The sequence below is a fragment of the Elaeis guineensis genome, chromosome 10 (assembly GCF_000442705.2).
Source record: "Elaeis guineensis isolate ETL-2024a chromosome 10, EG11, whole genome shotgun sequence".
NCBI classification, from domain to species: Eukaryota; Viridiplantae; Streptophyta; class Magnoliopsida; order Arecales; family Arecaceae; genus Elaeis; species Elaeis guineensis.
Window position 1 is genome coordinate 68,121,980 of NC_026002.2, and position 72,089 is coordinate 68,194,068.

The 72,089-nt window shown below is 38.3% G+C and overlaps 2 protein-coding genes across 2 annotated transcripts; one reads left to right on the forward strand and one right to left on the reverse strand.

Annotated features, from left to right (window-relative positions):
* Positions 1 to 20,843: 20,843 nt before the first annotated feature.
* On the forward strand, positions 20,844 to 32,957 carry LOC105034080 (selT-like protein). Its single transcript, XM_010909102.4, has 4 exons — positions 20,844 to 21,093; positions 21,203 to 21,273; positions 23,269 to 23,584; positions 32,626 to 32,957. The coding sequence occupies exons 1-4, from the start codon at positions 20,914 to 20,916 to the stop codon at positions 32,701 to 32,703; spliced, it is 645 nt and encodes a 214-aa protein (XP_010907404.1). The 5' UTR covers positions 20,844 to 20,913; the 3' UTR covers positions 32,704 to 32,957.
* Positions 32,958 to 35,808: 2,851 nt separating this feature from the next.
* On the reverse strand, positions 35,809 to 40,519 carry LOC105034081 (iron-sulfur cluster assembly SufBD family protein ycf24). Its single transcript, XM_010909103.4, has 2 exons — positions 38,992 to 40,519; positions 35,809 to 36,192 (listed from the first exon to the last, which is right to left on the reverse strand). The coding sequence occupies exons 1-2, from the start codon at positions 40,441 to 40,443 to the stop codon at positions 35,974 to 35,976; spliced, it is 1,671 nt and encodes a 556-aa protein (XP_010907405.1). The 5' UTR covers positions 40,444 to 40,519; the 3' UTR covers positions 35,809 to 35,973.
* Between the last annotated feature and the right edge of the window lie 31,570 nt (positions 40,520 to 72,089).

Sequence of the window (72,089 nt, forward strand, 5' to 3'; positions counted from 1 at the left end):
AAGTTTTCATCTTCTAATGAACTCCATTGTTATGATGAAGTCCTTAAGACTATTTAGGTTCGATAAAGAGAAGATTTATCGATTAGTCCTTAAAACTATTCACGACCAAATGATAAGCTGTTAATAAGGACGACAGCCTCTATTGAGCATAGATCGCTGTAGGCCATATAGGTTGGTTGTCCTCTTAATCAAAAAGTTTGAAGACACTGGTATGGCATACAGGTGAGATGTAAGGGTACATCGTTATTGAACGTGATCAACTCTAGAGTATTCTACTGTCGAGAATGTCTCTGATGGGATATAGGTATAAGTATCCTTTAGACCTGAGATCGCCTCAGTGACTTGCAAGCAACTCACTGTGCTTTGGTACTGGACTAACTGAATTTTTAAGTCAGTGATGGAAGGCTTGTGGGCACAGTCAAGTACTTACGAAGTTAGAGTGTGATCGAGATGGGAATGACCACTCCAAGAGTTAGAGAAGAATGAATCGCTGTATATCAATTTAGCAAAATCTTGGCCAGGGTAATCCATCAGATGGATTTGATATTTTGAAATATAATGTGGACAACCTGATCAGAGTTGACAGTTGAACTCTAAGGTATCCTATGAGCATTTTGGTCAAGGGGATGAATTATATGAAAACTATATCCGCATGGGTTCTAAGGATGTTGTTCTACACATTCGACCTATCCGACCGTCGGGTACCATTACTAGATGATCGCTTCGATTGGTATAAAAATTTATTTCTGTGCTACTGACTTAGGTTCAGACCTATGAGATCACACACATTAGAGTTTATGATCTGATCGGATGGTTGATCAACGATTAAGAATCATTCTAGGGTTAAACGATCAATACGATTGACATTTAACCTAGTGCAAGTATTGCAAGAGGATCGATTAGTAATTCGATTGTTAATTAGCTTAATTTGATTAAGCCAATAGGCAAGATTAAATCTAATTGAATATGATTTAATTATATTTGATTTGGGCTTGATTGGATCAAATCCAATTAGTTTATTGGACAAGCCAAGTGCAAGGAAAAACTAATCCTAGTTCAAATAGGACTTGGGTCAACCTAATTTCTAATTTGATTAAAAAATTAAATTAGATTTAAATCTACTTTAATCTGATTAAATTAGACTCTTAATTGGGTTAAGACCTATTTTAATTAGGTTGATTTGGTTTTGATTTGATTTGGTTTGAGAAACCAAATTTGAACAAATCATAGATTGAATCCTAGTAAGACTAAGATTCTACCTTGCGCCACCTTAGCCCTCACGCCCACTCTCTCTTATCTCACGCCCACTCTCTCTTATTTTATGTGATAAAACTCTCTCTCCCAGGTCTTCACGCATGCCCAAAACTTTTTTCTCTTTCTCTCTTACATGGAATGTGGTTGTGGATCAAGTCAAAGTAGAAATTAGTTTGGATTTCAAATTCTATGAGATAAAGTTTTAGGAAACCAAAATTCTTTTCTTATGGCACTGATTTTATCCAAATTTTTTTTAGAATTTTTGTGACTTTTATGATACATAATATACACCTTTTGCTGGTGGTCCACGGTAGAAAAAGAAGGAGGGGATGCCTAAGAGTTGGGTGCCCCTTGTCTTGCCTTGTTTGGATAATCCTTGACTAAATATTTGACCTAGATAAGGACCTTCATATCTCTCTATTTAAAATAATTTTTTTTATAAATTTTTTGTAGATTATAGAGCATTGAAAGACCTTTGGGGCATCCAAAAATCAAGAAAAAAGAGTCTTGGGGCATGGAGATCTAATATACGTAAAACTAGGTGTCTGGGTTAAAGAAAAGAGAAGAAGAAGAGGATCTTCTTCTAGAGTTGCTGGTTCATCCCTTTCCTTCCTCCATTTGGAAGTTTTCTGAAAGTGTCTCATCTAAAACTCCTTCTCCTACTTCTCATCTGTGAAAGAGTCCAAATTAAGAAGAAGGAGGCATCTGATCGACCATTGAAGAAAGATCAGCACAGTACTAGCATACTGTGCTGATTTTCTAGATCAGGACTTCTGATCATGATTCGTGGGCTCGTGTGGATAATTTCTAGAGGCCGAATGCGTGTGTAGCTCACAACATCATCCTCAAATCTGGATCAGCAAAGTTAGAATGTCTAACTTGCAAGGTAATAGATCTGATCTATTATAAATTACATACATTAGATGTAATATAGAAATATGTTGATATGATCAACATGTAGTTCTTGCTCTTTATATTTTAATTTTTGATATAATACTATATAATAATCATATAATAAGATCTTAGATCTAGGAATTCTCTGATTTTATAAGATAAATTTTGATTTATTTTAGTCTTCCACTGCCTGATCTTGAAAACATTTCAAGATCTAACCCTGAAACCCTAGATCTGGTTCCTTCGCTCCATCGATCCATCTTTAATCTCAAAAGAACCTGAGATGATTGAAAAAGAAGATCCAATCAGATCAGTCATTAGGAGTGATTTTCGTGAGCTAGCACTCTCGAAAATAGTTGATCGGTACGAGGGCTTCGGATGGATGATTTGTAGAGGTCAGATATGCTGTGCAGCTACGAGCAACTAGCGAGTACCTCTAGATCCATGTTCATAATCATGGCATTCGACTATCCATGATCAAGTTTTGGGTTCAGATCTCTAGAAGTAGTAGATTAGATCTATTGCTTTACTAGTTTTCATACACATCATGCAGATTTTATTGTTCAGATTTTTACATGCACATATACATGCCATAAATCCATATGTAGGGTGTTTTATGATCAGATCATGTGCTTACATTATAGATTAAAAGGTTTAATCTGAGTTTATTCCATTGTAAGATTTTCGAAATGCATGCATGAAACTCCTGCAGTTTTTCAACAGTGGTATCAGAGCCGCATTGCTTATGACATGTATATTTTGCAGGTAATTTTATAAAATCTAAATTTAATTATTTAGATTAGATCTAAATAATTAGTTTTAATTTTGAGTAGTGTAGTAATCAGATTGGATGGATCGCTATAGCCGTCCGATCATAGAAGAAAGTAGGATTTCATGGTCCTCTCCTCCCATTCGATGGATCTCCTATGGCATGTAGGGGTGCTGTACAGTTATTTTTCATGAAGATGAACAACGAAAAGAGCTTAAAAATTTATTTTAGATCTGATATATTATATATTAAATTTAAAATTAATTTACTATTGATTGCATGAAAACTTGTGAAATATTTTATAAAATTGGAAACCATTTTCATATACCGAACTCCAACCCATGTCGCTCTAAACTTAATTGAGAAATAGGTGATCTAGATTTAAGAATCAAGGATCTAAAACTATTTTTATAAATCATGGGTTTATGGGTTAGCTCAAGTCAGGTCCATTTAACTGGGTTAGATCTAGGGCTTAAAATCATATAGATAATGGACTATGTTAAGTAATTGATCAAATCTAATTAATTGTTAATTCTGATTGGATCAATTCTTCTCTTGATCAATTCTCAATAGTTGTAGTTGGTCAAAGTCCATATTTTTATTAGATCAAGATGGACCTTGATCTGGTTTAGTGGTCAAGCCTGAGTTTTTAAGTAGACCAAATTAAAATAGATAAATCGATTGGTATCTAATGTATGTTTGGCAATCTTGATCGATAGTCATTAATTGAGAGCTACTCACATAAATTGAGTCTATGATAAGTTAATGGCATATCTCTTCCACCGATCTCATTTACCTGATCAATGTGGTTAATTTATATGTTCAATTAGGTTGCTCATTGACTCGAGCTAACCCATATCATATAGGTAAATCAGTATGACTGATTTAGGTATCCTTGAACCGACTTGTATCTAGTCTTCTTTGATTTGACTTCAAGTCAGTGAAAGGATTATGATTAGCTGGTCAGTCTTTTTAATTCTCTTAAAATAATTTAACAAAATCTTCTAAATTATTAGGTCCATAAAATAAAATAGTTATGAAGATAACTAAATCATAGTCTCCCATTAAGTTGGATAGTAATGGGTCCAACAGTTTGGATGCTCATTAGATGGCGCCACATGCCTGGTGCTCATCCAACTGTTGAAATTATTATTTATAATATGATAATTTAGCTGTGTCTTTCTAATAGATAGTCAGGTTAGTCGAGCCACACTTAGGCCTAATCATTCGTTAGTCTGATGTGCTAAATTTTATCATGTTAATAGCTTGATCTAACCAGTACTTTTAGTGGAGGCTAAAGCCTACTAAAAAGTAGCCTGGGGTCAAATAAAATATTAGAAATTATTTAAAGAAATAATTGATTATGAACCTACTGTTGGATAAGGTGCAGGATTTCATGCATAAATTTCAAAATATTTTTTTGAAATATAACGCAGCAGAACATGTAAATTAAATAATTTAATCTATAAATACATGTAATCAAATTACTAAACCCTACAATTAAGACCTATAACATGTCATATTATATTTATAATTCAAAAAATAAAAGATTTGATATTGATCAAATCAATACCCTAGATCTGAAACAGTTTCAGATCTAATACCTAGATCATATCTAGATAAAAGAAGAGATCAGATCTCTTACCTTCATGCGAGTCGAGAACTTCATAATTGATTTTTTTTGTTACCTTTAAAGCCGCACATGCATCTGACCTCTACAGGTGATCCATACAAGGTTGTAACAAAATTGAAGGTTCATCGAATGAAGATCCGCTCGAAGTGCTAGCTTCTTGCAGATCCCTCCGGATGGTTAATCTAAAAAATATTCTTCTGATCTCTTGGATATTCTAAGAGATGAAGAATATGAGGAGGAATAAGAAAAAAGTCAAACCTTTTGACCTCCCTAAAATTAAAATTAATATTTAATAGAAAATGATCCTAAGAGAAGACAGATCTTCTCCTTCAGTACATCAACAATTGATATTCTGAAAATATCTCTATGCTAGGACATGAGAAGACCTTCTCTTGATATTTTTTTAGTTTTCAGATCTTATGATATCTAATTTTTCTCATAGAAAATTTTTATAATTTATAGAGAAGAAGGTTTCTAAAAGAAACCTTAAGAAAAGACCTTCTTTTCTTCTTCTTCTTCCATCAGAACATGATCATATCATGTCCAAAATAAGATCACCATGCTCCAACTCTTTGGAGCATAAATTCACCATGCCATCCCTCTTTCTCTTTCAAATTTTTTATCATATAAAAAGATATAAAATAAAGAGATATTAATATGAAAGAAAAAAATAATAAGAGAAGACAATCTTCTCTCTTACCTTTCTCTCTACAAGATATCAACCTTTGATCTCTTGATTGAAGACTTTTCTCCAAGAATTTTGGTACCTCAAACCACCCATGTAATCATTATTTCTCTCTCATATTTTATCACATAAAAATATAAAAATAAAGAGGAAAAAATATGAAAAAAAACCAATAAGAGAAGACAATCTTCTCTCTTACCTTTCTTCTCTACAAGACATCAACTTTTGAGCTCTTTTTAGAGGACTCTCCTCCATGGATTTTGGGGCCTAAAACTTTTCAGGTATTTCTCATTCTCCTTTGATAATTCTCTCAATTTTTCATGAATTTTTGACTCATATATCATGGCATATGGGGCGGCCTCCTTTTATATGGCAGACTAGATCATAAGACTTAGTCTAACAAGGAGTCCTTGGGGCATCCAACTCTTGGACACCCCCTATCTCATTTATTTTATGGATAGCATGAAAATAACCACAAAAGGGGTAACAAAAAGGAGGATAAACATGGGAGAAGTTGGCACAAGAGAGGGAGGGAAGAGTCCTTGTGAAGAGGGACTCTTTCAGAAAGAGAAATAGGCTAAACCACTTTCCACAATGAATCAAATTAATTTTTATATTAAACCAGATCAAATCTGATTCAAATCTCTAAAATAGATGGTGTGAGATTACTTTCCTTAGATGTAAAAATTATAAAAAAATTATCTAAAATTAATTAGTGGGCATGGGCTTTGATTTTTTTAGGTGGCGCAAGAGAAGATGGAATCCTAGTCTAACTAGGATTCTTATTTGGATTAGATCAAATACTTTGAATCTAATTTAAATTAATTATAATCTAATTAATGGTGATCCTAGTCTAACTAAAAATCTAATTAAATCAGATTAAATTATATTTAATTTAAATTCTAACTTAATTAGGAATTAGGTGCATACAAGTCCTAGTCAAATAGGGACTTGTTCTCTCTTACAACTGGCTTATCCAATAAATCAATTAGACTTAATCTAATTAAATCAAAATCAATTTTAATTGAATCATATTCAATTAAACTTGATCTCAGCCTAATTGCTCAATCAGATTAAGCCAATTAGTAATCCAATTGCTAATGATCCTCCTGCAACACTTGCATTAGGTCAAACATCAATCACATTGATTGTTTAACCATAGAACGATTCTCAATCATCGATTAACCATCTGATTAGGTTACAACCTCTTATGTGTGTGATCCTATAGGTTCAAATCTAAGCTGATAGTATAGAAATCAATTCCTGTACCAGTCGAAATAACCATCTAGCAATGGTTTCTGACGTCCAGATAGGTCGAATGTATGCAAAGCAACATTCTAAGAACCCTGACCCATGGTTACCATATCATTTATTTTTTTGACCAATAATGCTCAAAACGACTTCAAGTATGCTGTCAATCACTCATACAAGTCATCTCTATTATGTCTCAAAATTTTATAAATCCCGTGACTCCTCACGAGGATTATCCAGGCCTAGGTTTTGCTAAATTGAAACACAGCGAGACATTCTCTTCCTGAAATTAATCAGGAGTGGTCAATCCCATCTTGACTTACACACTGACTTCATAAGTACTTGACTGTACTCAAAAATTTTTCAAACCTATATTAAAAATACAGGCAGTCTGGCACCAAAGCACAGTGAGTTACTTGCAAGTCACCATGGTGATCTCAGGTCGGAGGGACACTTATACCCATTGGTCTTAGCTAACTACTTTTGATAGTAGAGTGTTACATTGATCATGTTCCATGCAGATATACTCCTACATCTCACTTGGATGCCATACCAGTGTCTCCGCACCACTTGGTTACGAGGACAACCAACGTATATGGCATACAGCGACCTACACTTGATAAGTTATCGTCCTTGTTAATAACTTATCATTTGATCGTGAATAATTTAAGAACCATCCGATAAATCCTCCTTTATCGATTGATTGTGGTTCTAAGAACTTCATCATAATTTAAGAGTTCATTTAAGGAAGATAGAACTTTTATGATGAATCTGTCAAATAACTATTATTATTAGATAATTCATATACTAATTCTAATCATCTACCACTTAGATGATTGACTTTAGGACATATTTTTCAATAACTCTCACTTATACTAAAGCCAATCAGAATGATATCAAATATCCTATCTTCCACTTGAGTTCGTAGAACTTCTTAGTTCCGAGGCCTCAACAAATGGGTCGGTCAAGTTCTCTTTTTTTATCGATCTTCCAAAGATCGATGTCACCCTGATCAAAAGTGATAGTAATACAGAGTATGCTGGTCCTTCGATTCTTTAGCCAGATTTATGGCTCCAGTGCTATGATAGGACTGGACCATCGGTGGAGGGTGCAACTCCAAACCTGTTAATGAAGCTTAGCAATTACACAGCTTACATGGTAGCATTATATGCTACAATGTACTCTACATCACTAACTGAGTAGACTAAAGTATCCTGCTTGAAACCTTTCCAGCAAATTGCTCCTACAGTTAGGGTATGATCCGATACTTTCTTGTTGTCATCTTGATCTGACTAAAATCGAAACATCCATATGTTTAAAGTTAGATTTCCATATTTGAGTCACTGGATCTTAGTATTTTTCAAATACTTAAGGATTGTCTATACAATCTTCTAGTGATTCTTACCTAGATCAGACTGGTATCTGCTCACTACCATTAGTGAGCATACCATATCTGATCTTGAACATGGAAAAATTAGATGACACCCAAACTTTTATTTTTTGTAATATTGGAATGCCATTCCCGATTAAGAGAATTTCATCCACAGACAACACAAGGAATAACACTACAGAATATTTTGTCCACTTGTAAATGTAGGGTTCCTCTTTATTCATAACAAAGACATATGTTCAAAACGTATATTCTAATTCTGGGATAATAGCGAAACAAGCTTTATAGGTCTACACCTTCCCATCTATGCTACTCTGATCCTTTTGAAAAATCTATTCACACCTAATGGGTTTTATTCCTTCAGGTGAATCATCTAGTGTCCATATACTATTGATTTTCATGGACTTCAATTTGGATTTAATTGCTTCAAGCCACTTCTCAGAATTAGACCACTGCATTGCGTTGACTTTAATGGGCTCCAAGTTTTATCTAATCAAATCTGATTCTGTAGGTTTACTAGATTATGTCGGTTCATTTTCTACCAGTCAAACTTTCAAGTTCAACTTAATAGGCATCAGTTCCTTCTCTAAGGAACTCCTTTCCAAAAGGAATATCCTACTACTGATGAGCATCTTATGTTCTTCAACATGATAGAATTAATAACCCTTAAACACCTATTGGACCATGAATCAAGTTTATCTGTATGCAAACCTTTGACATAGGCCGATCAACTCCAAACCCAAAGGTGAGAGAGTCTAGATCTATGTCCGATCCATATCTCATATGGAATCTGTACAACAGACTTACTCAGTATATTTTCAGAGTAAAATAAGTAATCACACAAGAGCACAATCCTGAAACAGGCAGATTAGTAAACCCTATCATGGATTGAATCATATCTAACAAAGTTCAACTTCTCATTTTAGATACACTGTGTTCTGAAAAAGAATCCACTGAGAGAAAATTCAATTCTCTCCTAGATATGTCATCCTTTTCATCATTTGAATCATTTGAACATTTCAAATGATTTGGCCAAACGCACCCATGCCCAGATAGGTCGTCTGTAATGAAATATTAATATCTTCCTCTGGCACTTAAGTTCACAGGTCTACATACATCACTATATATGAGACTTAGAACTTTATCGGCTCCTTCGCCTTTTTTATTAAAAGGTGATTTTATCATCTTTCCAAGAAGATAAAACTTATAGGTTATCAATGATTCACAATCATTGATGTCGAGGTTTTCCTCTCAAGCTAATCCGTTTATCCTGTTCTTGTCAAGATGACTAAGCCTATAATACCAAAGATAGACATTCATGATATTATCTAACTTGGGTGTGTACATTACACTTAACATGCTGTGTAAATGTCATTTCTTTATTGTCCATGTATTATTGTAACATTATTCATAATAATACCATAATAATCTTTCTTTATGAATGATGTTCATCTTTAGCCAAGAGGCCAACAAAGATTATAAATAATGGACAATAGTAACAATTACTTTAAATGATAATATTTAAAAATAAGCTCTATAATTTCTAAAATTAGGATTGGAATAAGACTTCCATCCCTAACATTCAAGAATTTCTCATCATTTTTAAATATTCCACTTACTTGTAGTCCTAGCAATAAATTGCATAAAACCATCGGTATCTAATACCTAGGTAGTGGAATTACATAAAGAAACTTTAAGGTGTTATCATATAATATCCTTGATGAGCAACCCTTGCTCCTTTCTCTTGTTCAGCCTATTATGGTCAAGGAAAGCAAGACAATTCTTCTTCCTATGATCTTGTGCTTTTGCCTGATTTGGATCAATTTTGGACTAATTATTTTGACTGGACTAAGAAGCCCCAATACGAACCCATTCATACTGCTGAACCAAATTCAACTTTCGATACTAATTAACGAAGTTGGGTCCCATAAGTCATCACTGTTTAACAGCGATTGGAGCAATTAAGGTTTAGCCTTATTTTGAGAAAAGAGAACAATGACCTAATGTATATGAATTATTTTAAGCCTAGAGACTTGGACTTTAGTCTCAAGATTCTCTCACTATTTTATTCAAATTGGTAGCCTCTACCTCCAATTCAAAAAATTACTTTAATTTTCTAGTAGATACTAGAATCCACATAGACTACACACAAGTCCGACTTTGGTCGGCCAACCCATGTGCATCTACAGGTAGGTTCATTAATCAATTATTTTTCTAAATAACTTCTAATAATTTAATTTTACCCCAGAAACTTAATCAGTAGGCTTTGGCCTCCACTGTAAGGATCTGGTTAGGTCCAACCATTAACATGACCATACTTGGTGTATCTAACCAATAAATGATTAAGCCCAACTTTGATTGGCTAACCTAACCACCATTAGAGAGACACATCCAAGTCATCATATGATGAGTAATAATTTCATTAGTCAACAAGCACCAGGCCTTTGGGTCTGCAATGATTATTGAGTTAATGGACTCATTATCAAATACCTTAATGGGAGACTATGACTCAGTTATCTCCATAACTTTATCATTTTAAGGACCTAATAATTTTAAAAAATTTAAAATTATCAATGATTTAAGGATAGGAAAGACATGGACCAATTCGCTCCCACTGACTTCATCAAGTCAAGTCCTCCCACTGACTTCTCAAGTCATTAATAAAGACTAAGATCAAATTTGATCCATGGACACCTAAATCGATCTCACTGAATGAAATTAGACTCTCTAATTTTCTATGTGACATGGGTTAGCACGAATCAATAAGCAACCTAATCAAGACCTGATTAACCACATTGGCCAGGTAAGTATGATCGATGAGAGGGTCTGCCAATACTTGCCTTAGACACTATAAGAAATGGTCAGGTAAGCATGCTCCCAATTAAAAACCACCAATCAAGTTTACCTTAGACATCAATTGGTTTATCAATTTTGATTTGGTCTGCCTAAAGACTCGGACTCAGTCGCTGAGCCACGATCAGTGTCCATTTGTTAGATATATGGACTTTGATCAACTATAACTATTGAAGTGATATCTAGAAATGACCTAATCCTAATTAACTTTTAATTAGATTTGATTAATTTCTTAACTTAGTCCATATTTAATCTAACCCTAGGTCTAACCCAGTTAATGATCTGATCAAAGCTAACCCACTACCCTTTAACCCATGTTTTATGAAATTGTCTTAGGATCTTTAAATCACAAATCTAGATCCTAAACAATCACTTAATTCTTTTAATTAAGTTCATGGCTGAGGGTTGGGGTTCGGTATTTTAAAAAATATTTTTAACTTTTGAAAGGTTTAATACAATCTAGTGTTGTTTCACTAAATAGGTCGACTCATTTCAAAAATGGGTCGGCTTATTTTACTAACAAACACTAACAATTAAAATCAGTCAGAAATATAATTCAGCCAACTTTTCAGTCGAGCTGGCTTGCTGGTCGAGCCGGCCCGATCAGCAAATAGAACCTTCACAAGATCCTGTTCTAGGCTGATTTTAATCTATGTACATTACATAAAAATTTATGAAATGAAATAGACTTAATCTAAAATATTCATGATAAGATATATTTAAACTCTTTTAAATTTTCTAGATCGCAACATACCAGGACAATCTTTGCACTCTAAGGGGTAAACCTTACAGCAGGACAACCTACAGTCCGTGCGATCATTATTTTATTTTTTAGATTTATTTTAATATAATTATGAATATATTATAAAAGAACCTAGATGCTCTAATACTACTGTTGGATAAGGTGCAGGGTTTCATGCATGAATTTTAAAATTTTTTTTTGAAATATAACACAGCGAAACATGTAAATTAAATAATTTAATCTACAAATGTATGTAATCAAATTACTAAATTCTACAATTAGGACCTATAACATGTCATATTATATTTATAAATTAAAAAATAAAAGATTTGGTATTGATCAAATCAATACCCTAGATCTGAAACAGTTTCAGATCTAATACCTACATCATATCTAGATAAAAGAAGAAATCAGATCTCTTACCTTCATGCGGGTCGAGAACTCTACAATTGATTTTCTTTATTGTCTTTAGAGCCATACACACGTCCGGCCTCTATAGGTGATCCACATAAGGCTGCAACAAAATCAGAGGTTCGTCGAATGAAGATCCACTCGAAGTGCTAGCTTCTTGTAGATCCCTCCGGATGGTTAATCTAAAAAATATTCTTTGGATCTCTTGGATATTCCAAGAGATGAAGAATATGAGGAAGAATAAGGAAAAAGTCAAATCTTTTGACCTCCCTAAAATCAAAATTAATATTTAATAGAAAAGGGTCCTAAGAGAAGACAGATCTTCTCCTTCAATAGATCAACAATTGATATCTTGAAAATATCTCTATGCTAGGACATGAGAAGACCTTCTTCTCTTGATATTTTTTTAATTTTTAGATCTTATAATATCTTATTTTTTTCATAAAAAAATTTCATGATTTATGGAGAAGAAGGGTTCTAAAAGAAACCTTAAGAAAAGATCTTCTTTTCTTCTTCTTCTTCCATCAGAACATGATCATATCATGTCCAAAATAAGATCACCATGCTGCAACTCTTTGGAGCATGAATTCACCACACCATCTCTCTTTCTCTTTCAAATTTTTTATCATATAAAAAGATATAAAACAAAGAGATATTAATATGAAAAAAATAATAATAAGAGAAAATAATCTTCTCTCTTACCTTTCTCTCTACAAGACATCAACCTTTGATCTCTTGATTGAAGACTTTTCTCCAAGGATTTTGGTACCTTAAACCACCCATGTAATCTTTCTTTCTCTCTCATATTTTATCATATAAAAATACAAAAACAAAGAGGAAAAAATATGAAAGAAAACTAATAAGAGAAGACAATCTTCTCTCTTACCTTTCTTCTCTACAAGACATCAACTTTTGATCTCTTGTTAGAGGATCTCCTCCATGGATTTTGGTGCCTAAAACCTCCCAGGTCTTTCTCATTCTCCTCTGATAATTTTTTTAATTTTTTATGAATTTTTGACTCCTATATTATGGCATATGGGGCGGCCTCCTTTTATATGACAGACTAGGTCATAAGACCTAGTCTAACAAGGAGTCCTTGGGACGTCCAACTCTTGGACGCCCCCTATCTCATTTATTTCATGGATAGCATGAAATAACCACAAAAGGGGCAACAAAAAGGAGGATAAACATGGGGGAAGTTGGTGCAAGAGAGGGAGGAAAGAGTCCTTGTGAAGAGGGACTCTTTCAAAAAGAGAAATAGGCTAAACCACTTTCCACAATGAACCAAATTAATTTTTATATTGAACCAAATCAAATCTGATTCAAATCTCTAAAATAAGTGGTATGAGATTACTTCCCTTAGATGTAGAAATCATAGAAAAATTATCTAAAATTAATTAGTAGGTGTGGGCTTTGATTTTCTTAGGTGGTGCAAGAGCAGATGGAATCCTAGTCTAACTAGGATTCTTATTTAGATTAGGTCAAATACTTTGAACCCAATTTAAATTAATTATAACCTAATTAATGGTGATCTTAATCCAACTAGGAGTCTAATTAAATTAGATTAAATTATATTTAATTTAAATCCTAACTTAATTAAGAATTAGGTGCATACAAGTCCTAGTCAAATAGGGACTTGTTCTCCCTTGCAACTGGCTTATCCAATAAACCAATTAGACTTAATCTAATTAAATTTAAACTAATTTTAATTGAATCATATTCAATTAGACTTGATCTCAGCCCAATTGCTCAATCAGATTGAGCCAATTAGCAATCCAATTGCTAATGATTCTCCTGCAACACTTGTATTAGGTCAAACATCAATCACATTGATTGTTTAACCATAGAATGATTCTCAATCATTGATTAACCATCTGATTAGGTTACAACCTCTTATGTGTGTGATCCTATAGGTTCGAACCTAAATTGGTAGTACAAAAATTAATTTATGTACCAGTCGAAATAACCATCTAGCAATGATTTCCGACGTCCAAATAGATCGAATGTATGCAAAGCAACATTCTAAGAACCCTGACCCATGGTTATCGTATCATTCATCCTTTTGATCAATAATGCTCAAGATGACTTCGAGTATGCTGTCAATCACTCATACAAGTCATCTTATTGTGTCTCAAAATTTTGCAAATCCCGTGACTCCTCACGAGGATTATCCAGGCCTAGGTTTTGCTAAATTAAAACACAGTGAGACATTTTCTTCCTGAAGTTAATCAGGAGTGATCAATCCTATTTTGACTCACACACCAACTTTATAAGTACTTGATTATATCCAAAAATCTTTCGAACCTATATTAAAAATATAGACAGTCCAGCACCAAAGCACAGTGAGTTGCTTGCAAGTCACCGTGGTGATCTCAGGTCGGAGGGATACTTATACCCATTGATCTTAACTAACTACTCTTGACAGTAGAGTATTACATTGATCGCGTTCAATACAGATGTACTCTTACATCTCACCTGGATGCCATACCAGTGTCTCCACACCACTTGATTACGAAGACAACCAACGTATATGGCATACGACGACCTACACTTGATAAGTTATCATCCTTGTTAATAACTTATCATTTGATCATGAATAATTTAAGAACCATCCAATAAATTCTCTTTTATCGATTGATTATGGTTCTAAGGACTTCATCATAATTTAGGAGTTCATTTAAGGAAGATAGAACTTTTATGATGAATCTGCCAAATAACTATTATTACTAGATAATTCATATACTAATTTCAATCATCTACCACTTAGATGATTGGCTTTAGGACATATTTTCTAACACCTACCTATAGATGCACAAAGATTGGTCGAGCTATACTCGGGTCCGAATGTAATTTGTGTGGATTCTAGTATTCGCTAAGGGATTAAAGTAATTTCTCGAATTGGAGGTAGAGCTACTAATTTGTATAAAATAGTTGGAGAATCTTTAGATTAAAATTTAAATCTTTAGACTTAATTAATTCATATACTAATTAGATCTTATTTTACTTTTCAGATATGGCTACTTCTTTATCTCTCCGAACGTTATTGGATAGCGATAAGCTGATGGGACCTAATTTCGATAGCTGGTATCGAAAATTAAAGATAGTTCTGGAGCACGAGCGGATCTTATACATTCTGATAGATCCGACATCTGAGGAGTCAGTCCTGAACACTCATTGTGCAGTCTGAGATACTTATCAGAAGTGACTCAATAATCGAATCACTGTGTACTGTATCATGCTGGCAGTGATGAGTAATGAGTTCAGTCGTAGGTTTGAGAATGCTTAGCAAGAAGATATGATTCAAATATTGAACGGATCTTTTGGCACTTATAATGACATTGAGAGTCATAAGACCATTTATACTATCTTCAACGTCCAGATGAGAGAAGGGACGTCGATTACTGATCATGTACTATACATGATCGAGTTAATTGAACGTTTGAGCAAGCTCGGGGGTTTTCTTTGCATGAACAACTTGGGAAAGATGTGATTTTGAACTCTTTGCCTAAATCGTACCTCCCATTTCTTACTCATTTCAAAATGACAAAGCCTATAATGAACTACCATGGCTTGTTAGGGTTGCTGCGAAACTTTAAGAAGGATCACCAGCTCTAAAAGGAATCAGTGAACTTAGTAGGAGAGTCTTCTTCTAAGGGTCAATCCTTTAAGAAAGGAAAAAAAATAATAAGAAGAAGGTGCATAGTGCTAGGATGTCAGACAAAGAAGCTCCAGATCGATCAAAGTCAGGCAGAATACTTCTATTATAAGAAGCGGAGGCACTGGAAGAGAAACTGTCCTCAGTACATTGCCTCTCTAAACTCGAACAGACCGAATAAGAAGAAGAAGTAAGCTGTTGCTAGGTAAGGTATTTATATAATAACTTCTTGCAACTTCTCTATTTATAATTTTACTACTTGAGTATTAGATATCGAAAGTCTTATTAACATATGCAATTCATTGCAGGATCTATAGGTCAGTTGAAGATTTGAAGAAGATGAGAGATTTCTTAATGTTGGAAATGAAAAACCAGTTTCAATTCTAGCTATAGGGATTATCAAATTTGTATTCAAGTTTAATATAGTTATTCTCAGTGAATATCACCACTATCATAGTTTTTTATTAAATATTATTTCTATAAGTCTTTTGACCAAAAACAGTGATGAAATATCAATAAAAAAAATTTTGTAATATTATTTTAAATAGTATTATTATTATGAATGAACAATTGAATAATGAGATTTACATATTATCACAGTTTGTTAATATAGTGTGCACATCCGGCAAATGTCCTAGAGTAGATGATGTGTCCGAAATCTATCTTTGGCACTATAAGCTAGGTCATATTAATAAGAACAAAATAAACAGACTGACACAAGAAAAATTTTTGAAGTTAGTAATTGTGAATCATTACCAACCTATGAGTCTTACCTTCTTAGGAAGATGATCAAATCATCTTTTACTAAAAAAGATGAGCGAGCCAGTAAAATTCTAGGTCTAATACATACTGATGTATGTAGAGTTATGAACACAAATGCTAGAGGTGAATATTATCACTTCATTATATTCATAGACGATCTATCTAAGTATAGGTATGTCTATTTTATGAAGTATAAATCTAAGTCATTTGAAATGTTCAAACGATTCTGTAATGAGGTTAAAAAATAAATCAGTAAGAGTATTAAAACTCTTCGGTTAGATCAAGGAAGAGAATATATTAATGGTGAGTTTTTGACATATTTTGAGGAGAATGAAATTCTCTCTCAATAGATCTCTCTTGGGATACCACAACATAATGGGGTGTCTGAAAGGAGGAATCAAACTTTGTTAGATATGATTTGATCCATGATAGATTTTGTGAGTCTGTCGATCTCCTTTTAAGGATATGCATTCAAATTGACTTGTTACTTAATAAGATTTCGAATAAGTCTATAAGAAAAACTTCACATGAGATGTAGACAGGACATAAGCCATCCCTGTCATACCTTAAGGTCTGGGGATTTTTCGCTTATGTCAAGCGTTTGAAAATAGACAAGCTCGGATCCAAGTCTGACGAATGTTTGTTTATAGGATACTCGAAAGAGACTAAGGGATATTACTTTTATCAGACTGATGAACAAAAGGTGTTCATCAGTAGTAAGGCATACTTTTTGAAAAAAAAAATTCTTAGTGAAGGAACCAATGCCTCAAATATCGAGCTTGATGAAATTCAATGGTAGAAGAACCGACATCAGTGACTGAATCTAAATCGGATTTAATTAGATCAAATCTAGAGCCCAATGTAAAATCACCTTTAAGATAATTCGATAGAGTACCACATCAGTCGGATAGATACTATGGTTTCTTAATTCAAAATGGTGATCCTGTTGAACTTGATGAGAATGATGAGAGTCCGATCACCTATATTGATGCGATGCAGAGATCTGACTCTGAAAAATGGTTTGAAGCTATGAAGTCCAAAATGGAGTCCATGATGATCAATAGTGTGTGGACACTTGTTGATCTATCTAAAGGGATAAAATCCATAGGATGTAAGTGGGTCTTAAAAAAAAAAGGGATGCAGATAAAAAGATGGAGACTTATAAAACTCATCTGATTGCCAAGTGATATCGTCAGCATTATGATATTGACTATGGCGATATATTTTCTCCTATGGTAATGCTCAAGTCCATTCGGATTATCCTTGCGATAGCAGCATATCTGGACTATGAAATCTGATAAATGGATGTGAAGATAGCTTTTCTAAATAGAGAACTGGATGAAGAAGTATATATGATACAACCTCAAGGGTTCATATCTAGAGATGAGTCTAAAGTGTACAAACTTCAGAGATTCATTTATAGATTGAAGCAAGCATCATGGAGTTGGAACATACATTTTGATAAAATAATAAGAAACATATGGCTTCATTAAGAATAGAGAGGAACCCTGCATATACAAGTGGGTCAATGATTTTGTTGTTGTATTTTTTATTTTGTATGTGAATGATATTCTCTTAATCGAAAATGATGTCCCTATATTATAAGGAATAAAAGTGTGACTGTCGTCGTAGTTCTCCATGAAAGATCTGAGAGAAGCAGCCTATATCGTAGAGATGAAGATCTTTGAGATAGATCTAAGAGGTTGCTTGGGCTCTTTCAATCCACGTACATAGATATTGTACTGAAATGGTTTAGCATGGAGGATTCCAAGAAAGGTTATTTTTCTATAGGTCATGAAATTTCTCTCTCGAAAAAGGATTATCCGATAATCCCTCAAGAAAGAAAGCATATGAGTAGAATTTCATATGCTCAAGTAGTGGGTTCTATAATATAGCCATGATATGTACGAGGTTAGATGTGGTATAAGTAGATACCAATCTAATTCGGATGAGAACCATTGGAAGGTTGCGAAAATCATCCTTAAGTATTTGAGAAATACTAAGAACCAATGATTCGATTATGGAGAATCTGACTTGAAACTCATGGGATATACTAATTTCAGCTTTCAGTTAGATCGTGATGATAGTAAAAGTATGTCAGGATATATTTTTATCCTAAATGATGGAGTTGTTTGCTAAAAAAATTTTAAACAGTACATTGTGGCCGACTCAGTATGTGAGGTGGAGTATATCGCGGCATCTGATACTACCAAATAAGCTGTGTGGCTGAGAAAATTCATCAGCAAGCTTGGAGTGGCATCCTCTATTGATGGTCCAATTCTGCTCTACTGCGACAGCACTGGAGCCATTGCTCAGGTGAAGGAACTGAAGGCCTATCAATGTATGAAGCATATTCTGCGTCGCTACCATCTTGTCTGGAAGATCATGGATCGAGATGACATCGAGCTTCAGAAGGTTGATGGAAAGAAAAATCTGACTGACCTATTTACTAAAACCCTCGATGTCAAGAAGTTTGAAGATCATAAATCAAAGATGGGTATATGATACTGTATCGATTGGTTTTAGTCCAAGTGGGAGTTGTTAGAAAATGTATCCCAAAGCTAATTATTAGCTTGTTGACGATTGAGCTTATATTTATAAATTATATATGAATTGATAATTATTAACAAAATATTATTTAGTTTTTTTATCACTTTATGTACATCTTCAATGAACTCCAGTGTTGTGATAAAATTCTTAGGACTATTTGAATCGATATAGGAAGATATATCATTTAGTCTTTAAAACTAATTCACGATCAAATGATATGCTATTACAAAGATGATAGCTATATCAAGTGTAGATCGTTGTATACCATATATGTTAGTCCTCTTAACCAAGGAGTGTGGAGATACTGGCATGACATGCAAGTGAGATGTAGAAGTATATCTCACTGAATATGACTAACTTCAGAGCACTCTGCTGTCAAGAGTTACTCTAAAGAGATATGGGTATAAGTGTCTCTCTGAACTGAGATCACCACTGTGACTTACAAACAACTCATTATGCTTTGGTGTGGGACTGTTTGAATTTTTAATTTAGAATCGAAAGGTTTCTGGATACAGTCAAGTACTTGTGAAGTCGGTGTGTGAGTTGAGATGGGATTGACCACTCCAAATCATTGGAGAGTATGCTTTAATATATTTCAATTTAGCAAAAATTTGATCAGGGTAGTCCTTGTGAGGAGTCATGGGATTAATTAGGTTGAGACCCATATAAGGATGCACTAATCGAGAGTTGACCGTAAACTCTGAAGTCATCTTGAGCATCAAGAGTCAAAAAGATGAATTATATGATAACCATAGTTTATTAGATTTTTGGATGTTGCTTCGCATACATTCGACCTATCCGGATGTCGAGTGCCATTGCTAAATGGTCATTTCGATTAGTACAAAAATTTATTTTTATGCTACTGACTTAGGTTCGAACCTATGAGGTTATATACATAAGAAGTTCCTCTCCGATCATATAGCTGATCGACGATTGAGAATCATCTGAGGGTAAAATTGTCAATGCGATTGATGATTAACCCTGAGCAATAATTGAAGTAAATTAATTCACTGAGAGTCAGTGACGTTCAGGAGGATCAGTCAATAATTAGATTATTGATTAACTCAATTTGATAAAGTATTAAAGTCTGAATTAAGTCTAATTGAATTGACTTTAATTAGATCAAATACAATTAAGTTATAGGATGACCTAATCGTTAAGAGAGATTAAGTCTTGATTTGATCAGGACTTGAACCCAATAAATTCTTAATTGAGTTAAGATCAAATTAGATTAGGCTCAATCACTTTTAATCAGATAAAATTTGATTGGATCAAATTTGGTTTGAATTTGATGATTTTAGAATTTTACTTAATTATCAATTGTATGCTCTATTTCAAATTGGATTCTATTTCTAGAATTACATTGTTTAGTTTAGAGTTTATGTTTTAGTAAGTTTTTTATTTTTAAGTTTAAATAGAAGAGTTTTTTTATATTTTAGTTAGTTTTTGATTTTTGAGTTCAAATAGAAGTCAAACATCTCACTCATATGATATTTTATTTAAAAAGACTTTTGATATCTCTTTTGTGCATGGAATAGAGTGTGAGAAGCAAAAAAAAAATAGAAAGAAAAAATATTTTTGCATATGATGACCCTTCCGTGAGACGTCTTTGTAAAATTTAAGTATTTTAAATAAATTTATTTTTCTCTATCAAATTATTTTTTTTTATAATTATTATTTTCTTTCAATTCTCTATAAATATTTTTTTCGTATTTGATGTTTGTTCTAATTCTTGGGCTGATCGATCTATTCTATATGGCATGCAATTCTGTGTGGGCTTGTAGTGGGGTTATTCAAGTTCTTAGCCCAAGGCCGCCTTGAGTTGAGAGTTTCAGCCCAAATCCAACCTGGATCGTATCTAAACCCATCCAAGCCCGGTCCAGTTTTGGTTTGCGATCGGGCTAACCCGCCCAAGCCTCAAGGTTTGCCGCCCACGAAGAAAGCGTGGCAACAGACCGGCACGAAACTATCTATATAGCGCGTTAGGGCTTGGGTCCAGAAAGCAAGGAACTCTTTGTTGTGCTTTCCCGCAGTGGCCGGAGCGTGCGCTTGTCGCCGGCAAGGATGGATCGCGTCCAGCTTCTCCTTCTTGGACTTCCCATCTTCCTCTTCTGTTCCGATCTCGTCAATCTTTTCACCCCTCCTCCCCCTCCTCCCCCGAAGCACCAGTCTCTCATCCACCACCACCATCACCACAAGCCGCCCCCCTCCCTTCACCAAACGACCGATTTCTTCGCTGCCCAGGTATCTCTCGCTATCCTCGCTCTCTTCTACCTTCACCGTTTTCTCTTTCTTTTCCCAAGAATCTATATCCTTAGTTCATAGATTTTGCCCCTTTCTTGAATCTTGGTAGGGTAATAAACCCCAAGAATTGGGTTACGGCACCATTGTGGAGTTGAAATTTTGCGTCTCTTGCTCTTACAGGTCGGTTCTTCTTCCTTTTTACTTCTTTACCTTTTTTTTTTGGTTTATTTTGTTAAACGGAATGGTCCATTGTTTCCGTCTAACCTGGAAAGTAAGACTGTAAGAGTATTGCCTTTCAGATCTTTTATAATGTCAGATTTTTTTAAGAAGGAAAAATTGGGAAAAAACAATATTATATCTTTATTAACAAACTACTTGATACCAATCTATTTGAGGAGTAATTTCTTGAATCCAGAGAGTATAAAGGTGGAGTGTTGATTTCTTGATCCAATCACAATAGAAAACCAAATTATAGAAAAACCTTTATGGAAAGTTTTTTGATTTCTTGTTCTTGATCAATTACGCTTGATACCTTTGTTAAAAACCACTTGATACGAGACAGTGTTCAAGCTAGATAAGAAGGGGGTAGCAAGTTCATTTATCAAAAATTTTGCAAACTTCTTGGTCTTCAAAAATCTTAAAAATTTTGTTATAGCTAGAGATTACACAGATTTGTTATTTCACTAGATACAAATGGACAAAAACAAATTTGATCATAATATTGTGAATGATCAAGCCTAAGGCATAGAAGAGATTCAAAACATAACTAAACTGTAGATATATCAACGAAGACATTAGTCATGGACAATCTTTGGGTGTCAATAAGTGGAGCTGGCTTGGCTTTTTCGCTGTCTGAACCTGTGCCCAATTTGGGATTTTCAAGCAAGCATTAAATTTGGATCAAGTCTTGCTAGTGAAGTAACCCTAAGTCAAGCTATGGTGGAATCAACTTTTGATTCAACTCCGGACAGCTTAGTTTGTAATTATGCAACCTAGTTGTATACATTACTTTTTGTAGATATAGATTATTATAATTTAGAATAGCCACCTAATTTAATCAGCAGTGTATTGTCATAAGCTTTGATAAACTTTTGGGTGTTTTATACAATGATACAAACTGCACTGTCATGAACCCTAAAATAGTAATTTTGTCAATAAGTTACCTTTAGGAACCTCCCTTCCATAAAAAAAAACTCCTAGAAAGCATGGACATGGATATTGTATATGGATATGGTATATATGGATAGGCCTATGGCAAATCTTGAAAATGTAGCATACAGTGTGGCTAGCACACAATAGCAAATATATATTAATTTTTTACATATATTACACACACACACACACACATATATACACACACACACACACACATATATATATGAAAAAAATCCATAAAGCATAGCACACAGTCAAAATAATATAATCCATATTTTATACATTTGCATTAACTTCCACAAACTTATCTTCTAGCAGTCATTCAAATCTATAAACCACAATTCGCACTTCATGCTTTAATTTCAACATTGCAAACTCCAAAATTAACCATTCATCATTAAAAATTTAACATTCATAGAAAAAAGAAAAAAAAAAAAAACCATCGCCCTCATTATTGGATGTATCTGGAAAGTATCTTCAGTGGATTGGAGAAATATCCGAGTTATTTTAAATTAAAAAAAAAAAGATTCTTAACATAAGGACCATGCTACATAAGGATCGGGGTGGAGTATTTGATGAGCAGCAATATTAGAAATATGTATGATTTGAAGAATCTATGCTTCCTATCCATTCCTTGCTTTTTCTTGCAATTGAATGGTTTCGGTAGCTTAGGAGGCAATGTCTTCTTTCTTAGATTTCATTAGTTTTTATTCTTGACAACATCGCATGGGTTTACCATTTCAAGCTCCTTTTTCCTTTTCTTATAGGGGAATAGAAATGTTATAGAACCTCCCTCATGTACTAGATATCCAACAATTAATTTCTAATCTAAGTAAAATGTTTATACTTTATACTACCAATAAAGAATCTAAAGGTCATGCTTTCTTCCATGCACTTATAAATAATCATGAAATAGTGGCATTATATATTGACATTCTATGTAACAAGAATGCATGAAAATGGGATTTCCATAATATGATAATTTTTCATTAAATGATTAAAAGTATTCCACTTTGTCAGGGGAAATGCAATGACAATGAAGAAAATGCTGGAAACTTCTTTTCCTGGGATTGAAGTAATTCTGTCAAATTATCCCCCAGCCCTTCCAAAACGTCTACTAAGCAAAGTGGTTCCTATTGTTCAAGTAGGAACTATTGCAGTTGTAGTGGCAGGTGATCAGATTTTCCCTAGGCTGGGAATGACACCACCTCCATGGTACTTCAATTTGCGTGCCAATAGGTTTGGAGCTATTGCCACAACATGGCTTCTAGGCAACTTCGCACAGTCTACTCTACAGAGCTCTGGTGCATTTGAAGTTTACTGCAATGGTGACTTGGTAAGAGACTATGCTTACACCTTCTATGGCTAGATTTTGCTTATTTATTTTGCCACATATATTCATTTGATGCTGCCTCTAAATCTGGCTAGTTTAGGCACACAAACGAGCTTCCTGTTCTTGTCACTAACTGCATCTTCGCAGCAACCAAGAAAGCATCCTCTGTTGCAGAATTCAATAAAAAATGTTAGCATCACATCTGAGATAATTTACAATCATTATTTTCACTTTTTGATTGGTGAAATTTGACAAATCATATTTGCATTATTATTGCATAAAATGTGCTGCACATGCTTTAAAAGGGACCAACCTTCTTGGAAAATACTTTGTTTCTGGTGTTCTTCTACATGTGAGGCAGTGAAAAGTGGATCCTCCATGGTTGGGTGATAGAGCTTATGCAGTGCAGTACAAACCTTCCAAGAAAATGTCTTGACATTGATGGCTATTCATGATGGTAGCTTGTCAGTCTATTAACTAATGATTATGTAAATGGTTCTTTTGGATTCATAGATTTATTTCTGCACATCTCTATGTATGGAAGATAACTGAAAGAGATGGTATTGTACAATGGACAATGCAATATTCGTTCACTGTTTGAAGTACTCTTAACTGAAAATAAAACCAACTAATTTTGAATGGCATTAAAAATAGGTTGCAGGACGGTATCTGTTAAACATCAATACTGTTATCAAACCATGCAGGGCAATGATTTAGTGTTTCCATTGTTGTGTACTATTTTTTTATCCTAAGAAATTAAAGTTATCTACTTGAGGCATTGCACCTTTTGATGCCTGTTGTAATTTCCCATTTTTGATTCTTATTATTTGTTATATAACTAATCAAATGCTCTCATATACTTCTCTCTCTTCTTGCATCCAAATATTCTTTTCCCCTCCTTTTTGCCACATCTATTTGGATGTACCTATTTCATTTTCCATTAAGGTGTAGCTGCAGACAAACATAAAATTTGGTTAACCATATGCATTCTGTGGATAACATGTCGATATTTCTTTCATAATTTATTTACAAGCACTAAGTTTGTCATGATGGCTTGTTCATGTTCTTCACCTTCCTCTTCCTCTTCTTTTTTTTTTTTTTTGGTAGAGCATGATGTCTCCTACTAAATTTATACTAATTATATTGTTGGTACTTGGTACATGTCCTGCTTGTCAGAATATTAATCTGATTCATGATAATGGTTTTGTCCTTTTCATGTAATACACAAGCTTTCTCATTTCTCATATGTATATTCCTTATCCTTATGTTCCTTTAAATTTTTCCCTTCCATTTATTTAAGATGACAACGTGCATAGGAAGAGGAAGTAGTTGTACTTTTCATCCAATGCACATGTTTTTACATTTATGATGTGTATCTGTCTTATCCTGATGTTCCTGGACATTTTCCCCTTCCATTTATTTGGGATGACACAATGCAAAGGAAGAAGAAATAATTGCTGTTAAGCCCTTGATTTCTTAGAATTTATTTTTTACTGAGCAAAAAAAATTGCCCTACACATTGGATTTTTTTCCCATGATAAATTTAGCTACTGAGATTGAAAGCATGAAAAGCTTTAGATCAATTGTAGTGTAATACCCGGGCAATTTGGGGCCTGATAGAGAGCTCGGCTTGGTCCAATCAACTAGCCTAGAAAGAATAATTAGCCCAACATAGAAAAAAAAAAAAGATTGTTAAGCTCGGCATGTGCTCTGCATGTGTTGTAGGTAGACCTGGCATGCAAGTGCATTGTGCATCTTTGGAAGAGGCACGAGTCAAATGATAGAAGGTTTCAGGGTTGAAGGACTCTCGGCTTTGCCCTATTTAAAGGCACCTTGGCTTCCTCCGATGACCTCTATCATGGATCTTAGCCCTCGGTCTTGTATCATCAAAATTTTTCTTCCTTTCATCTCAAATGTCTCGGATGCAATCCACTACTGTTCAGTTGCTGCAGTAGATCCTTTGCCAGCAATGAGGTAACGAGGCCTTCTCCCTACTTTACCACTGTCCAATCTACCCCCTTCTCTAATCTCTATAAGGCCACCTTCGGTCAAGATTTCGCTGACAATGTGCCGGATTTTGTCACAAAGGAGAGGTTGCTCTACTTAAATTTTTTTCTTCTCTATAACGTTAATCGTCAATTAAAATCCTTGGCAATGTGTCAAATATGGCCACATTGGACATCTAGCCAAAGTTTGACTCCTTTGGGGACACCCGATGGACCATTTGATGCTGGCAAGTGCATGGAGCCTCGATCAGACATTATTTTGGCCACATTATTTTCCCTATTTCATTGATCTATCAATTCCTTTCTCTATTTGTGAAGCTGGCCACCGTCACCCTCTCCTCCACTTCTCTCTTTTTCGGGATTTTGCCGTTGTTCACCACTATTGTTGTTGTGGCTTGGGCCTCGCTATATTTGCAAAGAGCCATTGACCTTAGTTTCATTACTCATTGTTTACTCAATCTTAGACAAGCTTAGAAAGGAAGAGAAGTCTCACCATCACCTTGAATTGAGATCTTGAAAACTGTATCATGTTCTCACAAAGAGGAAGAATCGTTTAGTTCTCCATATGGCACTGCTATGGAGGCACTTTCATTTAGTTTTACGACAAATTCCTTCATCTTGCTAGTCAAGTTGCTCATTTTGGCAACTAGTTCTTCTCACGATCTTTGTTGCTCCCCATATATTATGCTTGGCGAGAATTGCTTGATGAAATTGAGGCTAAACACCTCCCAACATTCAATGGCTGCAATGATGTTAATCTTGTTGCCTATTTTTATCTCTTTTACTAGATGGTTTAAGGATCACTACTAAGAACAAAAAGTTGCTCATCTATGCTTTTGCCTCTCAGACCCTTCTGAATACAATGATGACATTAAAAATTTGATTTTTTTGGCCGCCTTTAGGGATATCGAGAAGCTCAATCTTGACGTTGTCAACCTAGGTCATTATCCTAATTATTCTAAAGATTTTAAGGATTTTTTTTTGGGATTATGCGAATTTGTTAGTGTACTTGTGAGATAGACGTAGGTGATGTATCCTTTTTCTCTAGATTTATCAATAAATTATTAATATTTTTTGAGTTGAATTATTCATGATTTATGAACTAGTGCATGATACTTCATTATTAAATATGTTATGACTTGGAATATTGTATGATGCATGATCAATAAAATTGAGTTAACTTAATTAATTTTGATATTGCATGGTTTTATGTATTTTTGTTGATTTGAAATATGAAACATGTTTTATGAAAGAACTTTGGTTGTGTTTGGTACATCGTCAGGCAATCTTGGAAGGTAATGTGGATTGCCTTCAAGATAGATTGTCATTAATTAAATTGCCAGTAATGTTGATTACTGTGTTTAATACACGTGGGTAATGTTGTAATAAAATTACTAGGAATCTTGATTGACATATTTGGTATGATAATCAGATTATCGGTAATGTAAAATCAAAATTTTCAAAATCCATATTTACCTTGGTGCTCTTCTTTCTCCCTGGTGGTGTGAAGAAGCGGCAGGTCGAGGGGTGTGAGGAACCATGGGTAAGGGGGGAGGCGGCGGGTGCACACGAAGGAGCCGCGAGGGGCATTGGGGTATGAGGGTGGAGGACCTGCGAGTAGGGGGGCAGAGGAGCCGTGGGTCAAGGGGGAGGGGGCGGGTGCACATAGAGGAGCTATAGGGGTGGTGGGGACGAGCGTAGAGGAGCCTTGGAGGGGCAGTGGGGGATGAGCATAGAGAGCCTTGGGGGGGCGGAGGAGCCGCGGGTCGCAGGGGGAGGGGGCTAGGGGCGGGTGCATGCAAAGGAGCCGTGGGGGTGGTGGGGATGAGCATTGAGGAGCCGCAGGGGGGGTGGTGGGGACAAGGGTGGAGGAGCCATGGGTAGGTGGAGCCATGGGTCGTCGGGGGGGGAGGGGGCGGATGCACGTCGAGGAGCCGTGGGGATGGTGGGGACAACGCAAAGGAGTCGGAGGGGGGTGGTGGAGGAGGAGGGCGGAGGAGCCACAAGGGGAGTGGTGGGGGATGAGGGCGTGGGGGTGGGGCGGGCGAGCATGCGCAGAGGAGCCACGGGTGGCACCGGGGGAGGGGTGGGGGGATAAAGGGGGAGGGTTGGGCGTCGAGAAGCCACGGGCAGAGGGAGAAAGAAGAGCACCAACACTGGTACTCTGTGATTTTTTTAAAGGATAATTTTGTCCAAAATTTTTATTGTAATCTAGATAACCACTCCTCCCCAAGGCTATCTAGATTGCCTCATAGGAGGCAATATAGATTGCCAAGGTAATTTGGATTGCCATCGAAAAGGCATACCAAATGCAGCAATCCAGTAGGCTTACTTTAAATTGCTGGCAATGTATCCAGATTGCCAGCTACCAAATGCAATCTTTGATTTGAGATGTTTTTGAACTCTCGCTCTAACTATGTTAAGAATCTTATTAATGAGGATAGATTGCCAGTTACCAAATGCAACCTTTGATTTGAGATGTTTTTGAACTCTAGATCTAACCATGTTAAGAATCTCATCAATGGGGTTGGACGTTAATACTTGATTAGTCCTGAAAGATTTACACCACAAAAGAGGCCGTGCATCGCACAAGTGGTGTAGCATCAGGAACCCATCAATGAGGGTTAAACGTTGGGAAATGACCCCACCAATGGAGGTTAAATGCTGGCACTTGACTTATCTTGAAGGACTTCATTGCAAGTAGATCCATGGTATTGTGAAAAGAATCCTACCATTGGAAAAATGTGGTCATAGTTCATGGGTGATTAGGTGAATTTGATATTTTGAAAGAAATTGGATTTATTGACAAAATTTTAAAATTTTGAGAAATATTGGATTCACATGCATGATGTTTCGATAATACTGGACATCTAAATCTTTTTTTGAGCTGGTATATCCTGTATGCATATTTTCAATAAAATTATTATTATTTTTTTGCCTGATTTTGCTAGTTAAAATATTTATTGTCATGTCTTAAACTCTAGTTGCAAATTGGGTTTGTGGTAACTACCGCATACTTATCGAAAATTCTTTCCACAAGTATGCAAAGCATCTCACCACGATATTATCAAGCAAGCAGCAGAATAAATAATCAATTAAATTTCAATATTTAAATAAGTAAAATCCAAATATAATGTATCATAAAATTTTAATAATATGCACCAATCTTAGATCAAATTTAAATAAAATCCTAATCTATAATAAAGAGGCCAAAACTCTATTTCTAGTCACTCTCATGAAGCATAACCTCATGCCAATTTTGTTATCACATTGAGTAGATAAATTGAGCACTAAATAATAATAATAATTTTATTGAAAATATGAATATGGAATACATTAACTAAAGAAAAAATAGATGTGAAGTGCTATCAAAACATTATGCATGCTTGACCAATCTTTCTCAAACTTTCATGTTTTTATCCATAAATCAAATTTCTTTCAAAACTTCAAATTCACCTTGTCAGCCAATTATGATCACATTTTCTTTGTGATAGGATCTTTTCATAATACCATGCATGGCGGTGAAGTCCTTCATGATAGCTCAAATGCCAACATTTAAGTCCCATTGGTGGGGTTCTTTGCCAATGTTTACCCACCATTGGTGGGGGTGCTATGCTGGTTGTGCGGCATGCCACTCTTTTTGCAGCATAAATCTGGATTTATCAAGTGCCAACTTTCATCGGTCAGTGGAGTTCTTAACATAATCAGACTGAGGGTTCAAAAACATCTTGAATCAAAGGTGTTTCATAAAAACATGTTTCATATGCCATATTGACAAAAATATATGAAGTCATGCAGTATCAAAATCGATCAAATAAGCTTAATTTTATTGATTATGCATCATATAATATTCGAAGCTATAACATATTTAATAATAAAATATTATGCATCGGTTCATAAATCATGAATAATTCGACTCAAAAATTATTAATAATTTGTTGATAAATTTAGAAAATGGATTACAACACTTACCTCATAAGTACCTTGATAAATCCACATAATCCCAAAAAATTTTCTTTCTAAATCCTTAGGATGATGATGATGAGGATAGTGACCTAGGTTGATGAAATCGAGATTGAGCTCTTCAACATCTCTAGAGGTGGCCAAAAGGATCAAGTTCTCAATATCATCATTGTTTGGGAACATGGTTTGCCATCTCGATACCGGACCTCATACTAATAAAATTTTACTGTAATGTCGGTACGCGGTTCAATATGGTAGTGTTGGTATGCTCCGAGATGGCGTTCCAATATGAGACCGGTATGATACGGTACGTCCCATGCCAGACGGTACCGCATTCCATGGTTAGGAAGGGTTTAAGAGGCAGAGGTAGAGATGAGTAATCTTTTATTTTTGGTATTGATTCATAAACCATATAGTAAAAAAGATGAAAATAGATGAGGAAATCAACATCATTGTAGCTGTTGAATGGTGGGAGGTGTTTAGTCTTGATCTCATCAAGCCCAATGTATGGAAAGCGAATAAGATTGTGAGAAGAATTAGTCGCAAAAGTGAACAACTTGATTGGCAAGATGGAGGAATTGGTTACAGAATTAAAGAAATTTGCCTCCATAGTAGTGTCATATGGAGAACTAAACGATTCTGTGTTTTTGTTAGAACTGGATACAGAACTCAAGGGCTTTGACTTATGGTGACAGTGAGGCTTCTCTTCCTTTTTAAACTTGTTTAAAATTGAGGAACCAATGAGTAGAGATACTAACAAAAAGGTCAATGACTCTGTAAATATGACAAGGCCCAAGCTGCAACCATGGTGGTGGTGAGCAGCGGCAAAATTTTGGAAAAGAGAGAAGAAATAAAGGAGAGGACGACGGCGGGTCAGCTTCACAAAACAGAGAAAGGAACTAATAGATCAATGAAACAACTTGGTCAAAACAATGTTCGTTCGAGACTCTATGCACTCATCGACAGTTGGTGGGCATTCGAGTGTCTCAAAGGAGTCCAAGAGACTTTGGCTAGAGGTTCGGCATGGCTGTATTTGACACACTGCCAAGGATTTAATTGGCAATTAACAGTATAGAGAAGAAAAAAGACTAAAACAAAGCAGCCTCTCCTTTGTGACAACTTCAATGCATTGACAGCAAAATCCCGGCTGAAGGTAGCCTCATACAGAAGGGGGCAGATCGGACAGTGGAGTAGAATAGGGAGGAGGCCTCATTATCTTGTTGTAGCAAGAGATCTGTCATGGCGACCGAATAGTAGTGGACTGCATCCCAGACGAAAGGAACAAAAGTTTTGGCGATACAAGATTGGGGGCTGAGATCCATGTTGGAGGTCATTGGAGGAAGCTGGGATGGCTTTAAGTAGGGCAGAGCCAAGGATCCTTTAGCCTCGGAATGCGTCCATCATCAAACTCCTACTTGGAGTCAAGGAAGAAAGGGGACTCCCATTGCTCTTCCAAGCAGGCATGATGCACATGCACCCGAATTCCGCCCACAGCACTTGCAGAGCACGTGTTGAGCTTAAAAATCTTTTTCCCCTATTTTGGGCTAATTATTCTTTCTAGACCAGTTAGTGGACCAGGACCAGCTCTCTATCAGACCCCAAATGGGTCGAGCATTAGATGTAGCCAATCTAAATTCAGACTATTTGATCAATTATCTGGCTTCCATTGTTACCAGACCCCTAATTTGTTTTCATTTGTGTTCTTGATGGGGATATGGTGGATGTTTATTTCATCATTCTTCATGAGCATGTGGTTTGAAAATTTTTATGATTTTATAAATTGGAATGCAAGGAAGATAATTTAGTGTTAGTATGATATGCAAGCGTACCTTACCAAGGTTTCAGGTACTTGTAATTTTTCTTGGTGTTAAAGCTGCATGAATATATGCCAAAATTAGCTTACCATAAAGCAAACATGTGGAGACAGGTTTATTTAGCGCCTTGCCAATTGTTTTTCCCTTGCAACATGACATAAACTGCAGATGAGGATGTTAAGTTATTGAAAGGCCTTGGAAGTTATCTTGGTAATAGATCTTGTGTCGCACAATGACTCATTTGTGTGTTACACCTGCAGACTAGCTCAGGCACTCCCCACGAAACCTTATGATGCTAAAAATCATCAAACCTAATTGAGATTTGCAAAATTTAAGGCTATGCAAATGCTGATTAGGAAACAGTTTCATCAAATAAAAGAATAATATTATAATTTTCTGCAGTGAAAATATTTGCAATTGAAAAAGCAAGAAACTTCATTTTGTCACTAATTTTGAGTGTAGAGACTAAAAACATTTAAACCTTATGACAATGTTATAAGTGTGGTATTATGTCCCTTGCAAAATATTTTGGACCAAAGGTTCGTAACTAAGCATCAATTATCATTGCAAGCAACCAGATTCTCCATAGGAGGACCGCAAACAGAGGTAGAAAAGAACAATATTCTAATCCATTTATTTATTCTTAAAGTGAGCTAGTGGATATCTTCAATCTTTTGAACCTGTCAATTAAATGCTAATTGTTCCAAACTACAGATCTAGTGGTGCCTAAATTTGGCTAATCAAGTTCGCCCAAGTAAAACTTGCAAATGTACTCAGTGGCAAGGTTCAGTCCATGATTTGCTAATTAGATTAGGGCGAGGTCTTGCAAAACTGACCTTTTGTGGATGCGGCCACCCCCAAATAGACCAGATCAAAATAAATCATGATGATGAGCCAGCCTCAAAAAAGTTTAACCTGCTTCGAATGTGAACCAGAATATTGCCCAACTGGTTTAGCAATTGGATCAGTATTGGGTTCTTATCACAGACCTGAAACCAATTCAGTTCACATATGGGTTATGCCAGCTGCTATAGGTATGGCATGGCTGGATAATAGATATGTATCTTATTCTAGTGGTTAATATCATTGTGATTTAAGGGCCTATATGGATGGCCACCCTGCAAATGCATTGGAAACTATCAAAATATTCTTGCAATTATCTTTCTGCAAGGTAGTTTATACTTCTGTTGCTGCTTGATTTTTTTTCTTCAATCATATTTCTGTACTCACGAACATCCTTTTTTTTGCCCCAACCTTGTAGGTTTTCTCTAAACTGCAGGAGCACAGGTTCCCTGGTGAAGTTGAGTTGAGAGACCTGATTGCCAGCAGGCTTGCCTAATTCTGCATTCAGGAAGAACGTTGGAAGTGTTTGGTCCTAGTGGACTGGGGATTCACTTCACCAAAGTTGCACCATCTGATCAGTCCACTGTCCTATGACCTTTATCAGGAAAAAGCGTTAACTTCTACCACTCAGAAACTTTGTTAGTCTGCATTCTTACTGTGTATCTATTGGCTATCTGAATGATTTGAGTTGTAAAGAAGCTTTTTTTTTTTTAAATATTAAAAAAAAGAATCTCTCAGTTGTGTGAACAATCTGTTGGCAAAGTTCCATGATATTTAGAATATTGAAGTATTCACTAATCAAATGTCATCTCCCAGGGTTCCTATAATGAGGCATCAAAAATTTTATCGACTGGAAAAAAGGGCTTTGTTTCGTTCTCATCAACGCTTCTGATGTTGACTTGGTATTTTTGATGCTTTTTGTCATGTATGTGTTCTTGTAATCAGCTTAAAACTATTATGGTTCAATATTATTCTTAAAACTGGAAGCCGGAGCCGTTGGCATAACCATCTCAAACGTGCCATGTTTTTCCACCAAATTATTAATCATTAGGTGTTGACAGGCAGCCCCTTATGCAAGGCAACCAGTTGAATTTTTATCCATTTTGTTGGATTTTTGTGTTATTGTGATATTGATATCCTTTCTTCTGTGAGCACAAGCACTTGTTAAATCCGGAAGCCTTTCCAGTGCAACGATGGCCTCCACTAAGCTGAAAGATGAATGTCTAAACCAAAAACATCAAGAATGTCTAAAGCTGAAAATGTGGATGTTCCTTCCACACAGCCACACTGTGATCAAGTTGGGAATGGATGTAAAGTAACCACAACGGTGACCTAGCAAACAGAACTCGCCGGAGCTGGGCCCTCCTCCAATGCCCAACTTAGAGTTTAATGATACGAGAGAAAAAGGAATTTGATAGCAGAATTGGAGGGGTGAGAGTCTCTTTCCGAAATACCAAAAAAGGGAAATCTCTTTCCAATTTAGCAAAAAAAAGAAAGTTGAAATCAGTAGAAAGCAACCACCCATCCAATGACTATTGTATGCGAGTCTGAATCATAAACAAATAAGGTTCTCTTTTGGATTTAGGTTAACTCGAACCACATTCCTTATTGTACCTAGATTTCATTTTAGTGGAAGAACTACATCCATTGCAAAATTTGAACAAATTCTTTATGGGAACGGATCAAGACAAACAAAGCAAGACTAGCCAAAATATGGGAAGCATTATATCAAGGGACTGAATTGAGAAAGGACTGTATGCTTCCCATTTCCGAAGGACCAAGTCATATTATAGCAAGAAGAAGAAGAGGTAGAAACCTAGTTTGTCGCAACTGATTATATGTTTCCTTCTTTTCTTTCTTATCGCGAAGAAAAATGCCTCCTTGCTGGATGGTAAGTTGGAACAAGAACAGGAGTCAAGTATCTACATGACTTTCTCCACAACTCGAATTCATTTCCTTTTTGAAGTTCTATTTCGTTTTTCCTATGCTTCTGTTCCCGCAGCTGAGCTCAGTAGGATTAAAATGATTTTGCTCTCCTTACCCATTCAAAGAATGACAAAAGAAAATTTCAGAGAGAAGAACGTATAAAGTTGGAACATATAAATATTCGAGTCCTAGTTTTTGTGGTGTTTGGTGGGGGATACTACGTGTGCTAATCTTTCTCCTTTTGCCGTCATGTGATGGCAGGCTTCTGCCCAGCATAAGAGTTTATATAGAAGTCGATCCACAATGTGCTTTCATGAGGTACAGGATTGGTGCTATCATAGAATTTGATCTGAACTTTTCTTTTGTCATTCTACTAATGAGCAACGAGGGCAAAATCATTTTTAATCCTATTGAGCACCGCTAGGGGAACAGAAGTATGGGGAATAACTGAGGTAAACATGGAGATGGATAACAACAACAGCAATCCTGGAGAAACTGATGGCTATTATGATAAAATATCATCCATTGATAAGTCTAGAACGCCGACAATTCTAGAGTAACTGATTGAAAAATATTTTCAACCCAAGTTCTTAACATGCAAATGGAGGCCATTAATGGAGGTGGATGTCATGACAGAAGGCTGCAATGGCAATCTTGGAGTACCTCTTGTCAAAAAGGCGTCTAAAGGTGGTAGACATCGACTCCACTGGAATACCTGATGGAGGTCACCTCCTTTGTTATCGAATTATCTTCTTTCAGATTAAGAATCCTCCTTTTTTATAAATCTTGTTCGATTTTGGAAGTGTTGTTCTTCATAATGAACCCACTCATCTTGAATTCCTCCTCAGTGAATATTCTAAATGTGAAATTAGCGTATGATACAAAAGACCCTCCAACCTCTTATCTGTTTCCTAATCTGGTATTGCCTCATTTGTCTTGCCAATTTCTCTCCAGTTTGGATTCCTCTTATCTGCTTTCAACGGACGGAGGTTTATTCTTCAAGATGCAAAGCATACATCAATCGATGGAAATTCGGGCCTCCCTTTAGCTACAGATATGGAAATGAACCACCAAGAAAACTCCAATAAAAGGTCAGTTTAATTGTCATTAGCATCTGGAAGTTGCATTAGATTGTTGAAATGTAAAAGTTGATCAGCATACAAGCGCACATCAGCATAAGATTCTTGAATGGTTAAATTTTATCATTATACGACCGCACATCTTTCATGATCATTAGTTTGAAAGGAAAATAGTTTTCCCATATTGGGTCACAGCCACAGATTTATTTTGTCTGGATATCAGGCCCCCTCAAACAAGTTAGTTTACCTTATAGATCCTCATCACAATATTTATCACCATGCAATTTAACATTATTGTCTGCTGTTTCTCAGTCCTTGACCGGTGATTACAACATTTACTTCATAAAATCAGTTGTTAACTATTCAGAATATTAAATCATGTTAGTGGCTTCACTCAACAAGCAAAAGGAATCCGTAGGATTATTGGTGGCCCACTGAGAGTAATTACCAAAAATAACGGGCATAATATGACTTGTTAATCAAGGTGCTAAATTTTTTTATAATAGTACATATAACTCATCATAAATAAGCTATCACAATTTCATAACCATTCACATACTAAGCAGCTGATTCCTCACTGACAAAACAAGAAGAGATAAAGAAAATGAAGACCTGTAACATTACTTGTGATATTAGTACAAGATTTGGAAAATTGCATGCCCATTAACTAATAATCGTTCCCTTTCGTACTATACAACAGTTGACCTTTAGTCGCGTTCTAAACAAAAGTTCTCTGGCCCACCCACAGCAAGAATCCACAGTTATCCCACAGACCCCTCCAGCTTTAGATTCATTAGCGCATTCACTTCTGAGGCAAACTCTAGAGGAAGCTTGTCAAAAACATCCCTGCAGAATCCACCAATCATGGCTGCAACAGCCTTTTCATGATCAATTCCCCTCTGCTGAAAATAGAATAGCTGATCCTCGCCAATCTTGGAAGTGCTTGCCTCATGCTCTACACGGGCTGAAGGGTTCTTTACCTGTATGATATACCGTCAGTTTATCAATATAATAAGGCACAGCAAATGGTGTACATTTTAGATCTCTAACATATATTGAGTTGTAAATTGGCAAATATCAGCGGGCGGTTATAGAAGTACAACGGATAGACAATTCCTCCTTCAGTTCCTAATGTTAAGGAGCATTGCGGAAAACATGAAATCAACAATACTAAAATTGCTTAATTAATTTCAATAACGCAAATAACCATAAAGAAGGTATCAGTTTGTTGAAACTCACGTTGGAACATTAGTCAAACAAAAACAAAACTAGTGCAGACTTAAAATATTTGACTAGAAAATACGTTCCACCATAGGGACTATGCATGTGGCATCACAAGATTATTCCCTTGAATGACACAAGAATGCTCTAACTTACACAGAAATCAACTGCCCATAAAACAGTCTTTCAAAAGTGTAAAACAGGAATTCTGGCAGCACTGAGACATTGAAAGGAACAGCCTTAATTCATAATAGCAAGAACCTAGTATAATGACAGGGACAAAGCTTTACAGCCATCTTAATTCAAACTTTGGAAGCCACAACTAGAGAGAAAAAAAAGGGAAAGCTGATAAGGAATGCCACCAAATCTCCTGCTCTTAAAGGACATCTAAATGAGAAATTTATGGCTGATTTATCCCATTTTAAGAAGGCAGGCTCGTTGATGTCATCCTAACATATTTTTGTTAAGGTTGTTTTCAAAAGTGTGCATCATATAAATCAGATCCACATGTTTAGCACATTTTATGTTTCATGCAAGCTGAAATAGAGGGTTGAAACTGAAACCATCCTGCAAAACAAAATCAGCTTTGTTTCAGACAAATTGTAATAAACAAAACTTTGGAGTACTGCAACTGACAGAAACCAGCCACTTTCATCTTGATCAAAGAGTTTGATGCCTCAAGCTGAAGAATCTCACCAAATCAAAAAATTTCAAACATTGACAAGATACACTCAAAGCATCTGCTATATCTATATCCATTCCATGCAAAGGTTGCCATGGCCTTAGCAAAACCCATAATAAGTGGAATTTCAATCCAACTTGCAAATCATCTACACTGAATTTAGTGGTAGTGTGGTACACTGAAAAATTACGAGGTACAAAAGACCACCATTCCCAGGACTATTATTTCCCAAGCAACTAGAATGTGAATCCTGAGACATCTAATAAAATGATCAATCTCCAAAGTTAATTCTAAGACAAAGGATGCAAATTGAACACTGTCCATATTGCAAGAAAACATCCAACCTTTAAGCTAATTTTCATATCCTCCACAGTCCTAATAGAAACAGTGGAAGTGCACATAGTAGAGAAGTTGGACACTGCAAATGCACAAAGAATAGCACGAATCCAGTCTGTTCCCTTGGATAACATCAATATCCTAGCTTAATTCTGAGTCACATGAGGTACACATAACTTTTTGGCTTTCAAGGAGTTTTCATTATTATTGTTATTATTATTATTTATACATTGGCTTTTTAACAGGGTAACTTGTATTTCAAGACAGATTTGGAAGAGCTTGGAAGGTCATCCAGCATGGTACTAGGTGATATAGGAGAATATTTTTCAGAATAAAGCCCAACAAGAGGAGGATGCTTAAAAAAGTTTCATATCATTTATTCATGGTATGTAATTGAACTGACATCATTTTGAAGTGTGAGTTAGTCTAGCTTTTCACATTCAATTTCCTTTCTTCCTTTCCCCACTTTCTAACTAGCCCTCGCTCCTTCTGGTTGACAAAATGACGCCACTTTTGTGTAGTTCAGATTATTTCAAACACGACTACTGCTGCTGAAACTAGACAGCAGCGTCAATCACTTTTAGATTTGTAACCATTAAAGTTTGAAGAGCTCTGGTGTCCCATCATATCATAATAGTCTACCTAAACCTTCATCAAACCTCTCCTCTCAATAGTTCTCCTGCAAAGATCACAATCCTTCATAAGGTACCTCAATGCACTGCCATGCATCCTCATGAATTTGAACCACTAGCATGTGCCTTCTGTATGTGATCTATCAAACTCTTCTTCTGCCCACATGATTAAAGATTTTCCATGAGATCATAATCCTGAACTAAGTCCCTCTCCTAGCCTCATCATGTATTGTCAGAAATATGGAACAATAATGGACACATCAAGCATAACTTCCACCAAACCCCTCCCCCCGCATCTTTCAGAAATAATATTGAACTAAGTGTAGGTGTACTTTGCCAATTGTCACATACTGAATAAATGACAAGCAAACTTAGAAGAAGCTATCTGCAAGAATATCCAATGTTGCTGTCTCCCTTCTTTCTTTCTTTTTCTTCCCTTTCCAGTGAATACATCTTCATTATGTCATCTATTCCCATATCCAAATATACAAGGCATATCAGGTAACTGCAGTTTGATTTTGTCCTAGTAACCATAGAGCACCAAAATGAGGCAACCACTTATAACTATCTAGACCATACCCAACCAAACTTCAAACTAAAGTAAGCCCTTAAGCAAAGGAGTTAAAAGAAGGCATCCTCCTGAGAGTATAAGTTTCAACTTCGAGTCACTTACTGGAGCTTAATTCTAACAAAATCAGAATGCATTTATTTGCACTAAAAAACAAGCAAACAAAAGATTTGCAATTAAAACCAAGCAATCCATCATTCATACCTGCCTTTTTTTCTATACACCTAACACCAAAGTGCATCTGTTAAGCAGGCAAAAAAGGAACTAACCATGACACGTTGAGCCCTATCAAGGTAAACCAATATTAACTTAAACACTAGCACTGTTCTGAGGAACCTACCTGTATGTATGGATATGTGTTGGCGCCGGCTGTGTCGCCGATAAGCATAGAATCACACTGTGAGAAATTCCGGGCATTTTCGGCCTGGGGCTGGACCTGAACAAGGCCACGGTAGCAATTCCTCGACTTCCCTGCTGAGATACCCTTGGAAATGATCCTACTCCTCGAATTCTTCCCTACATGAATCATCTTTGTTCCAGTGTCAGCCTGCTGATAATCCTTTGTCAGGGCCACCGAGTAGAACTCACCCACCGTATCATTCCCCTTCAGAACCACACTCGGGTACTTCCACGTTATCGCAGACCCAGTTTCCACCTGGGTCCACGAAATCTTGGACCGATCACCATCACAAAGGCCCCTCTTTGTCACGAAATTGAAGATTCCACCATTCCCTTCCTCGTCCCCTGCATACCAATTCTGCACCGTGGAGTACTTGATCTCGGCCCCCTCAGCGCAGTACAGCTCCACCACCGCGGCGTGGAGCTGGTTCTTGTCGTAGGACGGCGCCGTGCAGCCCTCCAAGTAGCTCACATAGCTCCGCTCTTCGGCAATTATAAGTGTCCTCTCGAACTGGCCCGTCTCCCGGTCATTGATCCGGAAGTAGGTCGAGATCTCCATGGGCGAGATGGTGTCCTTGGGGATGTAGCAGAAGGAGCCGTCGCTGAAGACGGCCGAATTGAGGGCGGCGTAATAGTTGTCCCCCGGAGGCACGACCCTCCCAAGGTAGCGACGGACGAGGTCGGGGTACTCGCGGATGGCCTCGGAGATGGAGCAAAAGATGACGCCTTTCTCGGCAAGGGCCTCGCGGTGGGTGGTGGCGATGGAGGTCGAGTCGAAGACGGCGTCGACGGCGACGTTGGCGAGGCGCTTCTGCTCGTTGAGTGGGATGCCGAGACGGTCGAAGGTGGCGAGGAGCTCGGGGTCGGCCTCCTCGAGGGAGTGGAGCTTGGGTTTGCGCTTGGGTTCGGAGTAGTAGCAGATGGACTGGAAGTCGATGGGGGCGTAGCGGTTGTCCGACCACCGGGGCTCGCGGAGGGAGAGAAAGCGGCGGAGAGCGTCAAGGCGGAAGCGGAGCATCCACTCGGGCTCGCCCTTGAGGGCCGAGATAGAGCGGACGGTGTCCTCCGAGAGACCCTTGGGGATTGAGAAGGACTCGATGTCCGAGACGAAGCCCCACTTGTAGTCCCGCTTCAGGAATCGCTGGATAGGGTCATCGCCGGAGTCGCCGCCACCGCCGGGAGGGCGGCTAGGCCGGCGGTCGGTCTGGACGGCACGAATACGGAGGGAGGGTTTCGTGGGGCGGGCTAAGGTTCGATAGGGTAGGAAACCTAGCCCTAGCCCTAGCCCTAGCCCTCGATCGAGAAGCGAGGAATTCGCTCTGTTTCTATTAGGGTTTCGGATTGGGGGGGCGGCGATCGACGGAGGGGAGAGCAGAGAAGAAGAGGCGGCCATGGAGGTGGGGAAGAGAGAGGGAGAGAGATGAGGTGGGGTGAGAAGAGAGAAGGGTAGGGGCGTGTGGAGGGGATGCCACGGGCGATGGAATCGGAGCGCGATGAGCTCTGGGACGCGTCACGTGGCTTTGATCGCGTTGCGTTGATCCGATTTCGACTGGATCGGGACGGGATCACCAAAGGCACAGGGATCAACGGGAATGAACTCATTGTTCATCCATCAGCAGAGATCTTAAAGCGATCAGTGGATGATCCAGCGGTGGATTCGTTAGAAGATAGGTGAATCCGTGTTTTAAGAGAAGGGTACAACCCTGACCCACTTCGATTTGGAACGGGATGTCCAGAGACGTCTCCAACTCGTGTTCAGAGAAAACTACGGCGACTAATGTTACGCATGCCTAAGGATGACATGGGTTGTCGTTTGGAGAGTCGAAGGAAGCACCGGGTGCGTCGCGAGTTTGAGAAACCATTTGCGGAAACTGAAACCAAAGTAATTGAATTCTTTCTGATTTTTCTTTTGGGGCCCATGGAGGGAGGCAACCCTCAAAACAAAATTATAATTGTTATGATAGTTTTCTGGCTTGAGTCGGAGTCGTTGGGATATAATGGCATCCGACAAAAATGATGACGATGGGATCTTCAAAATAAATTTTTCATAGAGAATGGTTTTGACGACGATCATTCGACGTTCAAATAAAAAATTTAAAAATATAAGAAAAAATATCCCTTGAGAGTCTCCTGATTGTCTAGATGAGAATCGTAGAAGAGAAAAATTGTAGGAGATTTTTTTGCCTCCATCAAACATACCCTCAAAATTCTTGCTTTGATTTTCATAAATTTGATGGGTGACATCACCTTACTTTGTACGTGACCAACCACTTCCATTAATGGCCTACCTAGAGCTCTTAAAATCTGACAGTTGATATGACCTTATCCCGTGTCATTTTTCTTAATAGCTATGGTTTGAGTATCCGAAATTTGAAGATTTGATGTGATCTTTTCCTATACGTAGCTAGCCGCTTTCCTTAATGGCTTGATTTTAAAAGACTGTACAAGAGTTCTCTACTGATCTTGCTGAGTATGACAAGCAAAATTGGGAATGGAGAAAGTGTGGCATGAAGACCTGCCATATATATTATCGAGGATGAGAGCCAATGATAGGTGCCTAGGTCGGAACCGACGTGTGGGTTGGCACTTTCTTTGGATCGGTGTCTGATGTTCAGATATTGTTTTGATGATATGGGCAAAGGTGGCTACATAGGTTGACAGTCTGATGTGCCCAAAGATAAGTTCGACCGCTGATGCTAGGATCAACAACTCACGTACAGATTGGTGATCTTTGAATGAAGACGTCCATAAGAAGTCGAAAACCTATGTACAGGTCAATAGTCTATATAAGGGTCGGTAGCCGATGCACAGGTTGGCCATGACCAGGGTTTGCCTATGTCTTTGGATCAAGTACTAAAGTTCTACCCATAACAATAACAAACTAGCAGCTTTGAGCTTTAGCCGCCATAATATAGAGCTGGGTTGTAACTTTCATGCGAAAGAATGATTCATCTTCTTTCTATTTAGATTTTACCACTTGATTCTCTCTTATCATCTTATTTTTGTTAACATGATTTTAGATGATCATATGATTTTAGGAATCATATAACAATTCATAATATTTTTTTTTGGTAATGCGATCTCATTGTGTTTTTCGTTGTTAATATTATTCTGTATTATTTTTTCTTGTTAGTCTGATTTTGTATCTATTGCGGCCAATCTTCTGTAGTGTCTGTCGTCGGTGAAGAGCACCTACAAAATAAAATTCTCATAGACCAAAATTATGTCCGGTAGGGATCTTTCGATGCTTAAGTCAAAGAAGAGGTTGGTGAACAGTAGATAAAGAGTATTTGGAGTAACAGAATCTTAGCCCAGAATTATCTTAAGGAGAAAAAAATCCTTCCGACGTGAGGCACCTTTTAAAGGGCAAAATCATGAGGTCCATGGGTCAAAGCGGACAATACTTCACATGACGGATCGAGCTCTTATCCGCAACAATATCAGTTATTATTTTTTATTTACAGAATCTATATAATAATATAAATAACCTTTGAGATGTATTGAATGAAATCGTAACAAAGATAATAAAGTTCTTTTTCTCTCTCTCTTTTCTCTCTTATTTTTTTTTTCATAAATATTTTAATATGATATCAGAGCCACCGATCACTTAATATGCCATCATTATCTCTTTTATCTTTACTATGGCCACTGTCACTAATTTATCAATACCCATTTTCCTACATATTCTCTGTTATTTGGTGGATCTATAGATTATCCATTTTTTGGTAGATTAAGATCTGAAAATCTTTTGTTTTAGATGAATTTGCAGCTATTCTCTACTACTTTTCTCCTCAACTATAAATCTTCATTTGTCTCTTCTTATTATTGCTTGGCAAATTTCTCTGTATCATTAACTTTCGGCTACCTTCTCTGGGAGCACCAACTTTCTTTTATATGACATTTTTGTCTACGAAGATTATCGACTTTCAACTGCCTTCTCTTTAAGCACCAATTTTTTCTTCTATGGTATTTTTATCTGTAAGAACATCGATTTTCGGTTGTTTTCTCTTTGAGAACTGGCTTTCTCTCCAATGGTGTTTTTGTCAATAAGAATCATTGGCCTTCGACTGCCTTCTTTTTGGTCATCGGTCTTATTGCGATCCCCACTTTCTATGTCTTCTTATAGTCACGTCATCTAAATCAACCACACTAATAGATATATCAGTTTATCATGCTAGCTTTTGAGTACATTTATAATATAATTTTCAAACTCAAATTGGCACCTATGGTACCGCCATTGAGTTTAAGAGAGGGTGTTAACTTGATTTTGGATGATCATATGATTCTACATGATCACATGATTTTAGGGATCATAAGATAATCCATAATATTTTTCATTATTGATACAATCCCATCTTAAAGAAAGAGTCCGATAATCTTTTTTTAATAGCATATTCCTTTATTAACATTATTTTGTATCATTTTCTTTGGTAAGTCTAATTTTGTATCAGTTGTTATTATTTTTTATTTATGGAGTTTGTATACTATTATAAATAACTTCTGAGATATATCGAATGAAATCGTAATAGAGATAATAAAATTCTATCTCTCTTATTTTTCCTTTTCTTTTATAAATATTTTAACAGTTTCATCCAATATGTGCAACAATTGTCCGTTGGGAGCTGAAAGGGGAATGGTTAATGGAAGGCTAGATTTAGAGAAAGAGAGAGAGATGTGAAATCAATGGTTATATCATACTTCGAATTTAGCATCCGGATCGGACACACGATGACCGTACACTCCTTAGGACAAGATTTTAAAGAATATGCAAAGCTTAATTTTAATCAAAACATGATCACACCAGTTCTACTCAGACAGTGAAAAAAATAATTTTTTTAATATTTTTATTTAATAATAAAGTCCCTATAAGAACAAAAGATCCAACAAAAAATTAAAATAATTTTTAAATATAGCTAAGCAATTAACTTCCTATATCCTATGCTCCTCACTGATCAGTTCCTAACTCCGTAGGATTTTTTGAATCTGAAAAAAATAAAAAATAGGAGATGAGCTTTATAGACTCAATAAGTTATTAATATCTTTGAGGAATCAAGTAAAATAAATATTTTTTTAAATATACAATAATAGATGTAAATAACAATATAATTTGAATTTTTAAGATATGCTATGTGTAACAATAGTCTTTAAAAATCTCTCTTAGTCTTTGTTGACTATGGTTACAATCAGTCCTATGACAAGATCCAAGAGAGACTAGTTCTTAAATACAGAACATCCGATCTATCGAAATGTACCAGTGATCAACCCCACTGACTAGGCTCAAAAGCGAACCAGCTCTAATTCACATGACCATAATTTATCCTATGACAAGATAAAGAGATTAGTTCTAAATAAAGAAATACGTAATGCATCAGCATGTACCAGCGATCAGTCTCAACTGACTAGGCCTAGGAGGACTAACTCTGTTAGTGATCAGCCTAAACTGACTAGGCCCAGGAGAAATATATTTTTGATGTATGGCCAACGATCAGTTATGTTGGTTAGACCTAGATAATAGTCCAACTAGAGAGTTTTTCTCATTATTTTCATAATAATTAGTTTTCATAGTATGATTATACTATTTTTCATAATAATAGAAACTCAAACTTCCACATCTTATTTTCAAAAAGTTACAGAATATTTTTATTCAAAAACTAATGTAGGGGTGAACATATATCATTTTTATTTTCAAAAAAAAATCATGCAATATAATTTATTTCAAATTGTAGTTTGCAATAATCATACTAGTCACCTTATTCTTGATCCATAATTTGAACAATCATTTTCATGAGAGTATGCATAACAAAAATAATTTTCAAAATCTCTAAATATTTATATATTATTTTATAAAATTAATTTGAAATATATGATAAAAATTTCAGAGAACATAGAAAACTTATAAACAATCGAATCCAAAAGTTATGATTTTTGACATGTGGCCTAAGATATGTACTCTTCGCAATATAGATCAAAACCCTAGATCAGATTTAATTCATTAATAAAAAAAATTAAACTATCTAGACTTGATCCAGTCAATCAGTAAAGATATAAAAAAAATAACGATCAAGATCTAATCTATTTGATTTGATCAATTAATCTGAAAAGAAGAGAGAGAGATGCTCGGTCAAAATCGTGATTTTGGTTGGATCTTTAGGTGAATCTAAACATCTCAGATCTACCCCCTCCTTTTTTTCTTTCATTCTTTCTTCTTTTTTTCCTCCCCTTTCTCTCTCTCTCTCTCTTCCTCTCATTCTCTCTCTTCTCTTTTTTTTTATCTTTTCTTTCTTTCTCTCTTCCCAAGCCAAAGAGAGTTTTCATGACAAGGGAGAGGGCTGAAGAGAGGAGGGGATGAGGTGATGGTGGAAGTGGCGTGGCGATGGCGGCACGATGGTGATGGCACGGCAATGGTCCGATCGACGTAGGGGATTCAAGAGAGAGACAAGGTGCTGCCCCTTCAATCATGGCGGCAGCACCCAAGTAGGGGAAAAGAAAGAGAAGGCTTACCAGCAATGACAACTGTGATGATGAATTACGACTGACGGGGTAGAATCTGACAGGTATAACATTCAAATAATTTTCAAAATAGGGGAGGAGATAGAGAGGATTAGGGAGGAAGGTGGGTTTTTAGACATTGGCGGCTTGATTGCAGTGTCCGACGACTATCAAAGGTGAGGAAGAAGGAAGAGGGAGGGGAGGAGGGGCTTCAATGGTGATAAATGACCGATGGAGGAGGAGATTTATAGGAAGAGAAAGGGAAGGGGATAGGCTTGATTATCTTCGGATAAAGTTGGTTCTCATCGATGGGGAAGCAACTGATCAGTGTATCCCATCCAAACATCCTTCGACTACTTCCTCACCATCATACGACACCCATCCGAATGCTCTCATAGCCTTATCCTATCCCTCAGTCATGGATCAAGCAGGGGATAAGATTCCTCTATTTTGATCAACGTGACTTCTTTCCTTGTTTCTCTCTCTTTTTTTTTGAATAGTCTCGATAAAGTTGGTGAGCTTTGTCAGCTTCATGCTGAACCAGGTCTAATGGGATTGGTTCTCATATTCTCCTCCCTTATAAAAAATTTCATCCTCGAAATTTGAGAAATTTAGATCATCCTAAATTAAAAATGTTCAACCCAAAACTTACATGCACTAATTTATCTTGGCTTGGCATTTCTGAGCATATGATTACATTACTAAAATGCCACAAGCAAATCAATCCCTCAGATCAACCACAATGCTCAAACACATATCTAAACCCAAGCACAGGTTCTTCCTAAGAATACTTCACAATTTGACATCTTTACGTCAATTCAAAAATTTCAACCCTTTGATATACCATAAAGATCTCATACCTCCTCGATCAAAATCAGAATGATCAAACTTTTATCACATTTAGGATTAAGATAATGACTAATAAAATCAATATTAATTGAGTGACCAAGACTTTGAGATTGAGATAAATGCAGTAATTTAAGATGAAGTTGGGATCAATTGGATGCAAAAATTTTATAGCAAGATCGATTATTAAAATCAATTATATTTGAAATAGAGCTTGAGATGAATTCGACACAACCACTATGATGAAGTTTTGATTCTATAAAAGATAATGGTCCACCTTGATTAAAATCAAATCATCAGATAATAGTGAAAATGATCATAATTATGTAATAATGGCTTTAGACAACAATGATCTATCATAATTATGAAAATGATCTCAGAATTGAATCTTAGAAACTAAATCCAAGAAGATAAAATATCGATATCATGATTTCTATGTTTGAGTTGAAATTATATGGAGAAAAAGAATCACATTGGATTTATTTAGATATTGATAAATATACCAAATACAATTAATAATCAAAGTCCTAATTCTATCCCACTCTCACTAATCTAAATTTTTATGATCTTTAACCTAAGCTCTGATACCACTCTGTCATATTCTAAATCCAGCATCCGGTTCGGACACGCGATGGCCACACACTCCTTAGGACAAGGCATTAAAAAATATGCAAAGTCTAACTTTAATCAAAACATGATCACATTAGTTCTACTCAGACAATGGAAAAAATAATTTTTTTAATATCTTTATTTAATAATAAAGTCTCTATAAGAATAAAAGATCCAACAAAAATTTAAAATAATTTTTAAATATAGCTAAGCAATTAACTTTCTATATCCTATACTCTTTACTGATTGACCTCCAGCCACATAGGATTTTTTGGATCTTAAAAAAATAAAAAAAAAGAGATGAGTTTTACGGACTCAATAAGTTACAAATATTTTTAAGGGATCAAGCATAATAAATTTTTTTTAAATATATAATAATAGATGTAAATATCAATATAATTTAAATTTTTAAGATATACTATGTGTAACAATAGTCTTTAAAAATTTCTCTCAATTTTTATTGACTACGGCCATGATCAACCTTATGACAAGGCCTAGGAGAGACTAGTCCCTAAATATAAAATATTCGATCTATCGATATGTATCAGTGATCAGCCCCATTGGCTAAGTCAAGGAGGAGACTAGCTCTAATTCACATAGCCATGATTTATTTTATGACAAGACAAAGAGATTGATCCTAAAATAAGAAACACGTGATGCATCAATATATGCCAGTGATTAATCCCGACTGACTAGGGAAGGACCAACTCTGCCAGTGATCAGTCCCGACTGACTAGACCTAGAAGAAACATATTTTTGACATGTGACTAATAATCAGTTCCATTTGCTAGACCCAGATCATAGTCCAACAAGAGAGTTTTTCTCATTATTTTCATAATAATTAGTTTTTATAGTATGATTATACTATTTTTCATAATAATAGTAATTCAAACCTCCATATCTTATTTTCGAAAAGTAATAAAATATTTTTTATTCAAAAATTGATATAGGTGTGAACATGTATAATTTTTATTTTCAAAAAAAATCATGCAATACAATTTATTTCAAATTGTAGTTTGCAATAATCATGTCACTTACTTTATGCTTGATCCATAATTTGAGCAATCATTTTCATGAGACCATGCATAACAAAAATAATTTCTCAAATATCTAAATATTTATATATTATTTTATAAAATCAATTTGAAATACATGATAAAAATATCAGATAATATAAAAAACTTATAGACAATCGAATCCAAAAGTTATGATTTTTGGTACGTGGCCTAATTTTCAGATCTATACTTTTCTTAATCTAAATCAAAATCTTAGTTCAGATTTAATTCATTGATCTAAAAAAATTAAACTATTTAGACTCGATCTAGTTAATTAGTAAAGATATAAAGAAAATAACAATCAAGATCTAATCTATTTGATTTGACTCAACTATATAATCTGAAAAGAAGAAAGAGATGCTCGATCTAGATTATGATTTTGATTAGATCTTAGGGTGAATCTAAATATCTCGGATCTGCCCCCCACCCCTTGTTTTTCTTTCATTCTTTCTTCTTTTTTTTCCTCCTTTTTCTCTTTCTTCCTCTCATTCTCTTTCTCTTCTCTTTCTTTTTTTCTTTTCTTTCTTTTTATCTTTTCTTTCTTTCTCTCTTCTTAAGCTGAAGAGGGTTTTCATGATAAGGGAGAGGGCAGAGAGGAGAATGAGGGGATGGGTGACAGAGAAATGGCACGATGATGGCGGCACGATGGTGATGGCATAGCGGTGGTCCGATCGGCATAGAGAATTCAAGAGAGAGATGAGGTGCTGCCTCTTCCATCTTAGCGATGGCACCCAAGCCAGGGAAAAGATGTTAGATGTATGTCTTAGAAGTCAATATGACTGACATATTGTAATAAAGATAGGATATAATTTTATATTTTATACATTGATTTGATCAATAAAAGAATAAATTTATTTTTCATTTAAGTGTGATGTGTTCTTGAATCATCCATAGAATTAACTTTTCGATACATATTCTCAAGATGTTGAGAATTAGAGACATGTATTTAATTCTTAAATACTTTCGATCATAGTATCATCATGAGGATGGTGATTGATCCGGATAGACTAGTACACAGATCACTTCTTTCGAGGTAGATAAGTCTCTGATCTACAGTGTAGAAATACTGAGTGACGAGTGCGGATAGTTGTTAGAGAACAACTAGTACTGAGCGTGATCATATAAGAGATCACTTGAATTTTTATTAGATCGTTAGTGATTGTCTCTATACTACAGTTGTGTGAATGATCTTTTGATCTGAGATGGTATGACTGCTCGCAGTGAGACTGCTGGAGTTTGACTGATACATAAATATGGGTCTCAATGAGCCCTTGTAGTAGATGTTGGCAATAGTTGGTCCACTGTAGAAGTAGGATACACATCAAGATGAGATCTATCGATCTTGATAGAAAGGAATAGTCCTATAAAATTTGAAAGACTAAATCCGAGAGTCTATGCCACAGTAGTGTGATTGATGAAAAAAAATTTTTATAAGAATCACAATTAGACTTGAGCTGATTGAATCTATCATATGACTGATGTTGAGGTTTGACGATTTATCCATAACCTACCATCTAGTTGGGACTCATGATAGAGAAACTGAATCACACGTTAACTACATCTTGAGGTTTATTTTTGGTTCTACTGGGTTGTCACCACATACTGTTAAGTGTCACTGATGGATTATGAGAGCTCACTAGAATTATTCTGGATCGACAATCCTTGATCAGTTAGAGTAGAATTATTCTGATCCATTGAAAAGAGTTTCAATGATACTTTGATAGAGATCATTATATATCTCACTATTAGATAGAATTGAATCTATGGGATCACACAACAAAGAGATTAGATCTAGAATAAGCAATTGGACTTATGAAGTCTCAATTGGATTTAGAAAAATCCTATTAGATTCAGGATAACCTTGCTAGCACATGGTTGGATCCAATTTTTTCTTTATGTTTGATTTTTTTATTTGATAAGATAATTCAAACTAAATTATCTACTAATAATCTAAATAAATTAGATCTATTGGGCTTCAATTATTGGATGCCTAAGATTTTGGATCAAATGAATTAAGAGTGCAAATTCTTAATTAATTTCCTTGATAGTTTTTATGGAGCGCCATTTAATTTGATCAAGTTGGGCGTGTTCCATCTTTAAAGGATGTGTGGATCCTTATTGGGGCATTCGTTGGGTGCATTTTGGGGTATGATTTTATGAGTGCAAGGGCTCTAAGAGTTGGCACCTAATAGGTCTCCTAAAGAAAGTTGAATAACTTAAGTTATTAGGAAATCTAATATAAGTAGGACTTGTATTCAGTGCTTATTTGATTTTGAATAAGATTCAAACCTTATATCTATTTAAAAGGATCTCTCCTAAGATCCCTATGGATCACAACCAGCAGTCCACGCCCCCTATTAGAGTGCCCTACGCCCTCTCTTCTCCTCCCCTTCTCCTCCCCTTTGGACGTCCATAGCCCCCTCCCTTTGGACGTCCCTCTTCCTTCCACATCCAAGGCTATTGGGTGTCCCTCTTATGCTGGTTTCTAGCCTATAGGAGTAGCATATTCAAGGAAAAAAAGACAAGAGAAGAAGAGAAGAAGAAGATCAAGAAAGGTGTTGGGTATAAAATACTCTCAGCCGAAGTTCTTAACAGGATTGACCCTCCCAGGACTCCTCCAGCTTTCGACCGCAAATGGTATCTCTCCGGACTTCTCCAACGGTCGGATTCCTACAGTGCTGACTGAATTTTCCCGACGGACGAACTTCCACTGCACCACCCGAGCTCCTTCAACATGAGTTCCCCCAGTTATCTATTAAGCCGCCCCAAGTGCTCACTAAGCTCCGCCGCCAGCCGACTTTCTACGACTATCAGCTGTTCCCTGAATCCCTTCCAGACTTCTTCCAGCCAGGCTCAACTCCAATCTGAACTACCCCAGACTTTGTCAACGGCTGAACTTCTCCAACGGTAGATTCTTACAACTACCAGATTTCAGCCCGGACTCCTACGGGAGCCGGACCTCGTTCCCAATTCTGGCTACACGCGGACTTCGCCCGGACTCCTACGGGAGCCGGGCTCCATCCACGACTTCGCTTACAGGTAAACTTCGTCCGGACTCCTAAGGGAGCCAGACTTTATCCCTAACTTTGATTGCAGGTAGACTCAGCCCGGACTCCTACGGGAGCCGGATCTCGTCCCCGACCTCGACTGCGGAAAAGCTTCGCCCAGACTCCTACGGGAGCCGAGCTCCATTCTCGACCCCGACTGCTGGTAAACTTCGTTCGGACTCCTAAGGGAGCCGGACTTCACCCCTGACTTTGATTGCAGGTGGACTTCACCCAGGCTCCTATGGGAGCCAGATCTCGTCTCCAGCTCCAGCTGCGAGAAGACTCCGCCCGGACTCCTACGGGAGCCGGACCTCGTTCCCAATTCCGGCTGCACGCGGACTTCGCCCGGACTCCTACGGGAGCCGGGCTCCATCCACGACTTCGCTTACAGGTAAACTTCATCCAGACTCCTAAGAGAGCCAGACTTCATCCCTGACTTTGATTGCAGGTAGACTCAGCCCGGACTCCTATGGGAGCCAGATCTCGTCCCCGACCTCGACTGTGGGAAAGCTCCGCCCGGACTCCTACGGGAGCCGGGCTCCATCCTCGACCCCGACTGCTAGTAAACTTCATCCGGACTCCTAAGGGAGCCGAACTTCACCCCTGACTTTGATTGCAGGTGGACTTCGCCCGAGCTCCAACGGGAGCCGGACTCTGGGCCCCTCTCAAACGGGTAGCTAACCACCTCTCCCCGCCAGACGCTCCAGCTGAGCTTCGACCGACAAGCCTGCACTCCCTGGCGTGGCCGCAGTAACGGCCACGACTCTGCTCCACTTCCTGCGATGAATTTCGTGCGGCTCCATTACTCCCTGGCCAACCGCTATGATGCCCACAATCCTGCTCCACTTCCTACGACGGATACCGTGCGGTTCTTCCATCCTCTGGCAAGTCGCAACAACGGACGCCGCTCCACTCCTCACGACAGATTCCACGTGGCATGTCCCAGTGATAGCCACAATTCCACTCCACTACTCTTCACAACAAACTCCTCCTGACTCTGGACGGCCCACTGCTAGACGGTTACAGACATCGCTATCAGTCTGTTACCCCCTCCGCCTATAAAAGGGGGACCCCAGATATATTATTCTCTAAGCCCTCATTTCTACCTAAAAACTTTGCTAAAATTTTCGTTCGAGCACTCCATTCTTGTTGAGGCAGAGAACTGACTTGAACGTCGGAGGGTCTTGTCGGAACAACCCCACCTCCGATTTAGACTTCTTTTGCAGGTCCCGGCGGCGACCGCGACCCCCACAACTCCAGCTCCTCCGACGCAGGCGAATTTTTTCACCAACAGGATTGACGCTAGAGGAAGGGCCATGTCTTCACAGTATCCTTGTTCTTAAAGGAGCGCTCAACGGGATCGCCCCCGGGCATCTTTTCCGGCATCCTCTCCTCCTCCCTCCACTTGGTCTTTGCCCGATGCCTCCCCGCAAGGCATCCACGCGATGATCCACGGCCTCCGCGGCCAGATCTCAGGCTCCGGCCTCACCTCCAATTTCCCAGCCTCCTCCTCCTCCTCCAGCAATGATGGTTGGCACGGAGCAATTTGATCTACTGGCGCAGCAGGTCAGAGGCCTCACTGAAGCTGTGCAGGCCATACAGCAGCAGCAGTAGCTGCAGGCATCAGTGCGCCTGGAAAGAGTATCACCGGAACACCAGAATCCGACGGTAGGGCGGGCCACTTGGGCCAGCCGCCCCGTCTTTCTCGGAAAGACGAACCCGAGGGTGGAGAGCCCTCAATCGGATCACGACTCCACCCGTGGAAGATCTCTACCCCCATTCTGCCAGAGGACCCTCGAGACCCGTAGTCGAGAGGATTTTCTGGATCGGAGGCTCCAAGAGATGAACCGACGGATCGAAGAACTCCGCCACGCTCTCCCCACTTATAGTGAGGATATTTGCACTGACCCTCCCTTTTCTCAAATGATCATGCAGGAATCGATCTCGCCAAACTTCAAACTCCCCCAGTTTGAAAGCTACGACGGGACTTCGAACCCGGTTGATCATCTGGAGGCCTTCCGGATGATGATGCTGCTTCATGGCGCACTCGACGCCATTCTATGCCGAGCCTTCCCATCCACCTTGAAGGGAGCGGCGAGAAACTGATACTCGATGCTGAAGCCAGGTACCATCTTTTCTTTCGATCAGATGAGCCACCAATTTGTGGCCCATTTTGTCAGCAGCCGGCGCCCCCGGAAGGGTTTGGAGTCCCTCATCAATATCAAGCAGAGAGAGGGGGAGTCCATTCGAGCCTACATCAACCGTTTTAATGTCGCCGCGCTAGAGGTCCGAAACTTGGACCAGTCGGTAGCAATGGCCGCTCTGAAGGGCGAACTTCAGAAGAATGACCTTTTGTTCTCCCTGGAGAAGAAGTACCCCAGAGATTTTGCTGATCTGTTGGCTCGGGCTGAAGGGTACATCCGAGCGAAAGAATCTTTCAAAATGAAGGATGAGGAGACTGCGAGAGAACGGCAGGCGGGAGACTCGAGTAAGCCCGCAGTCGAAAAAGGGCCCAGAGAAGCTTGGCCACATTCTCGAACCCCTCCCGGGCACAAGCGTGTCCATACTCCTCTCCGGGTACGTAGGCAGAGAAGTTCAGACCGCGGAGTTCGGCGGGGTTCTCCACCGGGAAGATTCCGCAACTATGCCCCCCTCAATGCCTCGAAGATCCAGGTGCTGATGGAGGTCAGAGAGCAGCTCCCTAGGCCAGAGAGGATGCGCACACATCCTGGGAAGCGCAACCCCAATAAGTTCTGTCTCTACCATCGCGACCACGGCCACGACACGGAGGAATGCATCCAACTTCGAGACGAGATCGAGGAGCTCATCCGGTGAGGTCGGCTCAACAGGTTTGTTCGACGCCGATCTGGAGGTAGAGAGGATCGGCCAAGGGCCCTGCCACAACCTGAACCGCCAAGGAGGGAAGAGCAGCTCGGAGATTGGCCTCCAATTGGGACCATCGACTCCATCACCGGAGGACCTCAAGGAGGAGCAGACCTTCCACGACCTTGGGACTCGAGAAACCTGTAAATGTACTACTCACGACTTTGCTTTGAATCAAAATTCCTTTCGACTTTGCATGTCTTTCCCTTTTGGCATGGACTTGTTACGACTGGGGATAACCCCTTCAAACAATTAAAACAAGGTCATGTTAAGAACAGGAAGAGAACCTCATCCTAACATGAGCAAAATGAAAGTCCGATTATTTTAAGATCGGATCGGAGGAGAGGCCCATATAACAGCCCTTGAGTGCCCCCATGGTCATGTTAGGAACAGGAGGAGAACCTCGTCCTAACATGAGCAAAATGAAAGTCTGATTATTTTAAGATCGGATCGGAGGAGAGGCCTATATAACGGCCCTTGAGTGCCCCCAGGGCCATGTTAGGGACAGGAGGAGAACCTCACCCTAACATGAGCAAAGTCAAAGGTCTGATTCTTTTAGATCGGATGGGGGAGAGGCCCTACAACGCCCTAATGTGCCCCACAGCCATGTTAAGGACAGGAGGAGAACCTCACCCTAACATGAGCAAAGTCAAAGGCCCGTTCTTCTAGATCGGATGGGGGAAGAGGCCCTACAATGCCCTAATGTGGCCCCACAGCCATGTTAGGGACAGGAGGAGAACCTCGCCCTAACATGAGCAAAGTCAAAGGCCCGATTCTTCTAGACCGGATGGGGGGAGAGGTCCTACAACGCCCTAATGTGCCCCCACAGCCATGTTAGGAATAGGAGAAAAATCTCGTCCTGACATGAGCAAAGTCAAAGGCCCGGTTCTTCTAGACCGGATGGGGGAGAGGTCCTACAACGCCCAAATGTGCCCCCACAGCCATGTTAGGGACAGGAGGAGAACCTCGTCCTAACATGAGCAAATTCAAAGGCCCGATTCTTCTAGACCGGATGGGGGGAGAGGCCCTACAATGCCCTAATATGCCCCCACAGCCATGTTAGGAACAGGAGAAAACCTCGTCCTGACATGAGCAAAGTCGAAGACCTGATTCTTTTAGATCGGATGGGGGGAGAGGCCCTCGCAACGACCTTTATGTGCCCCCACAGCCTCGTTGGGAATAGAAGGAGAACCTCGTCCTAACCTGAGCTGAGATCGACTACGTTAAGAACAGAAGGCGGACCTGATCCTGACAATGATAAAAACTCGGTCGCCCAACATGATCGGATAAAGGGAAAAATCCCCTCAACGATACCTCCACACCTCTACGCGACCCCGCAAAAAGCAAGGGGAGGATCCTCACTCAAAAAAGAGGAAGAAAATTAAAAAAGAAAGCGACAAACTACATCGGCAACAGATGAAAAATAAACTACGCCAAAAACATGGGGGACTTCGTTTCAACAAAGACGGGAGCTCCTACCGAACATCTCCGGTCTCTAGGAAGGTTCTCGACATGGGCCAAAAAAATAATGACCCCTTCAAAGTAATACGAAGTTCAGACCACGAGCTCGAGCCTATGACCATGGACGACAAGAAAAGCAAATCAACGTGGCGACGACTAGGCACCTCCGAACGACACCGACGACGAACAAGTCAAGAGATAAAAGAAGTTCGACGGACGACGATTTAATGCAATACTTGGACGAGGTAACACAAAATTTCTTTTTCATTTCATTCACAAAATACACACTACAAAGCCTAGCAGGCTAAAGGAAGAAAGGCTAAACAACAAGAACAAGACAAAACAACAAAAGAAAAAATATATACATGGGAAGATGGAAGAACAAAAAGGGCCCTAAGGGGATTTGGCTTCCTCCGACCTCGAACTTCCGACTTCGACCCTCGCCAGGGAACCCCTTAAACATTCGAGTTCTGCTTCCAATTCTTTCTCTCTCATTAATATCTCCATATATCTTTGATGAAATCGCTGGCTTTCGTTCTCCACCTCTCGACGTCTTTTATCAGGACCTCAGATTCCACCTCCGCGTCCTTGACGGCCTGCTGCTCGCATACCAGCTGGATCTTCAATTGCTGCAGCTTGGCCTTTCCCTCTCCAAGAGCGACGGATAGTTCTTCTGCGGTCCTCCTCAGGGATTGGAGTTCGTCGGAATCTCGAGCGGAGGCAGATTGAGCCCCCTCGATTACCCACCTTCGAAGGCGGGCAACCTCGTTGGTCGCCATCCGGAGCCTCCCCTTGTATTCGTCCACCTGCTTGCGCCAGCCGACTCGGTACGCATCGTAGCTCGCCTCGGCATCCTGGAGCTGCTGCTGGAGGTCGGAGACCTTCTTCGACCACTCCCGATCGCTGTAGGCCCGAGTCAAAAGCCGGGATGAACTTCCCTCCAGCTGGCCAATCCTCTCCTGGGCAGCCGACAGCTCCACCCTGAGGGAACTGATTTTGACGGCTTGAGCCCAAATTTGATCGCTGGCACGCTTCTTGTGTTCCTCAAGCTCCTTCTCAAAGTTTGCCTTCCTCCAGCTGTACTCCATAATCCCCTTCACGTGGAGATTTCGAAAGCAGGTGGCCTCCGCGGTGGCTTCGGAATGACTCTCCCTCAACCTACGAAGCTCACCTTCCATCTTCTTCGACCTTTTTGTTAAATGGAGGACTTCCTTCTTCAGCCGCTGGATTGTAGACTTCAGCAGAATCTCCTGAGGCAAGGGAAGCGCTTCGGTGGGGTGCTGCCATCGGGAGGTCAACGCATTAAGACGCAGCTCATTACAAAGAAGAAGAAAAAAAGAAAGAAAAAGAAGAGAAGAAAAGTCCCCCACAAGGAGGAGACCAATTTTATTGACTGAACGTTTCTTGAAGACAAAAGAAAGAAGAAAAATGACAATAAAGGAAGAATACAAGGTTAGAGGTCTTAGACCTCTGGATCAACGGGGGGACTCGGCACCTCTGGGGGTGGACTGCGGTGGCTGCAACGGCGGTGGAGGGTCCGGCTTCATCTTCGGATGCCTCATCCAAGAAGCTGAGGTCGAGCTTGGAGAATTTTACGACCATCTTATCCTGGCAGAGCTCGAACCCTCTGTTGAATGCGTCTTGATCGAACTCAACCTTCAACTTCTTCATTTCGGTGGAAGTCTTGAACTCCTCCACCGCTTGACTCCTGACCTCCGAGACCAGGGTCGGGATCTGTTCTACCATGTTGGCAACCTCGGCCTCCGCCCTCCTCACCATCTCCTCTAGGTCGGCCTTCTGTTCCGCCGAGGTCTGTCTCTCTCTCTCAAGCGCCTCTCAGAGACTGGCCACCTCAAGGGCCATTTTCTTAAGGCTAGCAGCCTCGACCTGCTAACCTTCCACCGCCTTGTTCGTCGTCTCGATGTTGGTGAGGAGTTTGATGCCCGAGCTGCAAGGGCGATCGGAGGGTCAGAATGGGAGCCGAAAAGTTAATTAAATGAAGAAGTGAAAGAAAAAAGGAGGACGAATCTACTTACCTCGAGGAAGGCCCCCAGCGAGTCCCAGACTCATTGTGTAGGATCGACGCGGACGATCCTCTGGACGACTTCGGGCAGTGAGCACCCGTCTACCAGCTTTTTTATTAGATCCCTGTCACTGAAGGGATCATCCCCTGCTCCTCTTCAGAGCCGCGGGATTCTTCAGTGGCAGCCCGGAGAGTGCCGACCCTGCGGGCCAAGGTCTTCCTCCTCTTCCTCCTCTCGCCCCCTGGCACCTCCTCAGGACGGATCTCCAAAGTAGGTACCTCGGTAGGAGAACTCAAACCCCTCAGAGAAGCCCGGGCGGCGGGACGCTCAGTGTCTGCAAGGACGTCGCAACTGAGGTCACTTGGGCGGGCGCGGCCAAACTCGTCCCCTCCACTCTGGCCCTCTTCGCCGGCCCGGAGGCCTCGGCGCCCTTTCTTTTGAGAGCCTTCAGGCCCCTGGCAAGCATCTGTGCTTCTTCGGCGTCCATGCCTAAAAAAAAAAAAAGAGAGAAAGAGAAAAGAGAAGGAGGGCGTAAAAAAGAAGAAAAAAAGGGAAGTAGGAGAAAGAGAGGAAAGAAAAAGAAAGGAAAAAAAAGGAGAGATGAAATACTGGCAGGATCCAGGGGGCTCAGGTCGATGTTGAACAGAAACTGCTCCTTCAGGAGGTTGGGGAGAGAAAGAGTTGGATATTTGAGGAGTTTCTGGGAGGCTTGATGGTCGTCCCCCCCCAGACTGGGCGCCCGGCGGATGGAGTCCCTCAGGAAACCCCAAGGGGGCAACTCTAGCCTCAAGGTCGGGTATCGAACGTAAAGAAACTTCCCCTTCCAGTTATGGATAGAAGAAGGGGCACCTTTCAGTAACCCCTTCCTACCGAACTGTGGGGAGAAGTACCATCAATCCTTCACCGTGGGATGACGCTTGAAGGTGTAGAAGTATCTAAACAAGGAAAGGGTGGGCTGGACTTCGACTACATGACAAAGAGAGAGGAACCCTATTAAAAATCTAAAGGAGTTCGGTGCAACCGAAGCCAGAGAAATATCCAGAAACCAGAAAAGAGCAATGACAAAAGACGGAAGAGGAAGCCAGAGTCTGGCACGGAAGGCCTTTTGGTACAGGCAAAAGCAGCCTGGGGGAGGGGCACTAGCCCAGTCAAACGGGTCAGAAAGTTTCAGTTCGTACTCCGGAGGAACCCCATACTGAACTCTTATCAGTTGGAGTTCGTCCGGAGTCAGAGAACAAAGAATGGAGTCCGGTGCAAAAATCGGACGAGGTTCAGCTCTACCTACCGGTTCATCTACCGCCTGAGGACTCTGGGAGACCGAGACAGATGAACTCCTAGAGCCGCTAGAAGAAGAACCCCTGGAAGACATCTAGAATCACACGAAGACCACTTACAGAGGAGAAATCCCTAAAAATTGAGGAAAATCACGGACAAGGTCTCGGGGAACTGATGTGCAGAGCAAGAGGAAGAAAGATCGAACGGCAAAAGGAAGAACAAAAAGAGGAAGGAGTTTCGAGACTAACCTAGACAGTTCGGAGAAGTACGAAGGTGCGGAAATGGAGACGGCTCGAGGAACGCCTAAGGCTGGAAAGGGCACTGAGAAAAATCAAAGTTCTCAGGAAGAAGAAGGATGCCAGAACGAGACCGTCGGATAGAGCGGGACTCTTGGAGAAAGAGTGCGGGTTTAAGTAGGCCCTGAGATCCGGCATAATGATGATTGTGAATCCCCTCTAGCCGGTCTCTTTTTGCCGCATGTCCCACTCACCACAGCGGGCGGTTAAAAAGTGGCAAACGGCTGACAATAACTTTATTGCGCCACGCCTTGAGCACCATTCCACTGCAAGTTCCAAAAGAGCCTCTTCGGATCGCCTCGATTTGAAAAGACCCCAGCGCACGCGCATTAAATGCCAAAATATCTGAGGATGATCGCGCACGGATATCGAGGGAGCAACTTCGACTGTGACAATCTTTCTGTACTTCCTTCATTCAAAATTCGAACTCGAAAGTAGGAGGACTGGTATTGGGTATAAAATACCCTCAGCCGAAGTTCTTAACAGGATTGACCCTCCCAGAACTCCTCCGGCTTTCGACTGCAGATGGTATCTCTCCGGACTTCTCCAACGACCGGATTCCTACGGTACTAACTGAATTCCCCCGACGGACGAACTCCCATTGCACCACCCGAGCTCCTTCAACATGAGTTCCCCCAGTTATCTATTAAGCCACCCCAAGTGCTCACTAAGCTCCGCCGCCAGCCGACTTTCTACGACTATCAGCTGTTCCCTGAATCCCTTTCAGACTTCTTCCAGCCAGGCTCAAATCCAATCCGAACTACCCCAGACTTTGTCAACGGCTGAACTTCTCCAACGGTAGATTCCTACAACTACCAGATTTCAGCCCGGACTCCTACGGGAGCCGGACCTCATTCCCAATTCTGGCTGCATGGGGACTTCGCCCGGACTCCTACGGGAGCCGGGCTCTATCCACGACTTTGCTTACAGGTAAACTTCGTCTGGACTCCTAAGGGAGCCGGACTTCATCCCTGACTTTGATTGCAGGTAGACTCAGCCTGGACTCCTACGGGAGCCAGATCTCATCCCCGACCTCGATTGCGGGAAAGCTTCACCCGGACTCCTACGGGAGCCAGGCTCCGTCCTCGACCCCGACTGCTGGTAAACTTCGTCCAGACTCCTAAGGGAGCCGGACTTCACCCCTGACTTTGATTGCGGGTGGACTTCGCCCGGGCTCCTACGGGAGCTAGATCTCGTCTCCAGCTCCAGCTGCGGGAAGACTCCGCCCGGACTCCTACGGGAGCTGGACCTCGTTCCCAATTCCGACTGCACGCGGACTTCGCCCGGACTCCTACGGGAGTCGGGCTCCATCCACGACTTCGCTTACAGGTAAACTTCGTCCGGACTCCTAAGGGAGCCGGACTTCATCCCTGACTTTGATTGCAGGTAGACTCAGCCCGGACTTCTATGGGAGCCGGATCTCGTCCCCGACCTCGACTGCGGGAAAGCTCCGCCCGGACTCCTACGGGAGCCGGGCTCCGTCCTTGACCCCGACTGCTGGTAAACTTCGTCCGGACTCCTAAGGGAGCCGGACTTCACCCCTGACTTTAATTGCAGGTGGACTTCGCCCGAGCTCCTACGGGAGCCGGACTCTGGGCCCCTCTCAAACAGGTAGCTAACCACCTCTCCCCGCCAGATGCTCCAGCCGAGCTTCGGCCGACAAGCCTGCACTCCCTGGCGTGGCCGCAGTTACGGCCACGACTCTGCTCCACTTCCTGCGACGGATTCTGTGCGGCTCCATTACTCCCTGGCCAACCGCTATGATGCCCACGATCCTGCTCCACTTCCTGCGACGGATACTGCACGGTTCTTCCATCCTCTGGCAAGTCGCGACAACAGACGCCGCTCCACTCCCCACGACAGATTCCACGTGGCATGTCCCGGTGATAGCCACGATTCCACTCCACTACTCTTCGCAACAAACTCTTCCTGACTCTGGGCGGCTCACTACCAGACGGTTACAGACATCGCTATCAGTCTGTTGCCCCCTCCGCCTATAAAAGGGGGACCCCAGATACGTTATTCTCTAAGCCTTCATTTCTATCTAAAAACTCTGCTAAAATTTTTGTTCGAGCACTCCATTCTTGTTGAGGTAGAGAACTGACTTGAGCGTCGGAGGGTCTTGCCGGAGCAACCCCACCTCCGATTTAGACTTCTTTTGCAGGTCCCGACGGCGACCGCGAGCTCCACAACTCCAACTTCTCCAGCGCAGGCAGATTTTTGCACCAACAGAAAGGATCAAAGAGTTGATCACGATCCAGACTTCATTCAGATTCGCAGGCTGATTTTTCTTAGAGAAGAAAAATTAATTTTAAGAGGACTGTTCCAGACTGATTTCGAGTGAATATCCATAGAGGTCGAATACTTGCACGGTTAAGAGAGAGCCTCTTCTCTTTTAGATCCAGATTTGAAGAAAGAAATTGTAAAACAGATATGTGATTCGATCACATATTAAATCTCAGCATATGTACAATTTTAGCATATGAAGTAGATCCTTATGGTTTGTGTTATATGCATGCATGATAAAAATTAAAAATATTTTAATCTATTATTCTGCTATGATGTTTAGAAAATAAAATTTTTGAAATATATATGCATGTCCCGACATGAAAATTTCAACAGTGGTATCAGAGCCACGGATTTTATATGCATGAAATTGACATACATATTTTGAAAAGAGTTTCAAGATCTGATTTTTTCTTGATACATAAGATGTATAGATGAATATTTTGAATCTAAAATTTATTTTAAGTTTGATTTTAAAATATAGTTGATATGTTAAAATATGCATAGATCTGAATTTTGATCTAGAACTGTTTCTAGTTCATATTCATGTGATATGTAGATGCACGCATAAATATAAAATTTTATTTAATCTGATTCATGATTCATATATGAGATATGTGATTATATATTTAGATTATAAAATTTATTTTTGATAAAATTTATGATTTGTATATAAGATATATGTATCATGTATTGATCTGAATTTTATTTAGATCTGAATTTCATATGCATATATGAGATATATATTTGTATGTTAAATCTAAAAATTATTTCATGATTTAAAATTTATCTTTCATGCAAAGAATTTAGATCTAAAATTTAATTTTGAAATCTGAAATTTGTGTTTATGTATGACTAATTAGATGAGACCTAAACCTAAATCTTTCTGCAAATATTAAATCCATAAGTCTTCCACCATTGTAGATGTGCGGGTATGCTACTGGTGTTGATTATTCTCGACTGATTATAGTGGTTCAATTATATCGAAAATACGCAATCACTCTATTAGCAAAGAGTTGCTCCAGGGTAAGAATGGCGTTAGGCCCAATAACTATTAGGTAAGGGACCCAATGATGGCCTTGCATCTGCTTGTGAACGATGGGTCGGGCTTAACTAAGGAGTGCAGTCAATAACTATTAGATAAGCCCACATGACTTAGATACCAAATTACTGCAACATGCTTAGAGAAGCATCTAGACAAAGAGTTGTCCATGCATCGGTATGCATATTACCAATAACTGTTAGGTGAGGTGCATGACATCGATGAGACCGCAGCACCTATTAGAAATTTTTTTATCATGTTTGGGTTTTCATTTTCTATCCGAAGAGTGGAGGGATCCAAAAATTAATGAGAATCATTGTTTGCATCTTAAAGTTTCTATAAGCAAATATAACTTTAAAGTACAAAAGTCTAACTTGAATCTCTACTCTTACAGTTTAATAATGTCAGCCTCAAACCCTCTAACCCGCATCTTTAAAACTAATTGTTTGACCGAAACTAATTATAAAGACTGGCTCAAAAATCTCAAGATTGTCCTGACCTCAAAAAAATTAGATCATGTACTTGATCAGAAATCCATAGTGTTACCAAACCATCCTACTACTGAGCAAAGAGCAGCCTTTGAAAAGTGGACGGATGAAGACAGTCGGATCAAGTGCTATGTGCTGGCATCTATGTCAAACGAGTTTTAAAGCCAGCATGAGCATATACCCATTGTCAGGACTATGATAACTCACCTATAAAAGTTGTATGGTAAGCAAAGTCGTACAGCACACTTCAAAGTATCCAAGAGACTCTTTAATTTAAAGATATGTGAAGGGCAGTCAGTCCATGAGCACTGTATGACAGTGATCAAGGATATTGAGGAGCTTAGAAAGCTCAGGCTTGAAATACAAAAAGAATTACAGATAGATTTGATCCTTCAATCCCTTACGAGTTCATATAGTCAATTTATTATAAATTTTTATATAAACAAACTCTATTGCACTATACCCAAATTGGTCAACATGTTGGTCACTACGAAAAGAACCTTGAAGAGTTCAATGGGTACTGTTCTCGCTGTGGAGCAGACTTCTTTCAAGAAAAAATCTATTGGAAAGAAGAAGACTATATCCGCTAAGAAGCAGAAGAAAGAGAGCAAGCCAAAGAAGGACATTCTAAAGAAGGTCGAAGCAAAAGAAAAATATTTTCACTATGATGCTGAAGGCTACTGGAGGCGAAACTGTCCACTTTACCTAGAGAGCTTAAAGATTAAAAAGGGTAATAAACTTTCAAGAAGTATGCTCGTAATTGAATCTAACCTTATGGTTTCTTCTACTTCTAGTTGGATATTAGATTTTGGATTGAGTGTTCATATATATATATATCTTAATACAGAGTCTAATAGAAAATAGGAGATTGAAGAAATGTGACATGATTCTTCAGATCGATAATAGAGTAAAAGTTACTGCAGAAGTCGTTGACACTTATCCTCTTCAATTATCATCTAATTTTAGATTAGATTTAAAGGACTATTATTTTATTCCTGTAGCTAGTCAGAATTTGATTTTCGTGTGTATACTAACATAGGGAGGTTTTAAAATTAGTTTCAATAAAGATTTTTGTTTCATTTATTTATGAAATAAATTAATTGTACGAGATTTTTTAATTGACGGTCTATATCACTTGCATGTTGATGCGAATGTGAATTTAAATGAGCAAATAATGAGTACCGTAGGTCAAAAAAGATTCAGAGATGAAATTAACCAGAAATACTTGTGGCATCATAGACTATGCCATATTGAAGAGGACAGAATAAACAAACTAAAAAAGGATGGGATCATTGATTTTGTTAACCCAAAGTTGTATCCAGCATGTGAATCTTGTCTTCGAAAAAAAATGACCAAGTTATCTTTTGTAAGACATGAGAAAAGAGCCACTGAGTTACTTGTCCTGGTACACACCGATGTATATGGGCCATTTGATGTACAAGCTAGAGATAGTTATAGCTACTTCATTATCTTTATCGATGATCGTCTAGGTATGGATATGTGTATCTGATGAAATACAAGTTTGAAGCCTTTGAAAAGTTCAAGAAATTTAGAAATGAAGTAGAAAAATAAACAGGCACACCTATTAAGGTTCTTCGATCTGATCGAGGAGGTGAATACCTTAGTCGAAAATTTTTGAAGTATCTTAAGGACAATGGCATAGTCTCTCAATAGACTCTTCTCGAAATACCTCAGCTTAACAGGATATCCGAAAGGAGAAATATGATCCTATTGGATATGGTCAGGTCCATGATGAGCTTCATTGATCTACCCTTATATCTTTGGGGATATGCTTTATTAATTGCCATTCACTTGTTGAATAAGATTCCATCAAAATCTATTCCTACCATACCATATGAGATATGATACAGTAAAAAATTAAGTCTCGATTATTTTAAGACTTGAAGATGTCCGATCTATATCAAGAGATAGATGGCTGATAAACTAGAGGATAGATCTGTAATAGCTCATTTTATAGGATATTCAAAAAAATTCATGGGATACTACTTCTACTTTCCATAAGATCACAATGTGATTGTGAGTCAGAATACCATATTTCTCACAAAATAATTTATCCAGGATGGTGATAGTGGGAGGTTAGTTGAGCTCGAAGAAAAAATTTTTGAAGAACAAAGAACTATAGATCCTTAGGGACACATTATTCTTGAGCCAGTAGTTGATGTTTCTCTACCACCTCATAGATCTAGCAGAGTCTCTCGACCTCCTGAAAGGTATATGGGTATGCTTACGGAGAAAGTACAGAAAATATTCTTTATGAGAGATAGGGGTCATGGTAATGATCATAATATCTTTGATGAGATGATGTTTGACATCGATTTCGAAAAATAGTTAGATATAATGAAGTCAAAAATTAACTCGATGTACTTGAACTAAGTATAGACTTTAGTGGATCCATCTGAGGGTATTGTACCCATTAGATGTAAATGAATCTATAAAAAAAAATAGGTGTCGATGGTAAGGTAGATACCTAAAAAGTTAGACTTGTGATAAAAGATTATAGTCAGCGTGAGGACATTGACTATCAAAAAATCTTCTCGTTTGTAGCCATGCTGAAATCCATCCGTACTCTGCTTGTTGTTGCAGTTTATTATGATTATAAAATCTGACAGATTAATGTAAAAACTGCTTTTCTGAATGGATATCTTGAGGAAGATATCTATATGGAGTAGCCTTTAGATTTTTCATCTGGTGATGGTGATCACAGAGTCTGCAAGCTACAAAGGTCATATATGGATTAAAGCAAGCCTCTCAGAGTTGGAATCATCATTTTGATGATGCGATCAAATTGTTTGATTTCATCAAGAACGAAAAAGAACCTCGTGTACACAAAAGGGTCTGTGAGAGTGCAATAACATTCCTCGCATTATATGTAGATGTATTCTCCTCATTGAAAATGATATTCCCATGTTGACCAAGGTTAAATGATGGTTGTCCAAGGAATTCTCCATGAAAAATCTAGGAAAAGCATCCTATATTCTTGAAATAATGGTCTATATGAATAGATCGAAAAGAATACTAGGCCTATCACAAAAGCTGTACATAGAGAAGGTGCTGAAGAGGTTCGGTATGAAAAACTCTAAAAGAGGATTTTTACCTCTTAGGCATAGTATTAATCTTTCCAAGATGATGTATCTAACCACATTTGAGAAAATTCAATGCATGAGTAGGATTCCTTGTACTTGAGCTATAGGGAGCCTCATATATGCCATGCTATATTCTCGATCGGATATTGTTCTTGCTGTGAGTATCATGAGTAGGTATCAGTCAAATCCAAGTGAAGAGCACTAGATAGCTGTGAAAAATATCCTTAAATACTTGAGATGGATTAAGGATTTGTACTTGATCTTTGGAGGAGGTTCTGAGTTGTGAGTCAAGGAGTATACTGATTAAGACTTCATGTCTGATCCTGATGATAGAAAGTCTACATCAGGATATATGTTCGTTTGCAACGGTGGCACAGTTAGCTGGAAGAGTTCTAAGCAACCCATCATAGCGGATTCGATCATAAAGGCTGAGTATATCGCTGCTTCGGATGCTGCAAAGGAAGGCTTCTGGTTCAAAAAGTTCATCGTGGAACTTGAGGTTATAACATCGGATGCCATACCATATTACTGTGACAATAATGGAGCTATAGCACTTGCTAAGGAGTCAAGATCTCATCAGAAATCAAAGCACATTGAGTGGTGGTATCATATGATACACGATTACCTCAAAAAAAATATGTTGAGATGCGAAGAGTAGACTCCGTAGAAACATGGCAAATCTGCTGACAAAATAATTAAGCCAACCGAAAATGAAAGTCCATCTTGAGAAGATGGGACTTAGATTAGTGGCCAATTGGCTTTAGTCCAAGTGGGAGATTGTTAGATTTATGTCCTAAAAGCTAATATGGCTGATACATTGTAATAAAGTTAGGATACGATTTTATACTTTATACATTGATTTGATCAATAAAATGGCAAGTTTATTTTTCATTGAAGTGTGATGTATCCTTGAATCATCCATGAAATTAATTTTTCGATACATATTCTCAAGGTATTGAGAATTAGAGACATGTATTTAATTCCTAAATACTTCCGATCATAGTATCATTATGAGGATAGTGATTGATCCGAATAGATCAGTACATAGATCGCTTCCTTCGGAGTAGGTGAGTTTTTGGTCTATAGTGTAGAGACATTGAGCGACAAGTGCGGATAGTTGTTAGAGAACAACTAGTACTGAGCATTACCATACAAGAGATCACTTAGATTTCTAATCAATCATCAGTAATTATCTCGATGCTGTAGTTATGTGAATGATCCTTTGACTTAAGATGGTATGACTGCTCACAATGAGGCTGCTGGAGTTTGACTGACACATAAATATAGATCTCAATGAGCTCTTGTAGTGGATGTTGATGATAGTTGATCCACTGTATGAGTAGGGTACGTATCAAGATGGAATCTATCGATCTTGATAGAGAAGAGTAGTTCTATAGGATTTGAGAGGCTAAGTCCGAGAATCTGTGACCACAACAGTATGATTGATGAAAAAGAGTTTTCATAAGATTCACAATTGGACTTGAGCTGATTGAATCTATCATATGACTGATATTGAGGTTTGACGATTTATCCATGACCTGCCATCTAATCGAGACTCATGATAGAGGGACTGAATCATATGTTAATTACATCTTGAGGTTCATTTTTGATTCTACTGAGTTATCACTATATACTGCTAGGTGTCACTGGTAGATTGTGAGAGCTCACTAGGATTGTTCTAGATCGACAATCTTTGATGAGTTAGAGTGAAATTATTCTGACCCATTGAAAAGAGTTTCAATAATACTTTGATAGAGATCATTATATATCTCACTACCAAATAGAATTGAACCTATGAGGTTACATAATAAAGGGATTAGACTTGAAATAAGCAATTGGACTTATAAAGTCTCAATTAGGTTTAGAGGAACCCTATTGAGTTCAGGATAACCTTGCTAGCACATGGTTGGATCTAATTTTTTCTTTATGTTTGATTTTTTTATTTGATAAGATAATTTAAATTAAATTATCTACTAATAATCTAAATGAATTAAATTTATTAGACTCCAATTGTTGGGTTCCTAAGATTTTGGATCAAATGAATTAAAGGTGCAAGTCCTTAATTAATTTTTTTAATAGTTTTTATGGGGTGCCACTTGATTTGATCAAGTTGGGCGTGTTCCATCTTTAGAGGACATGTGGATCCTTATTAGGGTGTCCCTTGGGTGCATTTTAGGGTATGATTTTATGGGTGCAAAGGCTCCAAGAGTTGGTGCCTAGTAGGTCTCCTAAAGGAAGTTGAATAACTTAAGTTATTAGGAAACCTAATACAAGTAGGACTTATATTAAGTGCTTATTTGATTTTGAATAAGATTTAAATTTTATGCTTATTTAAAGAGACCTCTCCTAAGGTCTTTATGGATCACAACCAGTAGCCCACACCCCCTATTAGAGTTCCCCATGCCCTCTCTTCTCCTCTCCTTTGGACGTCCACACGCCACCTCCCTTTGGGTGTCCCTCTTCCTTCCATGTCCAAGGCTATTAGGCATCCCTCTTGTGCTGCTTTCTAGCCCATAGCAGCAACATATTTAAAAGAAGAAAGGCAAGAGAAGAAGAGAAGAAGAAGATCAAAGAAAGGATCAAAGAGTTCATCACGATCCAGGCTTCGTTCAGATTTGTAGGCTGATTTTTTTTGGAGAAAAAAAATAATTTTAAGAGGACTGCTCCAGACTGATCCCGAGTGAATATCCATAAAGGTCAGATACTTGCACGGCTAAGAGAAAGTCTCTTCTCTTTCAGATTCAGATTTGAAGAAAGAAATTATGAAACAGGTATGTGATTCGATCACATATTAAATTTCAGCATATATACAATTTCAGCATATAAAGTAGATCCTTATGATTTATATTATATGCGTGCATGATAAAGATTAAAAATATTTTAATCTACTATTTCACTACGATATTTAAAAAATAAATTTTTTAAAACATACATGCATGCCCTGACATGAAAATTTCAACAAAAGAAAGAGAAGGCTTACTGGCGGCAACAACGGTGATGGCGAATTACGGCCAATAGGGCAGAATCCAATAGGTATAACATCCAAATATTATTTGAAATAGGGGAGATAGAGAGGATTATGGAGGAAGGTGAGCTTTTGGACATTGACGGCTTGATTGCAGCATCTGGAGGCTACCGGAGGTGAGGAGGAAGGAAAAGGGAGGTGAGGGAGGGCTTTGATGGGGGTAAATGACCGATGGAGGAGATTTATAGGAAGACAAAGGGAAGGGGATTGGCTCGATTATCTTCAGATAAAGTCAGTTCTCATCAATGTATCCCATCCAAACATCCTTCGACTGCTTCTCCACCATCATACAACATGTTAGATGTATGCCCTAGAAGTCAATCAGTTCGACACATTAATTTTTTTTAGGATATAATTTTATATTTAACTTAATTAATAATAATAATTAATTTCATTCAGATAGTGTATGTGTCTATGAATCATCCAAAAAATTAATAGATGATGACACATATTCTCAAGAGTTGAGAATTTAAGACATGTGTCATTGATGATTAATTTCTAAATTACTTCTGATTGAAGAATCATCACGGAGATGGTGATTGATCCGATCGGTGCATGGATCACTTTTCTAAGGATAGATAAGTCTCGAGTTTATAGTATGGGGATACTAAAGTGAAAGTACAGATGATTGTAAGAGAACAATAGTACTGAGCGAGATCAATATGAGAAGTCATGTGGATATCTATTCACTCATCAGTGATATTCTCGATGCTATAGTTGTGTGAGTACTCTTAAACCTGTGGTGTCTCGACTACTCACAATAAGGTTGCTGTAGTTTGACACACAAAAACTTGATCTCCTAGCTATTTGGATCCTCGCTGTGTATATTGGCTACAATAGATTCGTTGTAGGAGTAAGGTGCATACTTAGAAAAAATTTATCAACCTTAATAGTTAAAGAATAGTTCTATGTGATTTATGAAGTCGAGTTCATAAGACCGTGGCTACGACATAGTGAATTATGGAAAAAGATTTTCATAAGATTTTACGATTTGAACTTGAGCTGATTAAATCTTACATATGACAGATGATGGGATTTGATAAATTTTTTATAACCTCCATTTTGTCAGGACTCACGATAGAAGAACTGAATTACATGGTAACTACACCTAGAAATTCATTCTTCTATTTTACTAGGTTGCCAATACATGCTGCTAAGCATCATTGATGGATTGTGGGACAAACAAAAATTATTTTAATGGTCAATAATTCTTGATTGATGAATTAAAATTATTTCAATCTATTGAAAGGAGTTTCAATAATATTTTGATGAAGATCAAAATATTTCTCACTACTGGACAGAATAGAACCTATGAGATCACACATAAAAAAAATTTTGACTGATCAGATCGTTGAATCATAATTTTAAATCATAAATTATAAGTGATCTTAATTATCAATTTAATTGATAATTAGACTAAAATATAAAAGTTACATTGAGAGCTTTCTAAGAGTTAGTAAGTTAGAGGAGAACTAAATTATAATTATTGTATATTATTTAATTTGATCAAATATTAGAACTAGATCTTAAATAAATTAAATCAAATTTAATTTGATTAGTTTTGATTTGAGTTTGACTCAAATTAGATTTCACAAGTCTAATAAGATTAGACCTAATGAATATTTGACCCAAATCTATCTAGATTAGATTGATCTAATCTTTAGCAATATTTGATTAGGATAGGATCCTAGTCAAATTAAATCAAATTTTATTTGATTGGATATGATTTTAATTTAACTTGTGGATTTCATTAGTCTAGTAGAATTGGACTTAATCCAGTCTAAATTGGACTCCAACTTTCACTTGGTTTTGGACTAGACCTTGACCAAATCAAACAAGGAGATCAAGCCCATCAAGCTCCATGCCCTAAGGGACTTCACTCCCCTATTTTCTTGGCATGGAAAGGTTTCACATTAAAAAAGGGAGAGGGTGTGAGAGAGTGTTGGCATAGAAAATTTTTAAGGGAGAAAAGGTGGACGGCAATAAGAAGATAGACTCCAAGTCTATCTCCAACAAACCCTAACCACCCCTTAGTTTAAATACAAGAGATAAGATGGCACCTCCTCTAGATAAGATCAAGAGTTTTGAGATGCTCTAAGGAAATTGGTATGAGAGATGGAGGGCGTGAAGACCAAGGGTGGGCGTTGGCTTTGCATAGGATGCCCCTTCTCCCTTCTATCTCTTCTTTCTTACAATCAATGGTTGGTTGTTGAAGGTAACTTCCTACCTCTCTCTTGTGTTTTATGTCCAAGAGTTAGACATATTTCCCTCTTCCTCTCTTCCAAAGATGTCCAAGAGTTGGACATTAAAATCAGATTTGATCTGATTTATTTTTCTTGATCCATGAGATAACGGTTCTCCTCTTCCTCTCCTCAGATCTAGTCCAAGGGTTGGACAAGAAGAAAGAACAAGAAAGATCTAATCTCTTGTCTTCTTCTATAGATCTTGATTTTTCTTTTGAAAAGAGAAAAGTAAAAAAAAAATCAAATTTGATTCTGATTTTGAATTTCTCCTATAGATCTATTTCATTCCTTTGAGAAGAAAATCAAAAGATCAAACCGATTTGATAATCCAGGAAGCGATCTCTGCAAGGAGGCTAGCATCCTGATAAGATAGAGATCTTCTGATCAAATCAGCTTCGGTGGATATCTATAGAGGTTGGATACTTGTGTGGCTATAACGAAATCTCAAAGATATTTATGAACCATCTGATCATGATGAAGATCTATCCGTGCAAAGATAAAATTCAGATCTATCCGTGCAAAGATAAAATTCAGATTTTTTTTAGATTTTATCTTGCATATATGATGATACCTGGATTATGAGATTTGATTTTTTTACATGCTAAATTAGATTAGATCTAATTAAAAAATTATTTTAATATTATTTTGATATAAGGTCTTTGATATAATGGTAAAATGTTATGTTGAATGGTTGTCCTAGAATAATATTAAAATAATATAAAAATTTTTATTTTCATTGCGTACTCTATATGTGTTTAAAATTTTAAAATTTCTGCATGTATATCTGTCACCATATGATGTTGACATCCAATAGTGATATCAGAGCCATCTTACTAATGCAAGATTAAGATCTTGATATCAGATCT

Bases quoted from the DNA above. Each gene is read 5' to 3' on its own strand.
- LOC105034081 (XM_010909103.4), bottom strand. From the start codon at position 40,443: ATGGCCGCCTCTTCTTCTCTGCTCTCCCCTCCGTCGATCGCCGCCCCC. The intron at 36,193-38,991 runs GTAGGTTCCTCA...TATATCATACAG, and splicing joins ACACATATCCATACATACAG to GTAAAGAACCCTTCAGCCCG.
- LOC105034080 (XM_010909102.4), top strand. From the start codon at position 20,914: ATGGATCGCGTCCAGCTTCTCCTTCTTGGACTTCCCATCTTCCTCTTC. The intron at 21,094-21,202 runs GTATCTCTCGCT...GAATCTTGGTAG, and splicing joins CCGATTTCTTCGCTGCCCAG to GGTAATAAACCCCAAGAATT. The intron at 21,274-23,268 runs GTCGGTTCTTCT...CCACTTTGTCAG, and splicing joins TGCGTCTCTTGCTCTTACAG to GGGAAATGCAATGACAATGA.